This window comes from Ornithorhynchus anatinus, chromosome 1 (genome assembly GCF_004115215.2).
Source record: "Ornithorhynchus anatinus isolate Pmale09 chromosome 1, mOrnAna1.pri.v4, whole genome shotgun sequence".
NCBI lineage: Eukaryota > Metazoa > Chordata > Mammalia > Monotremata > Ornithorhynchidae > Ornithorhynchus > Ornithorhynchus anatinus.
Window position 1 is genome coordinate 38,513,661 of NC_041728.1, and position 68,088 is coordinate 38,581,748.

General features: G+C 62.6%; 2 protein-coding genes across 6 annotated transcripts in view; both read left to right on the forward strand.

Annotated features, from left to right (window-relative positions):
* The window catches only part of EIF2B2 (eukaryotic translation initiation factor 2B subunit beta), a 16,506-nt gene extending 9,814 nt beyond the window's left edge, over positions 1-6,692 (forward strand). The window contains exons 4-8 of one of the 2 annotated variants that reach the window (XM_029058748.2): positions 1,469-1,632; positions 2,933-3,028; positions 3,451-3,588; positions 5,675-5,741; positions 6,247-6,692. In XM_029058748.2, coding sequence (XP_028914581.1) covers positions 1,469-1,632; positions 2,933-3,028; positions 3,451-3,588; positions 5,675-5,741; positions 6,247-6,404 — 623 coding nt within the window. In that variant the 3' untranslated portion in view covers positions 6,405-6,692. The remainder of the gene's footprint in view (positions 1-1,468; positions 1,633-2,932; positions 3,029-3,450; positions 3,589-5,674; positions 5,742-6,246) is intronic. The other variant, XM_039911661.1, reaches the window with a different exon arrangement.
* Positions 6,693-12,661: 5,969 nt separating this feature from the next.
* Positions 12,662-44,097, forward strand: MLH3 (mutL homolog 3). 4 transcript variants are annotated; one of them, XM_029057519.2, is made up of 17 exons: positions 12,663-12,743; positions 13,066-13,141; positions 14,551-14,552; positions 15,185-15,397; positions 15,761-15,826; positions 16,301-19,655; positions 23,639-23,737; positions 26,854-26,939; positions 27,827-27,931; positions 31,751-31,823; positions 34,682-34,753; positions 36,536-36,647; positions 38,081-38,240; positions 41,021-41,044; positions 41,172-41,250; positions 41,503-41,654; positions 43,409-44,097. In XM_029057519.2, the coding sequence occupies exons 6-17, from the start codon at positions 16,358-16,360 to the stop codon at positions 43,529-43,531; spliced, it is 4,383 nt and encodes a 1,460-aa protein (XP_028913352.1). In that variant the 5' UTR covers positions 12,663-12,743; positions 13,066-13,141; positions 14,551-14,552; positions 15,185-15,397; positions 15,761-15,826; positions 16,301-16,357; the 3' UTR covers positions 43,532-44,097. The 4 variants fall into 4 exon arrangements, with proteins under 4 accessions (XP_028913376.1, XP_028913352.1, XP_028913357.1 ...); XM_029057524.2 differs by lacking the exon at positions 14,551-14,552; XM_029057534.2 differs by lacking the exons at positions 14,551-14,552; positions 15,185-15,397.
* Positions 44,098-68,088: the final 23,991 nt, after the last annotated feature.

The following is a 68,088-nucleotide window of genomic DNA, read 5'->3' on the forward strand; positions in this document are numbered from 1 at the left end:
CCGGTTTAATAGGTTGCTTGAAGGGGAGCGATGAGTCAGGGATAATGCTAAGGTCGGGGGCCCGTGACCCCGGGTCGGCGGCGTCAACGGTAGAGAGAGCGTCGGGACGAGGTGAGGGCGTGGGAGGGAAGGTGGGGAGTCCTGTGTCGGACGCGTTCGGTCAGAGGGGTTGGCGAGAGATCCGGGTAGGGAGGCCCGAAGCCGGGAGGACCCGTGAAACTAACGAGGAGGAGAGACGTGGTGGCGGGAGATGTAGATTTGGGAATCATCCCCGGAGGGACGGGAGTCGGAGCCGGGGGGGGGGGCGGAGCGGTGAGTTCTCCGAGGGAGTGGGTGTAGGGGGAGGACTCGTTCAGTCGTATTTATCGAGCGCTTACTGTGCGCAGAGCACCGTCTAAGCGCTTGGAAAGTACAATTTGGCAACAGACAGAGACCGTCCCTACCCAACGACGGGCTCTCAGTCTAGAAGAAGGGAGACGGACAACAAAACGAAACGAAACAAGCGGGCGGCGGTAGCGTCGAAATGAATAAATAGAATTATAGCTCCCTACACGCCATTAATAAAATAGAAAAATAAATACGTACATCTATACGCAAGCGCTGCGGGGCGGGGGGCGGGTAGAGCAGAAGGAGGGAGTCGGGGCGATGGGGAGGGGAGGAGGAACAGAGGAAAGGGGGGCCGGAGCCCCCGGGGGGGCTTGGAAGAGGGGAAGAGAGAGAGCCTGGCGGAGGTGAGGAGGGAGGGCGTTCCGGGTCAGAGGTGGGACGTGGGCCGGGGGCCGACGGCGGGACGGGCGAGAACGAGGCCCAGTGAGGAGCGGAGCGTGCGGGGTGGGCCGCACAAGGAGAGAAGGGAGGTGAGGTGGGAGGGGGCGAGGGGGTGGACGGCTCTGAAGCCAAGAGTGAGGGGTTTTGGCTCGATAGGAAGGTGGATAGGCAACCCCTGGAGATTCCCGAGGCAGGAGGGTGACATGCCCAGAGCACTTCTGCAGAAAGATAGTCCGGGCAGCAGAGAGAAGTGTAGACTGAAGTGGGGAGAGACAGGAGGTCAGGAGATTGGGGGATCCGGGATTGAACTCTGAGGGACACCCCCCCCCCCCCAGAAAGAGATCGCGGAGGGAGACCACGCCTCGTTCATATTTCCGGGTAGAGGAACTGGCCCGCGGGGTCGGAGGCGACTGAGGCGGGTGCGAGGATTAGGGAGGAAAGGGGTCGGTTACCCGCGGAGAGGAGGTCGTCGCCGGGGACTCTCGGAGAGGGCGGTTCCGAGGGAGGGGAGTCGGGGGCCGGAGGCCGGATCGCGGGGGGTCGGGGAGGGGAAGCGGAGGCGGCGGGCGGCGGCGAGTCGCTCGGCGAAGCGCCTGGCGGTAGACGCTCGGCCGCCGGCATCGGGCGAGCCCCGGCCTAGAGAGCCTCGGCCCGGGGGGGCGGGGGGGCTCGGCCCTTCAGCCCCGCGTCCCGCCTGCAGAGGGGACGACGGAGAACATCGCCGCGCAGGCCCTGGAGCACATCCACTCCAACGAGGTCATCATGACCATCGGCTACTCCCGCACCGTGGAGGCCTTCCTTAAGGAGGCGGCCCGCAAGCGGAAGTTCCACGTCATCGTCGCGGAGTGCGCCCCTTTCTGCCAGGTGGGAGCCGGCGGGCCGCCGGCCACGGGCGTGGGATCCGGCGGGGTCGGGGGGTTGCGTGACTCACCGGGCCGGAGCGGGGAGGTGGACGCGGGCTCGTCGTCCGGGGGGGGGGGGGGGGGGGGGGCGGGGTGTGAAGGGGAAGCGGCCCGGCCTAGTGGATAGAGCCCGGGCCTCGGAGTCGGAAGGACCCGAGTTCCCATCCCGGCCCAGCCGGGTGACCGAGTCACTTCACTTCCCCTGGGCCTCGGCGACTCCGTCCGTCGAGTGATAAGAAGGATTATCGTCTCTGTTAAGCGCTTACTACGTGCCAAGCGCTGTTCTAAGCGCCGGGGCAGCTACAGGGCGACGGGGTCGTCCCGCGTGGGGCTCACGGTCTTCACCCCCGTTAGCAGCAGTGGCAGTATTATTACCGTCTGCTGTGGGACCTTGGGCAGGTCACCTCACTTCTCGGGGCCTCAGTTCCCTCACTGTAAAATAGGGATGAAGACGGGAAGCCCCACGTGGGCCAGGGAGCGTGTCCAGCCCCGATTACCCGGAAGCGAACCGAGCCGTGGCCGACTCGCTCCAACGCACGGCCCGAAGGGACGATTCGAGTTCCCGGATCCGCTGCTGAGGAGCCGGACGCTCCTCGGCGGGTCGCTCTGCGACCGCCTCCGGACGGCACAGGTGGAGAGTTCGGCTCTCCGCTCCCCCCGGGCGGGGCCCGCTCGGCCGCTGGGAGGGTTTCACGTCGGGAAAAGCAGCCGCGTGAATCCGAGGCCCCGCCGGGCTCCGGTCTGGAGCCGGGCCCGAGCCGGCCGGGCCGGATCTCGGCTTTCTCCCGGCGCGCCGCTTTGACGTCGCTTCCCCCGAGCGCCGGCTCCGCGCCCGGACCGCCAGCCGCCGAGTCGTAGCGGTGGTGTTTACTAACCGCCTGCTCCGGGCAGGGCACCGTACTGAGCGCTGGGGGAGAAGAAATAGGTGAGAATTAGACAACCGGCCGGGGCCCTCGGGGGGCTTCCGGTCTTAGGAGGGCTTTGGCGACAGACCTGATTGGAAAAAATGGAGTCGCATCAGCAGGACGAGAAAAGGAGAGAGAACGGGGGCGGCGAGAGGGCGAACAGGCGCCGAGAAGCCCGGCCACCCCCAAGTCTTCGCCGACTAAAATTCGTGGGGGGGCCCCGGCCTGCCGACGGGTTCGTTCCCGGGCGGCTCCACGCGGGGCGGGAGCTTTGGGGGGGAGAGGTGGAGCATCTAGTCGGGTGAGGCCCGGAGCCGGCCTTGGATCCCCTCTCCCGTCGGCTTCCCTCCGTGGCAGGGTCACGAAATGGCCGTCAATTTAGCCAAAGTGAACATCGAGACCACGGTCATGACGGATGCTGCCATCTTTGCCGTCATGTCGCGGGTCAATAAGGTGGGTGCGCCGAGACCCCGGAGACCGCCTTTCTCTCCGTCCCCGCTCCCGTTTCCTCCCTTGGGGACCGTGCCTACTCCCCGGGGCCAGCCGGGGGCGTGACGGGGAGGTTATGCCCGACGAGCTGGCCGAGGGTGGCGTCGGATGGAGGGGGGGAGTGGGTGGTGAGGGTGGAAGGATCCCCCCGGTGTGGGAAGCGGGACCGACCCGGGGGTAACCCGCCCTCCCTACCCTGCGTTCCGACGCTCTCGCCCGTCCCGGCATCGGTCTCGTGTCCCGAGATGCCGAAGTCACCTCTTCGGCGACGGCGGGGACCCTCTCTTTCCTTCTCCCGGAGCCCCCTAGGCCCCTTGGCCAGGCCGGCCGCTCCTCTTAGGCCCCCGGCAGCCCGGCCAGCTCACGTTGCCCTTTCCGCCCTCCAGGTGATCATCGGCACCAAGACCATCCTGGCCAACGGGGCCCTGAGAGCGGTGACGGGGACTCACACTTTGGCCCTGGCCGCCAAGCATCACTCCACCCCCCTGATCGTCTGCGCTCCCATGTTCAAGCTTTCTCCCCAGGTGGGTCGGTGGTCGGAAGGTAAAGAACCCTCATTCGGGGGCTGCCCTCTTGCTCGGGCCCCTCCGTAGCCACCAAGGAGATGTGCTGATGGGGAGAAGTGGGGAAGCAAGTGAAGAGAGAGGCTGGGAGGAATCTCGCTCTCTCCCTCTCTCTCACACTCTCCTCTCCTCCTGCCCTCCTCTCTCTCCCCTCTCTGTCTCTCCCTCCACTTTCCCTCTCTTCTCTTCTCTCCCTCCCTCCTCTTCTCTCTCACACTCTCCTCTCCTCCTGCCCTCCTCTCTCTCCCCTCTCTGTCTCTCCCTCTCTTCTCTCCCTCCCTCCTCTTCTCTCTCACACTCTCCTCTCCTTCCCCTCCTTCCCTCCCTCCTCTCTCTCCCCTCTCTGTCTCCCCCTCCACTTTCCTTCTCTTCTCTTCTCTCCCTCCCTCCTCTGTTCTCTTCCTCCCTCCTCTCTTTCCCTCTCTCCCTCCTCTCTCTCCCTCCTTCCTTCTTCCTCCTCTCTCTCCCCTCTCTCTCCCTCCTTCCTTCTTCCTCCTCTCTCTCCCCTCTCTCTCTCCCCTTCCACTTTCCCTCTCTTCTCTTCTCTCCCTCCCTCCTCTTCTCTCTCACACTCTCCTCTCCTTCCCTCCTTCCTTCCTCTCTCTCCCCTCTCTGTCTCTCCCTCCACTTTCCTTCTCTTCTCTTCTCTCCCTCCCTCCTCTGTTCTCTTCCTCCCTCCTCTCTTTCCCTCTCTCCCTCCTCTCTCTCCCTCCTTCCTTCTTCCTCCTCTCTCTCCCCTCTCTCTCTCTCCTTCCACTTTCCCTCTCTTCTCTTCTCTCCCTCCCTCCTCTTCTCTCTCACACTCTCCTCTCCTTCCCTCCTTCCCTCCTCTCTCTCCCCTCTCTGTCTCTCCCTCCACTTTCCTTCTCTTCTCTTCTCTCCCTCCCTCCTCTGTTCTCTTCCTCCCTCCTCTCTTTCCCTCTCTCCCTCCTCTCTCTCCCTCCTTCCTTCTTCCTCCTCTCTCTCCCCTCTCTCTCTCTCCTTCCACTTTCCCTCTCTTCTCTTCTCTCCCTCCCTCCTCTTCTCTCTCACACTCTCCTCTCCTTCCCTCCTTCCTTCCTCTCTCTCCCCTGTCTCTCCCTCCACTTTCCTTCTCTTCTCTTCTCTCCCTCCCTCCTCTGTTCTCTTCCTCCCTCCTCTCTTTCCCTCTCTCCCTCCTCTCTCTCCCTCCTTCCTTCTTCCTCCTCTCTCTCCCCTCTCTCTCCCTCCTTCCTTCTTCCTCCTCTCTCTCCCCTCTCTCTCTCTCCTTCCACTTTCCCTCTCTTCTCTTCTCTCCCTCCCTCCTCTTCTCTCTCACACTCTCCTCTCCTTCCCTCCTTCCTTCCTCTCTCTCCCCTCTCTGTCTCTCCCTCCACTTTCCTTCTCTTCTCTTCTCTCCCTCCCTCCTCTGTTCTCTTCCTCCCTCCTCTCTTTCCCTCTCTCCCTCCTTCCTTCTTCCTCCTCTCTCTTCTCCCTCCCTCCCTCATGTCTCCTCTCCCTCCCTCCTCTCTCCTCTCCCTCCCTCCTCTCTCCTCTCCCTCCATCTCGCCTCTCTCCTCTTCCTCCCTCCTCTTCTCCTCTCTTCCTCCCTCCTCTTTTTCTCTCTCCTTCCTCTTTCCTCTCCTTACCTCGTCTCTCTCCCCTCTCTCTCTCCCTCCTCTGTCTCCTCCCTCCTCTCCTCCCCTTTTTTCTCTCCCCTCTTCTCTCCTCTCCCTCCTTCCTATTTTCTCTCTCCTCTCTCTCTTCTCTCTCTCTCCTTTGAGTAGAGGAACCTCAGCTTCCTTGAACCCAGTCTCTGTCCACCGCTGCCCGCTGGGCTTTCCTCGTAACCCTGGGTGGCAACACCCTTGACTCTTTCTATAGACAATCCACCATAAACTCCTGCCCTCAATATGAGCCCCACACAAATGGAAATAAGGGCCAGACAGACATTTGATACATGAGGGTGCTGACATACACGAGGAATGGCGAAATGCTTCACTAAAACACCAGGTGAAGCCACCGGCGGGGAGAAGGGGTCGCCCAACACCAAGGCCCGGCCGAGCTCACTTAACTCTCCCTTTTGTAGTTCCCTAACGAAGAGGATTCATTTCACAAGTTTGTGTCCCCCGAGGAAGTCCTGCCTTTCACAGAGGGTACGCTATTCCGTGGTGGGAGGGCTCGTGCCTGATAGAAGGAAAGGAATGGGTTGCGGTTAGTAACCTATTAAAGACAGCTTTAAGTTTGATGTGCCTACCTGCATTTGGAGGTCATTCCCTGTAGCAGGTGGAGGAAAGGGTTTCTTTTTGGGGGGATGGTTTGATTTTATTTTTTTGCATTGTACTCGTTAAGCGCTTATCACGTGCCAGGCGCTGTACTGAGCAGGGGGGTGAGTACCAGTCGGACGCAGTCTCTGGCCCCTACTGGGGCTCGCGGGCTTAATCCCCATTTGACAGATGAGGGAACCGAGACCCGGAGAAGCGGAAGCGACTTGCCCAGGGTCGCCCAGCGGACAGGTGGCGGGGCCGGGATCAGAACCCACATCTTTCACCTCCCAGCGCTCACTGTGTGCAGATCGCTGTGCCGAGCGCTTGGGTCGTGTGGGTATGGGCCCGGAGGGGCGACCAGCCGGGCTCATTTTCACCGGCCGTTCTCTTCCAGGGGTCATTCTGGAGAAGGTCAGCGTTCACTGCCCCGTGTTTGATTACGTCCCCCCGGAGCTCATCACCCTCTTCATCTCCAACATCGGTGGGAACGCCCCTTCCTACATCTACCGCCTCATGAGCGAGCTCTACCACCCGGACGATCACGTGCTCTGATGGCTTTGGGCCGCCCGACGGAAGGGGCTCGGGACCGCCGGGGCGGCCGGGAGGTTTCGGAACCGCCCGAGGACCCACCCCGAGGAGACCCGGGACCGGCGGGACTTCACCGAGCGAGGGAGGAGGACCCCCTCTGTTCCGCTTCTGGAGGGGAACGGAAATCGTCTGGTTCGCTGTGGCGTCAGAGACAGAACCCTGAATCCCTCCGCGTGGCAGTGAGCCTTAGCTAGGAATGCCGTCGGCCGCACCTCCTCCCAGGCCGGGCCAATAAAAGTTGCTTTAATGGGCTCCTCTGTTCCCGCGTTTACCGACCCGGTGAGGAAGGGCGCCCCGGTTACCGCACGTGGACAGCCACGCCCGGTGTAGGACTGTAAATCCGAAATAACAGATGCTATACTAAACGCTTAGGGGGGGACGGGGAGCCGGGGGAAGGACCGATCCTGTTTTTGAGAAGGATTGAAAACCTACCTCCGGTGGCGGGTTTGGGGAGACGAACGGACCCGCGTCCTCACTGTGAGGTTGTGGCTGGAGGGAGAAGAGAATGAGGCCAAGTCCGAAAAACCGTCCTTAGAAACGAGGTGATTCTGGTGAACTCGGGGCCTTGGGTTACTACGGATTCTTCCGAAGTCATTCACGGGGTTAGAACGGGGGGTTCGTCATTGCTTGGTGCGGTTTAGCACTTAGCTTCTCATCCCGAAGCGGCACGTTGTTTTGGGCTATAAGCAGGAAAATGCCGACCCCGTGACCGTGTCTAATGGCTGTGTTTGGTAGGAGATACTCGGGTCCGACAGAGCCCCCGAGCCGCACGGCGTTCACCGTTTACGACGGGGAAGGAGGAGAGAGAAGAAATGTGTTCCCGTTTTACAGATCAGGAAACAAGAGGCACAAGGGAGTTGCGACTCGCCCAGCGGCGACCCAGTCGGAACCCGGCTCCGCCACTTGTCTGCTGTGTGAGCGTGGGCGAGTCGCTTCGCTTCCCCGGGCCTCAGCTCCCTCGTCTGTCAAATGGTGATGAAGACCGTGAGCTACGCGGGACGGGGACTGTGTCCAACCCGACCTGCTCGTATCCACCCCAGCGCTTAGGAGAGTGTCTGGCACATAGTAAGCGCCGATTATGGTCATTGGTTAGAATTACACTTACTAACTAGTGTAAGTGTCTCCCGATCCCGGTTGTGACGCCGGCGGTAGCAAAAGTTTGAAGAAGAGAACTTGGGGTGGGAGTCGAGGCCTGGGGCAGTGTGGGGGTGTTGAGTTGGGAGTTCAGAAATGGGTAGCAGAAAAGAGCCGGACTAGGGGAGGGACTAATCGTGTCGTTTCCCCCTCTTTCAGTTGTATTTTTGAGAGCTTGCTGCGTGCAGAGCACCGTTTTAAGCACGCGGGAGAGGACAACAGAACAATAAAGGGACACGTTCCCTGCCCGCAACGGGCCGACGGTCTGGATGCGGGCCGACAGACGTTAATTACTGGGAATACTCAGTCATCGCATGGGGATGGGTTCTGGAAAGAAACGTGATTCCATACCAGTCGACGGCCGACGGGCCCCACGGTCCCGTCACGTCTCCAAAAGGAATGTGATCCCATTTCAAAAGGGGGGGGGGGGGGGGGCGCTTTTCACGGAACCAAACTGCGATCCCGTTTACCGGCGAAACACGCAAGGCAAAAACGTTACTCAGATGCCCACAAGTATTTCTTTCCAGGCGAAAGGAGGAAACGAAACAGCCCCGAAAGAGATCTAAATGTTTACGGGAAGGTCGCTTTTAATTAAGGACAGTGAGGACATGGCAAGATGTTCAGTCCCCAGACAGCCCGTGAGATCCCGGAGCGAGCCAAGACGACGAGGCGGGCTTGCGCTTGTCCTCCTGGGTGGCTCCGCCTCAGTTTCCGTGGCGGAGTAGATAGACCCATCACTTGGAGTGGTGGGAAATAGTAATTTCTGTGTGCGCGGTATTGGTCAACGACTCACTGTGCGCCGATAGCGTACTGGGTAGGTCTAAGCTAGTCAGGTTGGACACGGTCCCTGTCCCACGTGGGGCTCACAGTCTTTCCCCCCCTCCTACAGATGAGGAAACCGAGGCCCAGAAAAGTGAAGCGACTTGCCGAGGTCACACAGCAGACAAGGGGTGGGGCCGGGGTTAGAACCCGGGTCTTCCCGACTCCCGGGCCCGTGTTCTATCCGCTAGGCCACGCGGCTTCTCACCGTGCCGGACTGCAGAGCATCGCGTGGGCCGACTGCTTTAGTAAAGCGTCGCGAGGCCTGACGGGAAAGATCTCCTTCCCGCCCGCCGTTGATGCAGTGATGATCAGCCACCCCGAGTGGATGCGGTCGAACCATTTGGAAAAATACTAATGATGGTGGTATTCGTTAAGCGTTGACCGTGTGCCAAGCACGGTTCTAAACGCTGGGGGTGATACAAGGTAATCAGGTTGTCCCACGGGGGGCTCACGCTCTTCCTCCCCGTTTTACCGATGAGGCAACCGAGGTACAGAGAAGTGACCCGCCCGAAGCCGCGCAGCTGACGAGGGGCGGGGCCGGGATTAGAACCCGTGACCTCCGACTCCCAAGCCGGGGTTCTTTCCGCTGAGTCACGCTGCGTCTCTGGAAACGCCATCTCCGAGCGTCTCCGCTCGGCGCGATTCTTTCGCTCGCCCACCGGCTGTTCGACGCCTCCGGTTGTACGAGGGCCAAATGGTTATTAATTCTAAAAATGAGCTGGGAGAGGTCTGACGTGTCAGTTGCCTTCACCGACACTCCACCAAATGGGGAGCAGCTTCCCGGATGCCGGTTACCGATCCCCAGGGCCGGGAAACGGGAACGTCCGGGTGACTCCCGCCCTCGACCCCTCGGATGGAGGACGACGCGGAGACAGGTGTCATTTGCGAAGGAAGAAAACGCAGTGAGGGGGGATTCCCGGGACCTCCCGATTCTTTGCGGCCCGGGCCTGGGAGTCAGCGGGTCACGGGTGCTAATCCTGGCTCTGCCCCTAGTCTGCTGTGTGACCACGGGCAAGTCATTTCTCTGGGCCTCAGTTACCTCAACTGTAAAACGAGACTGTGAGCCCCCAGGAGGGGCAGGGACTGCGTCCAACCTGATTTGCTTGTATAATAATGTTGGTGTCTGTTAAGCGCTCAGTACGTGCAGAGCACCGTCCTAAGCGCTGGGGGAGATACGGGGTCATCAGATCGTCCCAACGTGAGGCTCCCAGTCTTCATCCCCGTCTTCCAGAGGAGGGAACCGAGGCACCGAGAAGTGAAGTGACTCGCCCGCAGTCACGCGGCTGACAAGTGGCTGAGGTGGGATTCGAACCCGTGACCTCGGACTCCCAAGCCCGGGCTCTTTCCACTAAGCCACGCTGCTTCTTCTCGTCTCCACCCCAGCGCTTAGTAGAGTGCCTGGCGCATAGTAGTCGCTTAACAAATGGTTTTCGTATTATTTTTAGACTGGGAGCCCTGGAGAAGCAGCGTGGCTCAGCGGAAAGAGCCCGGGCTTCGGAGTCGGGCGTCACGAGTGCGAATCCCAGCTCCGCCACTTGTCGGCTGGGTGACTGTGGGCGAGTCGCTTCGCTTCTCGGCGCCGCTGTACAATGGGGATCAAGACCGCGAGCCCCACGTGGGACAACTGATTCCCCTGCGTCTCCCCCAGCGCTTAGAACGGTGCTCGGCACGTAGTAAGCGCTTAACAAATACCGACATTATTATTATCCGGGACAGGACTAGGAGCTGATGGGAACGATTGGGGATTTTACTAATCGAGGTATTTAAGCCCTCTAGTCTGTAGGCTCGTTGCGGGCGAGGAATGCGTCTATCGTGTCGTACTGTCCCAAGTGCTTAGCGCTGAGTTTCCCACACGGTGAGCGCTCAGTAAATACGATTACAGTGCCTCGATCTCGCCGCCGACCCCTGACCCGCGTCCTGCCCCTCCCTCCTCAAATGCGACAGTGACTCTCCCCCCGCCCCCCCCGGTTCAAAATCTGTTTCGAAGGCCTGTCCCTAGCTGTCATTTGTTATTCCTGTTAATGTCTGTCTCCCCCCTAGGCCCTGAGCTCGTCGTGGGCAGGAAATGTGTCCTACTAAAGCCATCTCTCCGCTTCAAAATTCAATTTATCTGTACTGATGCCTGTTCACTTGTTTTGACGTCTGACTCCCCGCCCCGGGTCTAGACCGTAAGCCGGTCGTGGGCGGGGATCGTCCCTCTTCCCTGCTGAAGGGAACTTTCCAAGCGCTTCGCACGGTGCTCCGCGCACAGTACGCGCTCAGGAAATACGAATGAATGAACGTGGGCGGGGATTGTCTCCGTTGCTGGATTGTCCTTTCCGAGCGCTTAGGACGGTGCTCTGCACACAGAAAGCGCTCAATAAATACGGTTGAATGAATATGAACATCATGATGAGGCTAATGTTGGTATTTGTTAAGCGCTTACTCCGTGCAGAGCACCGTTCTAAGCGCTGGGGGAGATGCAGGGTCATCAGGTCGTCCCACGTGAGGCTCCCAGTCTTCATCCCCATTTTCCAGGTGAGGGAACTGAGGCCCAGAGAAGCGAAGTGACTCGCCCACAGTCACCCAGCTGACAAGCGGCGGAGCCGGGAGTCGAACTCATGGCCTCTGACTCCGCAGCCCGGGCTCTTTCCACTGAACGCGGGCGGGGATTGCAGAGCAGCCCGGAAAGAGCCCGGGCCTGGGAGTCAGAGGTCATGGCTTCGGATCCCAGATCCACCGCTTGTCAGCTGGGTGACCGTGGGCGAGTCACTTCGCTTCTCTGGGCCTCAGTTCCCTCATCTGGAAAATGGGGATGAAGACTGGGAGCCTCGTGTGGGACCACCTGATGCCCCTGCGTCTCCCCCAGCGCTTAGAACGGTGCTCTGCACCGAGTAAGCGCTTAACAAATACCAACATTGTCATTATCGTCTCTAGCTCTTGCTGGATTGTCCTTGCCAAGCGCCTAGGACGGTGCTCCGCACGCAGTTGGCCCTCAGGGCCTGCGATTGAATGAATGAATGAATGAGTGAATGAGTGAATGAGTGGATGCACCCAGGCCTTGCCGTGGCGCGCATGCGCAGCCGTCTCCTCACGGGAGAGTCGGCGCGGGGGCACGTGCCCGGCGGGCGGCGCGCATGCGCAGCCGTCCCCTCACGGGGGGGGGCACCAGCGCGCGCGCGCCCGAGGGGAAGCACGTGCCCGGCGGCGGCGCGCCTGCGCATCCATCTCCTCACGGTGAGGGAGAGTCGGAGCGGGGGCACGTGCCCGGAGGCGGCGCGCATGCGCATCCGTCTCCTCACGGGACGGGGAGTCGGATTGGGGGCACCAGCGCGCTCGCGCCCGAGGGGAGGCACGTGCCCGGCGGGCGGCGCGCACGCGCAGCCGTCTCCTCACGGGGGGAGTCGGAGCGGGGGCCCCAGCGCGGGCGCGCGCCCAGAGGGGAGGCAAGTGCCCGGCGGGCGGCGCGCATGCGCATCCCTCTCACGGGGGAGTCGGAGCGGGGGCACGCGCCCGGCGGCGCGCATGCGCAGCCGTCTCCTCACGGGGGGGGGGAAAGCGGGGGCACCAGCGCGCGCGCCCGAGGGGAGCCACGTGCCCGGCGGGCGGCGCGCATGCGCAGCCGTCTCCTCACGGGGGAGTCGGGAGGGAGGCGGGAACGCGCGCGCGCCCGAGGGGAGGCACGTGCCCGGCGGCCGGCGCACGCGCATCCCTCTCACGGGCGAGTCGGAGCGGGGGCCCCTGCCCCGCGGCGCGCGTGCGCATCCATCTCCTCACGGCGGGAGGGCGGAAACGCGCGCGCCCCCGAGGGGAGGCACGTGCCCGGCGGGTGGCGCGCGTGCGCAGCCGTCCCCTCACGGGGGGGGGGGGCACCAGCGCGCGCGCCCGAGGGGAAGCACGTGTCCGGCGGCGGCGCGCATGCGCATCCATCTCCTCACGGTGAGGGAAGAGTCGGAGCGGGGGCACGTGCCCGGCGGGCGGCGCGCATGCGCAGCAGTCTCCTCACGGGCGAGTCGGAGCGGGGGGGGGGGGCCCTGCCCCGCGGCGCGCGTGCGCATCCATCTCCTCACGGCGGGAGGGCGGAAACGCGCGCGCCCCCGAGGGGAGGCACGTGTCCGGCGGCGGCGCGCATGCGCATCCATCTCCTCACGGTGAGGGAAGAGTCGGAGCGGGGGCACGTGCCCGGCGGGCGGCGCGCATGCGCAGCAGTCTCCTCACGGGCGAGTCGGAGCGGGGGGGGGGGGGGGGGCCCTGCCCCGCGGCGCGCGTGCGCATCCATCTCCTCACGGCGGGAGGGCGGAAACGCGCGCGCCCCCGAGGGGAGGCACGTGTCCGGCGGCGGCGCGCATGCGCATCCATCTCCTCACGGTGAGGGAAGAGTCGGAGCGGGGGCACGTGCCCGGCGGGCGGCGCGCATGCGCAGCAGTCTCACGGGCGAGTCGGAGCGGGGGGGGGGGGGCCCTGCCCCGCGGCGCGCGTGCGCATCCATCTCCTCACGGCGGGAGGGCGGAAACGCGCGCGCCCCCGAGGGGAGGCACGTGTCCGGCGGGCGGCGCGCGTGCGCAGCCGTCCCCTCACGGGGAGGGGGCACCAGCGCGCGCGCCCGAGGGGAAGCACGTGCCCGGCGGCGGCGCGCATGCGCCGTGGGGCGAAGGCCTGTTCTCCATCCCCCCCCCCCCCCCCCCCTTAGGCCGTTGACCCGAGTGACGCCAGGCCGGTGAGCGGGAAGGCACCGAAGAGGAAGAGGAGGAGGACAGGGGTCAGAGGTCAGAGGTCGGGGAAGGGAAAAGTGGGGCCGGGCCGGGCCGGAGGGAGGATGAGAATATTTATTAAGCGCTGACCGCTTGCCAGGCGCCGGACTCAGCGCTGCAATCAGAATAATGGTATTTGCTAAGCGCTCACTGTGTGCCAGGAGCTGGAATAATAACCATAATGGTATTTGCTAAGCGCTCACTGTGTGCCAGGCGCTGTGCTCGGCGCTGCGATCAGAATAATGGTATTTGCTAAGCGCTCACTGTGTGCCAGGAGCTGGAATAATAACAATAATGGTATTTGCTAAGCGCTCACTGTGTGCCAGGCGCTGGAATAATAACAATAATGGTATTTGCTAAGCGCTCACTGTGCGCCAGGCGCTGTGCTCGGCGCTGCAATCATAATAATGGTATTTGCTAAGCGCTCACTGTGTGCCAGGAGCTGGAATAATAACAATAATGGTATTTGCTAAGCGCTCACTGTGTGCCAGGCGCTGGAATAATAACAATAATGGTATTTGCTAAGCGCTCACTGTGCGCCAGGCGCTGTGCTCAGCGCTGGAATCATAAAAATGGGCTTTGCTAAGCGCTCACTGTGTGCCGGGAGCTGGAATAATAACAATAATGGTATTTGCTAAGCGCTCACTGTGCACCAGGCGCTGGAATCATCATAATGGTATTTGCTAAGCGCTCACTTTGTGCCAGGCGCTGTGCTCGGCGCTGCGATCATAATAATGGTATTTGCTAAGCGCTCGCTTTGTGCCAGGCGCTGGAATCATCATAATGGTATTTGCTAAGCGCTCACTGTGTGCCAGGCGCTGGAATCATCATAATGGTATTTGCTAAGCAATCACTTTGTGCCAGGCGCTGTGCTCGGCGCTGCGATCATAATAATGGTATTTGCTAAGCGCTCACTGTGCGCCAGGCGCTGGAATAATCATAATGGTACTTGCCAAGCGCTCACTGTGCGCCAGGCACTGTGCTCAGCGCTTCAATAATAACGGTACTTGCTAAGCGCTCACTGTGTGCCAGGCGCTGCGCTGAGCTCTGCGATAATAATAATGATATTTGCCAAGCGCTCACTTTGTGCCAGGCGCCGTGCTCAGCACTGCAATCATAATGGTATTTGCTAAGCGCTCACTGTGCGCCAGGCGCTGTCCTGAGCTCCGGAATGATAATAACGGTACGGGTTAATAATAACAATAATCATAACAACGATATTTGCGAAGCGCTTACTATGTGCCGAGGACTGCCGTAAGCGCTGGGGTAGAGACGGGGTCATCGGTGAGGCTCGCAGTCAATCCCCATTTTACAGATGAGGGAACTGAGGCCCAGACTGCCCACAGTCCCACAGCTGCCAAGTGGCAGAGCCGGGATTCGAACCCACGACCTGTGACTCCCAAGCCCGGGCTCCTCCCCCTGAGCCGTGCCAGCCACTGCGCTGAGCGCTTCCTGTGTGCCAGGCACTGTGCCAAGCGCCGGGGTGGCTCCCGGCCCGTGGGGTTGGACCGGTCCCAGGTGGGGCTCGCAGTAATGATAACGTTGGTATCTGTTAAGCGCTTACGATGCGCAGAGCGCCGTCCTAAGCGCTGGGGGAGATACGGGGTCATCAGGTGGGCCCGCGTGAGGCTCCCAGGCTCCATCCCCCTTTGACAGATGAGCTCACTGAGGCCCAGAGACGGGAAGTGACTTGCCCACAGTCACCCAGCTGCCAGGCGGCCGAGGCGGGGATTCGAACTCGGGGCCTCCGGACGCCCGGGCCCCGCCCGCTCGGCCGCGCTGCGACTTCCGGCGGCGTGGAAGCGGACGGGGCGGGGGGGGGGGGAACGATAATGGGAAGAACAGCGGGGAAGTCCCTTCACTTCTCCGGGCCTCCGTCGCCTCATCTGTAAAATGGGGATTAAGACCGCGAGCCCCCCGTGGGCCTGGGTCCGGCCCCATCTGCTTGCATCCTCCCCGGCGCTCACCACAGTGCCCGGCACCCAGTAGGCGCTTCCCTCCCATAATAAATACTCGGACTGCGCTATTTATCCTACCTGATATTTATTTTAACGCCAGCCCCCCCCCGGAAACGACCAGCTCCTCTTCGGGAGAGATCCCGCCCACCAGTTCCCTCGTGCCGGATTTTTCCCGAGTGCTGAAGTGCCACGGTCGCCACCCGAATTAAGCGCCCAGTGAATACCGTCGACGGTCGAACGGCCCAGCCCGTCCCCGCCGAACCGTCTGCGGCTGCCGGGAAGCCGTTTCCCCGATGTTAAAATCCAGAGCCGCGTAAGCACCGGGGGCGGGGGTGGTTTGATGGAATAGCCTCCTAACTCGGCCTTTGCGGAACCGCCCTCCCCGAAATGATCCCTGAGGGCCTGTTGCTCCCCCAGAATAAGTCTCGGGGGCTTCCCGGGCATTTTCGACTCAATTCATCATTCAGCTGTATTTATCGAGCGCTCGCCGTGCGCGGAGCGCCGTCCCAGATCCTCGGAAAGTCCCATCCGATCGGCTCGCGGCGCCAGCCCCGCCCGTAGCGTGGCCGTCCCGAGAAACGGAGCGATTTCTGCTGAATCGCCTCCGGTGGAGCTCTTGGGTTCTGTGCGGCCGGTGTCGTCGGACGAGTGGACTTGGGCGTCTCCCCCCTTCCAGGTCGCCTTCGGAGCTGGTTCGTCGGTTCGAGCCTGCGGGCGGGGCGCCGTCGTAAACGCTCGGAAGGTACGGTTGAGCGATCAAGAGCAGCGATCCCCGTCCACGCCGGGGGCCGGGGGGGGGGGGGGGGGTCGACGGCGGGACGGGCGACGACGGGGCGGCGGAGGAGCGGGGCGTGCGGCCCGGGCCGGAGGAGGAGAGGAGGGAGGAGGGGGCGAGGGCAGGTCTGAAGCCGAGAGGGCCGATCGGCGGTATCGATGGAGGTGATTGGTTTCAGTGAGAGGCGGGGGCCTTCGGGAAGAGGTAGCGAGATCACTGGGGAACGCGACGCCGGGAACCGCGGTGCCGGGGTATGGTCTCCGTCCTGTAAAAGATGCGCCCCCAAGTAGCCCTCGGTGAAGGTCAGGTTTCGAGAGAGAAGAGAAGGGGATCTTCCGGCGCGACTCGGTTCTCGGTCCAGTACAGGGAAGCCGGGCCGCGGGCGGTGCGGACCCTCCGTCCCGAGTCCGTTCTTTATCTTTCATTTATCTGATTTAACAGGGAAGCGTCTGCGAGCCGAGGGGGGACGTCCCCTCCCCGCCGTTCCCCGTGTCCGCCATGATCAGACACCTCCCGGAAGGCGTGCGGGCCAAGCTGCGGTCCGGCGTGGCCATCGCCTCCCTGGGCCAGTGCATCGAAGAGCTGGCCCTCAACAGCATCGACGCCGAAGCCAACTGCGTGGCCGTCCGGGTGAACGTGGAGACCTTCAGGGTTCAGGTGGTGGACAACGGGTCCGGGATGGGGAAAGAAGACGTGCGGAGGGCGGGCGACCGTTACTTCACCAGCAAGTGCGGCTCGGTCGAGGACCTGGAGAACCCGAAGTTCTACGGTTTCCGAGGCGAGGCTTTAGCGAGCATAGCCGCTCTGGCTAATGCCGTGGAGGTGTCGTCCAAGGCCGGCGGCACAGCCAAGACTTTCCTGAAACTGATTCACGCCGGCAAGGCGCTGGACGTTTGCGAAGCGGACTCGGTCAGACCCAGCGCGGGGACGACGGTGACGGCGTACAATCTGTTCTACCAGTTGCCGGTGCGGAGGAAGGGCATGGATTCCCGCCTGGAGTTCGAGAGGATCAGGCGGAGGATCGAAGCCCTCTCGCTCATGCACCCGTCCGTCTCCTTCTCCTTGAAGAACGAGGCCTCCGGGGCCACGGTTCTCCAGCTCCCCAAGGCGAAAGACGTACGTGCCCGGTTCTGTCAGATTTACGGCCTGGGCAGGGCGCAGAAGTTAAAAGAACTGAACTGCCAAGGCGGGGGCTTTGAGTGCCGTGGGTACGTCGGTGCCGAAGCCCACTACAATAGGAATATGCAGTTTCTGTTCGTGAACGGAAGACTGGTTCTGAGGACGAGGTTGCATAAGCTCATCGACTTCCTGTTAAGGAAGGAAAGCGTCATCTGCAAGCCGAAGGGCGGCCCCGCCGGCCGGCCGCCGAGCTCGAGCCACCCTCGCCCCCGCTCCGCTTCGGAGCGCCACGGCGTCTACGTCGTCAACGTGAGGTGTCACGTAGGGGAGTACGACGTGTGCATGGAGCCGGCCAAGACGCTGATCGAGTTTCGGGACTGGGATGCCCTCCTGGCCTGCGTCGAGGAAGGGGTGAGGGCCCTTCTGAAGCGAGAACGGTTATTCGTCGAGTCGTCGGGCGAAGACTCGAGAGGGGGCGGCGAAGGCAACGGCTTGGGTTTCGCCGCGGCTCTGCGGCCGGCGGCCTCGGGCCGGGGCGGCGGCCGGGAGAGTTTCCGGAAAGCCTGCGATGACCTCCTGGATTCGTACGAGCCCTCTGCCACGAAATCCAAAGCCGTGAAGAGGAGAGCCGCGGGAGAAAGCGGCACCCTGGAGAATTCCGGGCGGGCGGGAGACCGAGCCGGACCCGTCGCAGATTCCGCCCTCCGGGCCGCCGGGGAACCCGCCGGCGGCGGAGGCGCGGCGGGAGTCCCTCTGCCGGACGGACGGGGCCCGGCGTGCGACCTGCCGAGATCCGTTGCTGCGGAGCGAGAGGTAGCCGAGTCGGAGTCGGAAGGGACCGATTCCGAAGCCGCCCCCCGGGAACCCGCGGCCCCGCAGAGTGGTGGCGCCGCCCCAGGCCTCCAGGGCGGCGGGAAGGATCCCGGACCACAGAAGGACAGAGCCGGTGCCGGCGGCCCGGCGGCCCGTGTCCCAGGCCGGGGCCTCCCTCGGGGTCACGCGGAGAGGGCCGAGGGTGACCCCGAAACGGACCGCAAGGCTCGGCCTTTCGGGAGGCCACCGGTGGCGATGTGCGATGGGCCGGGCCGACGGGGCGGGGCGGACCAAGAGCTGAGCGGCAGCCGGGGAAGAGCGGATTCTCCCGCCGGGCAAGTTAAACTGGCCACCGCCGGCTTTTTAACGCACCTGGTTCAGAACCCGCCCCCCGGGGGGTCGTCCGACGTAAATCCTCCGTCGCGACGGTGTCTTGGGCCGGGCCCTCTGAGCGCCCGGGAGGTATTTGAGCGCAGAACGGATACCGCACGTCAGGCCCCCGACGGTAATCGGCGGGCGAGTAATTCGAACGGAAGACCTACCGCGCTCCCCGCTCGAAAGCACGATGGCGCAGATGCGGGTGACCGGCCAGGAGGCGAAACGCAAGTCCCCAGTGTGAATGAGCGTCTCTTTTCTCACGCCGGCCGGCCTCGGGAGGGGGCTTGGGCAGCACCGGCCCCGAGTGCTCCGTTCTTGCTCGGTTCTTCGTCGAGTTTGCTCCCGGGCAGGCGTCCCGCCCGCAGGAGAAAGCAACCTGAGAAGCGGCCGCCGGTTTACCCCGGTTTACCCCAGAAGAAGCTCAGGTCGTGTCCCCAGCTAGGGTCGCTGGAGAAATTCAAGCGACGATACGGGAAAGTGGAAAGCCGTCCAACCGCCGGCCCTCCGGAAGCGAAGAGCGGCCCCGCGGTCCCGACGCCGTGTCATTCCCCAGACGAACTGGAGATCCCCCGGCGAAAGAGCGGGGGTCTCCGGGACTCCGGCATCCGTGAGACCTCGACCGCCCGGGCTACCGAGCCGAGTGACGTCGGCCCCGTCCTCTCCCCGGAGAACCCGCCACCCTCCGGGAAAGAGGGTCGTTCCGATCGACGGCCCTCGGGCGCGGGAGAGACGCCGTCGAGGCCGACGGCGGCTTCGCGGGCGGGCAGGAGACGTCTGAGCGATGACGGGCCTCCGGGATCGCTGGCTTCGAAACTCTCCAGGATGAGAGGCCGTCGCGAGGAAGACCCAAGCAGCGAGACGACACATCTCAGCGGGCGGCCCCCGACGGAGTCCAGGAAGACAGGCCCGGAGCCGGGACGCACGTCGATCGGCAGTCCCTTTCGGCCGTCCCCAGGCGGGACACGAGAAGCGGAGCGCACGGGCGTCGTCCTCGATTGGGACGCCGAAGGCCAGGACGAGCGCCGCGGTGAAGGTGGCGGAGGCGGCAGCCTGACGGCGGGGGGTACGACCTCGGCTGCCGGTCGGCCGCCGTCCGGCCGCCCGCCTAGGGATCGCGTGGCGAATCCTCCGCCGCCCGACGGAGGCGCCGACTCCATCGAGGACGTTCGGGGCGATTCGGGGTTGCTCGCCGCCCCTCCGGAGCCGCGGTCGCTCGCTTCCGATGTCCTCGGGGCGCCCCGGGATGACCTCGACCCAACCCGCGGGCGGGACGAGGAGGCCGGGACGCGGGGTGGTTCTGAGGACGAGGAAGAGCCGAGCCCGCGCTCCTCCGACTGGCTGCAGCATTTCGACGTCTCCTTGGGTAGGACGGTCCATGTCAACAAAATAACCGGACTCAGTACGTTCAGGACCCCGCCCGAGGAAACGCCGGTGGACTGTACTAAAGATCTGACGACGGTGGCCGTGAACGTCGTCTCCGGGAACGGTAAGTGCGCCGAGGCCGACTCGCCGGCCGGCGCGCGTCCCGGAGGGATCTGCTCAGCCCGGTGGTCGGGGGGGGGGGCGCGGGTTCAACCCGGCGAAACCTTCTGACGCCGCCGGTCGGCGTGAAACGGCGGAGCCCGTGGCCGGCGTCCTCGACGCCGACTCGGGTTGGGTCGTAGCGAGAGCCCCCCCGGGGGAGACGGCGTGACTGACCGTCGACGAGAGCCAACCTCCGCTGAGATTTGCCAGACGGGTCTCGCGACCGCTCGGGACATCCGACTCGAACACCTGTCTCGTCTGGGCGGTAGCGCGACGTGTTTCGGGCCAAACAGGATACCGCGCCGAGGTCGCCAGGGCCTGAAACCTAAATAAGGCTTAATGGGAATATAAGTTGCCACCATCCTTTTGTGTCCCCACTCAGGGGCCCTGCGTGTTCTCGCTCGCGCTTAGTCCGGTGCGCCACGGAGAAGGGCTTGATAGCTACTGTTATTCATTCAGTTTGAGCGGATGGCTTGAGCGCTTACTGTGTGCGGAGCACCGAACCGAGCGCCCGGGAGAGTACGCTATGGCAGTATCCGGACGCGTTCTCTGCCGATAACGAGCCCGCGGTCTCGGGCGGGGAAAAGCATAAGCGTATTTCTAATGGTACCTTGTTGGGCGTTCACCGCGGGCCAGGCCCTGTACTGAGCGCACGGGTCGATCCAAGCTAATCCGGTTGGAGGCAGTCCCCGTCCCACGTGGGGCCCCGTCGTCCGAATCCCCATTTTCCAGATGCGGTGACCGAGGTCCAGAGAGGCGAAGGGACTCCCCCGGGGTCACCCAGCGGACGAGCGGCGGAGCCGGGCCCGGCGCCGGGTCTTTCCGACCCCGCGGGCCGCCCCTGCTTTGTGCTCGTTCAGTGATCGCCGCCCAGCTCTCCCGGCGGTGACCGCCCGGGAGGGAGGGTAGCTCACCGCCCCGACGCTTCGCCGGCGGTTTTCATCGATCGGCGGCGTTGCTTGAGCGCTTACTGGGTGCAGGGCGTCGTGCGGAGCGCCCGGGGGAGGACGGTGTGGCCGGGTTGGCGGACGCGTTCCCTCCCCACGAGGGACTTCCGGTCCTTCATAAAGTCGGTATTTGTTAAGCGCTTACCGTGCGCCGAGCGCTGTCCTGAGCGCCGGGGTGGATAGGGGATGATCGGGTCGTCCCACGTGGGGCTCCCGGTCCTCCTCCCCATTTTCCAGATGAGGGAACCGAGGCCCCCGAGGAGCGAAGCGACTTGCCCGGAGCCACGCAGCTGACCGGTGGCGGAGCCGGGATTGGAACCCGTGACCTCTGACTCCCAAGCCCGCGCTCTTCCCACTGAGCCACGCTGCTTGCGGGACGGGACCCCGGGGCGGTCCCGTGAAGGCGTTTCGGGAGCGAATGCCGTTCTAGATGGGGAGCGGACCTGTACCGAGGTCGGAGTATATCGGAGAAATGACCGTGTCAGGAGAGGTTAGATTCTCAAAGGCCCTCTCTTCTCACTGGCGTCCTGCCTCGGGGCGTCTGCTATTAAAGCAGGGCAGACGCCCGGTGCGGACGTGCTCCGATGGCGCGACGCACTCGCCTTTCGTTGGCCGAGGCCTGTCGAGCGCCAGCCGTGCGCGGGACGCTCGGCTACGCCCCCGGAGAGCCCAGTTCGCCGACGGATGTTGGGCAGCGCCTCTCGGAATGGGAGAGCCGTCGCCTGCGCCGACTAGCCCAGCGGAAAGAAAATCCCGCGGGCGGGACGTCGGCCCGCGTAGCCTGCCGGTTGCGAGGGGACCTTAGCCGGGCCCCCTCCGGGGGTCCGCGGTCCCCGATGGCATTATTGAATGATGCCGAAGAAGGCTCACCGGGGCGCCGGAGAGGCGGACGTAGGGCCGCTCGGTTTCGTTGCCGAGAGCGGAGCCCCGCTGCCTCGCCCCTTTCTCCACCCGCTCCCCTGACGTTAGCGCCGCCGTTTCCTCTGCCCCCCGATTCCCCGTCCCGGGGCCCGCGGGGAAGAGAACAGCCGGGCCCCGGGGTTCTGGGATCCGCCGCGGCCCCGTCCGCGGCGCGGATTCTTCCGGTCGCGCTCGGTGATGGCTCACGTGGGCCAGGCGCCGGACCGGGGGGGGCAGCGTGGCTTAGCGGGAGGAGCGAGGGCTCGGGAGTCGGAGGCCGTGGGTTCGGATCCCGGCCCCCGCGTCAGCGGTGTGACCTGGGGCGCGGCACTTCATCTCTCTGGGCCTCGGTCGCCTCATCTGCGAAAGGGGGACTGAGACTCCGAGCCCCGTGTGGGACAGCCTAGTCCCCGGGCGGGGACTGGAACCACCCCGAGAACCGCAGGTAAAAAGAGCCGCTCGTGCAGCAGTATGATGACGTGATGGTATCTGTTCAGCGCTAACGACGTGCCAGTCGCTGGTCTGAGCGCCGGGGTAGATACGAGGTCAGCGGATTGTCCCGCCTGGAGAGGGGCGGCGTGGCCCATCGGAGAGATCGCGGGCTTGGGAGTCGGCGGTCCTGGGTGCGAATCCCAGCTCTGCCACCCGGCAGCTGTGCGACCGTGGGCAGGTCACTTCTCTGGGCCCCGGTTCCCTCGTCGGGAAGACGGGGATGAAGACCGGGGGCCTCACGCGGGACGACCTGACGCCCCTGGATCCCCCCCCAGCGCTTAGAACGGTGCCCTGCACGCAGCGAGCGCCTAACGAAGACCAGCGTGATCGTTATTAACCCCCCCCCCCCCCCACTTCACGGTTGAGGGGTGACCGGGGCCCGGAGAAGAGGAGTGACCTGCCCAAAGTCGCCCGGCTGATAAGCGGCGGAGCCGGGATTGGAACCCACGCCCTCCGGCTCCCTAGCCCGGGCCCTCGCCACGAAGCCACGCTGCTTCGTACGGACACCTAGATCACGGACGGGTTCGAACAAGAGGCCCGTATCCCCCGAGAGGGGCAGCGTGGCTCAGTGGAGAGAGCCCGGGCTTGGGAGTCGGAGGTCGCGGGTTCGAATGCCGGCCCCCGCCGCTCGTCAGCCGCGTGACCTTGGGCGGGTCACTTCTCCGTGCCTCAGTTCCCTCGTCGGTAAAATGGAGACGAAGACCGTGAGCCCTGCGTGGGGCAGCCCGATGCCTTGGGTCTACCCCAGTGCTTAGAACGGTGCTTGGCCCCTAGTGAGCGCTTAACAGATGCCGCAATAATTCTCCTCCTCCTCCTCCTCCTCCTCATCCGTACGAGTCGCGGGGGGACTAGGCAGTAGGTGGATTCAGGGTGGCCGAGGAGGTGAGTTCGCAGGTGCGGAAGGAGTTTTATTTGCGTTTAAACCACGGAGAGTTTCCCACCGCGGAACCTCCACGGCGTGGGGCGGCGGCGGCGCCCGGCGGCTAGAGCACGGGCCCGGGAGTCGGAAGGACCCGGGTTCTATTCCCGCCGCCTCCCAGCCGCCGTGTGATCCTGGGCAGACGGCTTCGCTTTTCTGGGCCTCGGTCTCCTCATCCGTAAGATGGGGATTAAGCCGGGGAGCGGGATGTGGGACGGGGACGGCGTCCGACCCGGCTGGCTCGATTCGGGTCAGTTCGGTCGTGTTCACTGAGGGCTCGCTGTGCGCGGAGCGCTGTGCTGAGCAGCGTTTCCTGCCCCCGGCGCTCAGGAGTAATAGTAACGACGATGATGGTGTTTGTTGAGCGCTTACTGTGTGCCCAGGACTGCCCTAAGCGCTGGGGTGGATGGGAGGTAATCAGATTGTCCCGCTCTTAATCCCCATTTCACAGGTGAGGGAACCGAGGCCCAGAGAAGCGAAGGGACTCGCCCAGAGTCGCACAGCTGCCAAGCGGCGGAGCCGGGATTAGAACCCACTGCCTCTGACTCCCCAGCCCGGGCCCTTTCCACCGAGCCACGCCGCTTAGTACGGTGCCCGGCGCGTAGTAAGCGCTTACCGGGGTGTCCGAGTTATCGTCGTGATTGCGTGTATGATTTTTTTTTTTTTTTCCCCCCTTGGTGCATTTAGGGTTTCAGTGCAAGTGCCATCCTTTCAGAAGTGATCTGGTGCTGCCCTTCCTTCCAAGCGCTCAGAAGGCGAGGACCGTGATGAAACAAGATCACCAAGGTGGGGTCGGATCTCCGGAGGGCAGCCCCGGGGTGCCGAACTCTCGGCACGGCACAAGTCAGTCGGTCGCATTCATCGAGCGCTTACCGGGTGCAGAACACTGTACCGGGCGCTTGGGAGAGGACAGTACGACCGTGAACGGACACATTCCCTGCCCACGCTGAGCTTATTGCCAAGAGGGGGGGGACGGACATTACGATAAACAAATGAGAGAGATGCACATAAGCGAGGCGGGGCTGGGAGGGGGGCTGAATGGAGGGAGCGAGTCGGGGGCCACGCAGAAAAAAGGGGGGGGGGGGCTTAGGGAATTATATCAACAGTTTTATTACAGCTCTAGTTCTTTTCATTTCTGTCGACTCTGTCGACGCCCGTCTACTCGTTCTGTCGCCCGTCCCCCCCGCCTCCTAGACCGTGAGCCCGCGTTGGGTGGGGCTTGTCCCTATTTGTCGCCGAACCGTACTTTCCAAGCGCTCAGGGACGGTGCCGTGCACGCAGTAGGCGCCCCGTAAGTGCGACCGAGCCAACGGAAGGCCTCTTGGAGGAAGTGTGTCTTCAGTAAGGCTCTAGAGCGGGGGGCAGAGTCCTCGCCCGTCGGATATGAAGGGGGGGGGGGCGTTCCAGGCCGGAGCCAGGCCGGCGGCGGGCGAGCTAGCCAGAGGCAGGGAGGCACCGTTACTCCCGGATGGCGATGGCGGCTGGCGGGAACCAGAAGTTCTTCGCGGCAGAACCAGATGGGACTCGGAACTCGCGTGGTCAGAACGGACGGCATTTAGCCGGCGATCGCGCGTTGTCCGCGATGCCTGGCTATTCGGTTATTTACAGGGCGATCTGATATTTTTTCGCATCCTCTGTCTTAACAGCTTCTCATCTGAACCGAACAAGTAGGCAGGTGGGCGCTCGGTCGGGACCCAGTAGATGGTTTTGATCGAGTGATTGCTTTGTACGCAGCGCCTGGGGGAGAGGACAGTACAACTGGTAAACGCGATCCCCGACCTGAAGGAGATGAGAGTTGAACGGGGGAGGCGGACGTTAAAATAAGCTACAGGCGAGGGAAGCCTCCAAGCCCGCGAGTGCCGTGGGGCTGGGGGCGGGGATTCCCAGGGGCTTGGGGTATGGCAGTGGGAAGGGAAGATAGGGTGGGGAGACCAGGGATTAGTCAGGGAAGGCTTCCCGGAGGCACGTGTGGTTTCAGGGGAGAGAGAGCCGAGGGAGGGACTCCCAGGCAGCAGGGAAGGCGTGAGCAAAGCGGCGACGGCCGGCGAGGTGAGAGCGAGGCGTGGCGAGCTGTTAGAGGAGCTAAGTGTGCGGGCTGGGTCGTAGCAGGAGAGAAGCGGAGGTTGGTCAGGGGGAATCGGCCGATGAGGAGTCTCTGCTTGGAGCAGAGATGGGCGACCGGTGAAGGCACTCGAACGGGGGAGACCTCCCCAGAATGTTGGGTTTTTTTGGAAAAACGATCCAGGCAGCAGAGGGAAGGGTGGACCGGAGAGGGGGGAGGCTGGGGTGAGAGGGATCAGAGAGGGGGTGGATGCGGTGGTCGAGACGGGCTGTGACCCGTGCTTGAAATGGTGCGGTCACGGTTCGGAGGGAGAGGAGAGCGCGGATCCCGCAGGTGGCTTGGAGATGGAATCGACGGGATTCGGCGGCTGACCGCATTCGCGGGCCGAAGGGGAGGGACGAATCCGGGGTGACGGTCCAGGTCGCGAGCCCGGGCGGCGGGAAGGATGGCGGTTTCGTCGACGGTGGCGGGGAGAGTTTGGGCTGGAGGACTGACGTCGTCGTCCCTGACCCGAGTCAAAAGAGAAGATGCCGTGACCCGGCAGGAGCGATGGCTTTAATCCGCGTTGAATCCCACCCGCAGAGCCGAAGCGTGGCTGTCTTCCCGGCTGTTTTCAACGCCGCGGGATCGGGAACGTGCAGTGGTCCCCCTCGGAGAAATTCACTAAACGTCCCTAAAGTTCAAGAGTTAGTTCTCCGACCGTTTGGTCCCAAGCCGATTCCGATGGCCGGCCGGTGGGATCGCCTGATAATTTTGACAGAGCCGTAACCGGCTGATAAATTGGTCTCGAAAACTCCCTCCGTCAGGTACCTTTTCGAAGCTCTGGTTGGCCCGGGTATTTTCAGCGCCAAAGCGAGTAGGTGGTTTTCCTCTCTTTTGAGGTCGGAGGGCCCAGGTGTAGCACTGAGATCTTCGCGCTCATAGAGGTTTTCGGTTGGACTCCCCCCGAGGTGGCCTCAGACGCTTAGTACAGTGCCCCGCGCGCGGCAAGCGCTCGCTAAATACGAAATGGGCTTCGTACATTAAGCACTCGCCGTCCCCGTGACCCCTAGATTTGGAACCCCTGAAGGGCCCGGGAACTCTGGGTTCAGCCAGCCAGGCCTCCGTCCTAAAAGCTGGTTGCCGAGAATTAGCGGAAGGTCAGTCACGCGCTGCCCCTCCGTCGTGAGAGCAAGCGTCTGACAGGATAGAATCCACCCCCCCTCCCCCCCCCTCCCCCCCCCCGGATCACTCCGGCAGACTAGTTGGGTACAAACAGAAAACCTTGATTTACTCTCTTCCGGAAGCTTCACTCGGGGCAATAGGCGGGCTCCAGATCTTTAAACTGGCTCCTGGAGTAATAATAACAATAGTAAAACCGTCGACAGTCATTAAGCACTTACTGTGTGCCAGGCACCGTTCTCAGCTCTGGAGTGGATGCAAGGTCATCAGGTTGGACACGGTCCACGTCTCCGTCCCCCCTTTACAGACGAGGTGACCGAGGCACGGAGAAGTTAAAGCCACTTGCCCACGGTCGCGCCGCAGACGTGTGGCGGAGCCGGGATTAGAACCCACCCTCCCCGACCCCCCGGCCCCGGCTCCTCCCACCGGGCCGTGCCGCTCATCTCACAACCGATGATCGTTTCTCAGAAAGGTGCAGCGTGCGCTCACATTAAGGTCGTGACAGAATAATCCCGGAGTACCATTGCCTGGAACGGTGCTTGGCACACGGTAAGCCGTTAATAGATACCATCGTCGTCCTCGTTATTATCGCGCCAGTCCACGCTAAGTGGCAGACTTGAATTCACCCTGTCTCCCAAAGCTACCGATCCTCCATTTTGAACGTACCGTTCCGTCCTAGATGGAGTTGCCGGAACCCCTGCCGCCGACTCTCTTCGTTCCCTGTTTTCGGAGTGGGACAATCCAGTATTCGCCAGATACCCTGAGGTGGGTCTGTAACGGTCCTTCGCCGGTCGTCGGGTCGCGACCCGTTGGGCGTGCGGGAGTCGTCTCGAACCCCGATCCTGGGTATGATTGACGTGGGCCGGTTTCTAAATCGATACGGACGGAGATGTGGCTAAATTACACCCGCCCCTGTGGGAAAATGAAGTATCAGAGCCCGTAGTCGAAGCCGTAGCGTTACACGGGAGCATTCGTGACGAAGCAGCGTTCTGCGTCACCAGTGAGCGAATGTAGTTTTTGCCGAGATCCGAGTACATTTCGATCGAAGACTCTCAGGTCCTCACAGTTACTCCGAGAGCTGACAGTGAGATTGGTGTCCCCGGGGTAAGGTAGTAGATCTTCGAGCGGAAGGACAGACAGTGCGGCATTTGATCCGGTGGCAGAGTTGTTTCTCCCCCGAGGGCCCTCTCCCGAAACGGACTCCCCGCTCTCCACCGAGCAGACGACTTAGACCGTCGGTTGAGCGGTCGGTGTTCCCGGGTCTTCCCCCGAAAAGAGCTCCGGGGCCTGAGGGTGACGGACGGAGGAGTTGGCATCGCGAAGCGGTGTCCTCTCTGTCCGAAGTACCGGGAAGGACTTCAACTCAGAGGAGATTGGAGTTAATTATCTACTATCTAAAACGATCTCTTTTCACCCTGTCGAAAATAGACGTGAAAAGTGGATATTTTCAAAGCGGCCCGAGGTCCTTTTCTGTTATCATTCTTTCTTGTGGCCCTAGTTAAGCGCTTACAACTTGCCGAGCACCGTACTCCAGCGCTTGGGTAGGTGCAGGAGAAGCCGACTGGACCCCGGTCCCTGGCCCAAAGCTTGATGGAAAAGCCCGGAAACCATGTGGATATAATACGGGGGTGCGCGGCGTGTGTTCGTTTCAGGTCGCCGTTGACGTGAGCAGCGGCCGGGCTGAGGCCCTGGTGGTGAAGATTCACAATGTCCTGTATCCCTATCGTTTCACCAAAGAGATGGTTCATTCCATGCAGGTGAGAACGACTTGGCGAGGCCGAGTCAACTGGGACCCATCGAGCCCCGTCGGCCTTCGCCGCCTTCCGATCGCATTTGCCACGGGGAGGGGGAGAATGAACCGACTGGTTTACGTTGCAGACGAAACTCATCTCGGGAGCGTGAGGAAACCTCGTCGCGGGGAAACGTTTCTCGAAAGGGCCGACCCTCTTGAGGGCCGTTAAGGGTCTCCCTGCAGAGAACTGGGAACTTGCCTGTGTTTCGAGTGACCTTTTGAGATCCGCAAGCGGTCCGCCAGGCAGGGGCCTTTAGCAGGAAGGGAAGGCAGCTGGCAGCTTAACCAGGAATTTTATTTATCCCCCTTCCCGGCCCCAAAACGCTCACGTACGGATCTGTAATTCTGTTTACTTGTAGCAGTCGCTCTAGACTGTGAGCTCGCTGTGGGTGGGGAATGTCACCGTTTAATGTTGCACCTTCCCAGGTAGAATGCTCTGCGCGCAGTAAGCGCTCAATAAATACGATCGAGTGAGTGAACGAATGAACCAGCGGGGGCTGCGGGATGACAGGGCACCTGAAGAAAACCTAGGGGGTCGGGTCGGCCTGCCCGAGTGAAGTGGCCTTCCCTTAAACGCCGTCGAGTCGTTTCCCATCCGCAGCGACTTTAGGGATTAATCCATGGGGGCTTTCTTGGTTTAAAAAAAAAAACAACAACCCGGAAGCGGTTTGCCATCGCCGCCTCCCGCGCGGTAAAAACTCAAGTCGCGGCCGTTGCCTCCGGGCGACGTTTGGATCGCCCGATCGTCGGCCTCTGACTCTTCCCCGTGCCGCTGCTGCCCAGCGGTACGGACGCCCCGGAGTCCGTATTGGCAGCGAAGAGTGCAAAGCCGTCCCAGGGTTCTGCCGGCCAGCTGACCCACGGGGCAGCAGGGGACAAGGAAGTGGGAAGTCGAGTGGAGGAGACCGACTGGCCCGTCCCCTGGGATTTATCCAACGGAGTGGGAAGGTCCCAGGCCTGGCTGAAAGGCCTGCAGGCCCGTTGGGCTCCGCGACCTTCTCTGCGGCCGTGAGCGCCAGACTCATTCGTCCAGTAGTAGTTATTGAGCGCTTACTGTGTGCAGAGCGCTTGGAATGCGCAGCTCGGCAACAGATAGATAGAGACAATCCCCTGCGGGCGCCCCTTCTGACCCCTCGAGTCGCTCCGGCAACGTCCCTTGCGGGCTAGGCTCACCCTCAAAATGGCGGGGCGGGATCGCAGACGGCGGAGGCCCGGGACCCGGTCACCCTCCTGGCACCCACGGTAAACAGTAAGGATGGTGGTGTTGGTTAAGGGCTTCCTATGTGCCAGGCACCGCTCTGAGCGCCGCCGGCGGGCTCACCGCGACACAGCCGTCCTGCGTGGGCCACAGCGGGACCGCCAAGCACCCGCCGTTGGGGCGGACTGTTAACCGGGGCACGTAAAACGAGGAGGAGTGGGTAAAATGAAGCCTCGGACCGTGCCGAGCCGAAAGCCGGGAAAGTCAGGAGCTGCCCATGGAGCCGCACGGATTCGGTCGTTCGGTCGGTCGGTCAGTCAGTCAGTCAGTCATTCATTCATTCATTCCGTCGAAGTCAGTGAGCGCTTACTGTGTGCGGAGCCCGGTACCAAGCGCTTGGAAAGAACGGTACGGCAGTGAAGAGAGACGGTCCTCCGCCCACAGCGGGCTTACGGACTAAATGGTGGGAGGATGTTTCGTGCAAAGAGCCCGGGCTCGGGAATCAGAGGTCGCGGGTCCTAATCCCGGCTCCGCCGCTCGGCGGCTCTGTGACCTCGGGCGGGCCGCCTCACTTCTCGGGCCTGAAATGGGGATTCAGACCGGGAGCCTCGCGTGGGACAACCCGATCACCTTGTACCTACCCCGGCGCTCAGAACGGCGCCTGACGGATACCGTGATGATGCAGTGATTCGATTTCACCATCCGTCGCGTCTTTGAGGACGCCGGTAGGCGTCTGTCTTCCGTTGTCGTTAATGATATTTGGTACGGGTGCCAGACACTGTACTAAGCGCTGGGGTAGATGCGAGCTGATGGGGGAGGGCACAGTCCGTGCCCTAGAGAGGGCTCACAGTCCCCTTTGGACGGCCGAGGGAACTGAGGCCCAGAGAAGTGAAGCGGCTTGCCCAAAGTCACACAGCAGACGGGTGGCGGAACGGGGATTAGGACACGGGTCCTTCCCGGGCCAGCGTGCTCTGTCCGCTAGGCCGCGCTCCTTCTCCGGCTCTCACGGACCCGGGAGTCAGAAGGTCGTGGGTTCCAATCCCGGCTCCGCCGCTTGTTTGTCGCGTGGCCTCGGGCCAGCCACTTGGCTTGTCTGTGCCCCTCGGGTCCCTCATCTGTAAAACGGGGATGGAGACCGTGAGCCCCGTGCGGGACAGGGATCGTGTCCAAGCCCGTTTGCTCGTATCCTGTTGGCTTGTATCGGGGAAGCAGCGTGACTCAGTGGAGAGAACGCGGGCTAGGGAGTCAGAGGTCGTGGGTTCTAATCATCCCGCCTCTGCCACTTGTCTCCTGCGTGACCTGGGGCAAGCCATTTCGCTTCTCTGCGCCTCAGTTCCCTCATCTGTAAAATGGGGATGAGGACTGGGAGCCCCGGGAGGGACAACCTGATGACCCCGTGTCTCCCCCAGTGCTTAGAACGGTGCTCGGCACATAGTGAGCGCTTCGCAGATACCAGCGTTATGATTGTTGTTATTGTCACTGTTATCCACCCCAGTGCCTGGCACATAGTGAGCACTCAACAGATACCAACAGTATTATCATCATTCTCTACCCCAGGGCCTGGCACACGGTAAGCGCTTAACGGATACCAACATCATTATTCTTATCTACCCCAGTGCCTGGCACACAGTAAGCACGTAACGCATACCACAGTTATCATCATCATTTTCTTTGAGGACGGAGGGCGACTCTAGCCAGGTATCCCAGCTGACGGCAACTCTTTGATTGCCCCGGTTGGGCTGCTCGAAGAGGGATTCCGTTAAAACTGGAAGCTCGGCACTGGCCTCCGCCCTCCCCGAGCCCCCCGCTTCCTCCCTTCAGCCCCGTCGGCGCCCCTTCCCTGGAACCGCGTCCCACCCCCCTCCGTTCCCGCGTCGGCACGCTCTCCGCCCGGTCCCCCGGTTTGCCTCCGGCCTTCCCGTCGGCGGCGAGCCTCGGCTTCCCCGGCCTTCCCGAGACTCCGCCGGCGTGCCCCCCCGGTCCCGCTTTCCCCTCTCCTTTGCAGCTGTCTGTCCGCCGCATTTTTAGGTGGCTGCTGGGTGGTTTAGCGCCCGGTGAGTTGTGCAGCAAGCCCTGCCTAGCGGCCCGTGCTGTACCAGCGCCAGACCCGGGCAGGCCGGGGCCAGGGATGGCTCCGCTGCCCTCTCAACAGGCGGCTCGGGCGGCTTTGGTCCCCCAAGCCCCGGATGTAGGCCTGGCGGACGGAGGCCGGGCCCGGGAGTCAGAAGGACCTGGGTCTTAACCCCGGCTCCGCCGCCTGTCTGCCCTGTGACCTCGGCCGAGTCACTTGGCTCCCCTCCGCTTCAGCGGCCTCATCTGTACGGTGGGATTAAAGAATGGGGGAACTGGACTCGGTTCAACCGGGAAAGCTTCCGTCTCCTGTGAGCGCTCAGTAAATACGACTGACTGACTGAACGACTCTGCCCCGGCGCCTTCGTACGCCGCCCGGCGCTTAATAAGCGATTAACACGTATTAAAAAATGCGGCTCGGTGAGGGTCCTCTCACGTCTACATTTTTCTCACCTCTTCGGGGAGCCTTATGTGACCTTTGTGCGGTATTAAACTCTGCGTGCCGATGTGTTGCAGGTTCTCCGACAAGTGGATAATAAGTTCATTGCCTGTTTAATGAATACTAAGCTCGAAGAAAATGAAAAAGCAGGTAAGAGGGGAGCCCCTCCTTTACCCCGGACCCGGCCGTTCTGGAATGCAGTTTCTCTTAGGCCTCATCCGAAAAGGTCCAGCCGGATGTATTTTTCAGCGTTCTTTTGTGTCAGTACTTCTGTTGTTACAGCCAGTGCTAAAAGTTTGAGTTGGCAGAGGAGCGCCAGAGAAATCCGCGGGCTGCAGAGTAGGCCGAGCCGATCTCGGAGCGAGGAGGGCGGTGCTCACTTCCCTTGCGGTTTTTTTGGATCAAGCCAGGCGCTCTCAAATGGCCTTCTGGGGTTCCTCGGTCCTCCCGAGTCAAGTCCTACCAAAAGTCGCACTCGGTGAATAGTTCTCCCCCTCGTCGTTCTTGTGGAAACAGATTTGGAGCTTCAGTATAAGAATGCACCAAATGTTGAAGCTTCCTGGCTTTCGTTTCTGGCGTCCGGATTGCCTCCAGTGGCCGAAGAAATCATTTTTCCGAATTTCAGCAGACCGGGCTTGGATTTGACGCTCCAGGTTTCGGTCCTCGACCGAGTGCCGTTTCCCCAGGTGGGGAAACGTAAAGGGTCGGCGACTTCATGAGGAAAAGAGGGGCCGCCCTCGGCGGCGTCTGCCGTGTCCGAGGATCGCGGAAAGGGGGGCCGTGCCCCAGGGGAAGAGAGGCCGTCTCCCCGGAGAGATGGGAATTGGGCGCGGTCCCGATTTCGTGGTAGTCCTTACTCTCGGGAGCGTACGTCGGCTCGCGATCCGTCGGGTGTTACTGCCTCATCGTTATTATTCATTCAGTTGTTTCGTCCGGTACCCGATGTCCACTGTTCACCGCAAACATCTGCAACTCCCGCCGGTCCTCAAAGGGGCGTGGGTTACGGGGCTTCGGCGGGGGCCAGCCCTTTCTCTAGTCTTTAACCTCTCACGCCCCGCCTAGATGTGAAGGGGCCGAGGAAGGGGCGGCGTCCTCCCCCCCCCCTCCTCGAGGAAGAGGCAGGGCTGCAGGCCGGTGTCAGGAGCCGAACCCGGATGAGAAAGCAAATGAGTCCTCGAAAACCTCAGCCGAAAGCGCGCTGCGCACAGGCCACCTGCCTCTGCATTGTTACTTTGTACCCTCCCGACCGCTTTGTCCACAGTAGGCGCCCAGTAAATGCCGTCGAGTGGGTGAAAGAATGAGAAGCGTGAACCTGTCTGGCGGAGGTGTTTGTAACGAAGAAAAATAGGATGGGGTTGCAGGAGAGAGAAATGAGGTTCTTTGGGTGGCTGCAGGTGAGGAGACGGAGACGGTGTAATGTTACCGCTTGTTCGGCTGCTCTTTGGTATCTGAAAAGTAATTGAAGGGGGTAGAGTTTCTTTCTTGTTTTTTTCCGCTGCTTCCTCTGCCTGAGTAATAAAGGGAAGTGGTCAATTTCCAAAGAGACGCTTCGGTGTTTTTAGGTCTCGGGAGAACCCGAAAGCCGCTGCGATTCCTAAGCACAGATCTTTGGGTGAGGAGACTGTACTAATAATCCTAGAGTTGGGTACTTTTCGGCAGCGGGAAAACTAAATGCACTCCCGGGGGTGCTGTAAGTGCGTTTTGCTCCAAACGATCGTGTTTGCAGCTGCTGGGGCACCTCCCGCACCAACTGGCGACCCCCCTCGGACCCGTCGGGCCTTCCGGGGGCCCAGTTTGGCCGCAGGATCTGGCGGTTTATCGTCCACTTGGGAGTCGTGGAGGGTCCCGACTCTCGGGGAACCTTCCGTAGAGGTGTGCGGAGGCTCCCCGCCCCTTGGGATGTTCTTTCCGAGACAGATTGGGAGGGTCTACCGGCTCGTGAAGTGGAGTGGCACCCTATCTCCCCACATATTTCCGTCGGCGGTGTTTCCTGAGTACTTTGCGTCTGCGGAGCACCGTGCCCAGCGGCCGGGAGGGTCCGACACGGTTGGCAGGCACGATCCCGGCTCCTCCCCTTGCCTGCCGCCTGACCCCGGGCGAGTCACGTCACTTCTCTGGGCCTCGGTTACCTCCTCTGTAGGACGGGGATGGAGACCGGGAGCCCCACGTGGGCCGGGGGACTGCGTCCGACCGGATTTGCTCGCTTCCACCCCGGTGCTTGGTACGTAGTGAGCGCTTAAATGCCACGGCCGTTCCCTCGACCCCAGCAGGCTTACAAGTCTCGAAGACCGTCGCGGAACAATTTAGAGCTCCTTCGGCTTTCATTTGGCTCTCGAGGAGGAACGCGGATCTCTGTTGTTAGCCGGCAAACCCGTTTTTCCTCTCGCACGCTAAATACGTCGCTGACTGCCAGGCACGACATTGAGCCCCGGAGCCTCACTTAATCGGAGGAGAGGAGGAGCCGAGGCGGGGGTGGTGGTGGCGGTCGGAAGGGGGGCGCGCCGAGGAGCCGAGCGCTCGGGACGGCGCCGTGCAACGCAGTGAGTGCCCGGTAAAGAGCGTCGGCCGAGGCTGCTGTGCCGGGAATGGTGGCAGAGGCTGCGGGAGAGAGTGGGCCTCGGGCAACTGGAGGAAGGAGATGCAGGAGGAGAAGCTGGAGATCCCAGCTGGGCCTCCCCCCAGCTCTTCTATTTCTGCCCCGCCTTTCCCGGGGCCCCCGTCTCTCAGACGCGTCCCCCCGCCAACGGACGACGTCCGATGAGGTGGTGCAGCGGGACGCGTGGGAGCTTGGGTCGCCGGCCCACCCGCTCCCCCCGTTGACGTGAGAGGCGGACGTATTTACCGAGGGCTTCCTGTGTGCGGGGCAGCGTTCTGAGCTTCAGGGAGAGGACGGTCTGACGGTAGGCCGCCACCCGCCCCGCCCCGCCCCGATGGGTCCTTTCGCTCCCAGCCCCAAGCGGTTGGGAATCCGGGCGCCCCTTGTCATCCACCCCCTCTCCCGTTTCTAGGTGGAAACCTCATCGTGTTGGTGGATCAGCACGCGGCCCACGAGCGGGTCCGCCTGGAGCGACTCATCGCAGGTGAGGATCCGGTTTTCCGCGTCGCGGCGGCCTGGGTGTGGAAGGGGGCCCCGGGATCCGGCCCCGAGAAGCGGCGGGGCCGGGTGGGTGGTCGGAGTACGGGCCCGGGAGTCGGCTGGTCGTGGGTTCCAATTCCGCTCCGCCGCCTGCCTGCCGGGCGACCCCGGGCGAGTCTCTCCACTTGCCTGGGCCTCGGTCACCCCATTCGGAAAACGGGGGTGAAGGCTCCGAGCCCCAGGTGGGACGGGGACCGCGTCCAACGTCATTACCTTGTGTCTACCACGGGGCTTGGCGCATAGTAAGCGCCCAGCGGGTAGCGTCATCTAGCAGGTAGAGTTCATTCGCTCAGTCGGATTAATTCGGCGCTTACCGTGCGCAGGGCGATCGGTACAAATGCAACGGAACAGTAAACGGTGACGTTCTCCGTTCCCCGCGACGAGCGCGTGAAAAGTCCGAGAAACCCGGCTGTGAGTCGGGTGTTTTTCGAGCCGAGCTGAGCGGCAGGTGATCTAAACGGAGGGCGCCAGGCGACCCGCGGCCGGTCTGGGCCTCGGATCCCACCCCGGGTGGCCCGTAGGCCCTTTCTCCGTCTCTCGGAATCCTCGGGTCGCGACAGTTGGAAGATGATAATCCGCCCCAGACCACCGGTCGGAACAGCAGGGCCTCGGGACGTGGGGGGTCAGGGAATCATTCAGCCCACGTCGAGTCGGCCCCTCGGGGTGTGTCAGCGGTAGGAGTTCCGAGGCACTCAAGGAATGAGGCGTTTAAGCGTCAGGTGGCCAAACCGGGGGGGGGGGGCCGCGGGGCCCGCAGGGAATAATGACTCATCCCCCCCCCTCCCGGCCCGGGCCCCGCCGGGCCAAGTACTTCAGCAAGCCCAACTCTCTCATCGCCGGGGCCTCGCCGCACCCCAGCCGACACGCTTCCGAGAAGGGCGAGGAAGCTAACGGGGGGGGGGAGGGTTGGCTGCGATTCAGAAGGGCCGTCCGGTAACGCGGCAGGTGCCGTTCCTGCCGGACGGGCCTCGGTCTTGGTGACGACGGAGGGGCCCCGGCCCGGCCCCGGTGACCCTGGGATCGCGATTTCGGGGCCGGTGGTTAGGGAAGCACCGCCCACGCTCTCGCGTGACGATGACGACGGAGGTTGCCGAGCCCCTGCTCCATGCCACGCGCCGTTCTGAGCACTGGGGTGGATACAAGGTGGGATGCGGTCCCTGTCCCACGTGGGGCTCACAGTCTGAGTAAGAGGGAGTCGGGTGAGGTGACCGAGGCACGGAGAGGTTGAGTGACTGGCCCGAGGTCAGTCGGCCAGGCGGATTTACTGAGCGCTGTCTACGCGCAGAGCGCTGTCCTGAGCCCCCGGGGAGAGCGCAGTGCAGTGGAAGTAGCAGGCGCGTTCCCTCGCCCAAATGAGCTTGCGGTCGAGGGGGCCGTCACAGAGCAGACAACGCGGCCGCGCCGCGATTTAGGACCCAGGTCCTCCGACTCCCAGGCCCGGGCTCGTTCCGTTGGGCCCCGCTGCTCTCTCGGCCCTCGCGGTCGTCAGAGTGGGAGGGAGGAGGCGGAGCCCGGAGGCTACTGAAGCGAGAGAACCGGCCGGGCTCCTGTCGGGCGCCTTTTCGGAAGATGATCGGAGCCTCCCAACGTCGAGCGCTCCCTCCCCGATCCGGATTCGGAACGTCGCCCGGCTGCCTTTCCCCAGCCCTCTCTTCCGTGCGCTTGGCCTGCGGCCGATGAACTCCCCAGTTCCGCCGTAGGCCGACCGACTCCCCCTGGCCAACAGATTCCTACGAGAAGTGGCCGCTCAAAGACGCCGGCCGGCGAAAGTTGCTCTCCTCCGCTCTGATCCCGCCGCTGGAGATCGTGGTCACGGAGGAAGAGAAGAGGCTCTTGCGGTTAGTACCGGTCTTTGAGTCGGGTCGAGTACGGACGCGTTGCCCCCTTAGCTGTTCTTTTTCCTGTCTCTCGTGGTGCCTGTTAAGTGGTTACTCCGCGCCAGGCGTTGTGGCGAGCACTGGGGTAGACACGGGCTGGAGAAGCGGCGTGGCTCAGTGGGAAGAGGGAGGGCTTGGGAGTCAGGGGTCGCGGGTTCCGATCCCGCCTCTGCCGCGCCTCAGCCGGGTGACCTGGGGCAAGTCGCTTCACATCTGTGTGCCTCACTTCCCTCGTCTGTCAGATGGGGGAGGAAGCCTACGAGCCCCACGTGGGACAACCCGACTCCCTCGTACCTACCCCAGCGCTTAGAACGGTGCTTGGCCCGTAGTAGACGCTCGACAAATGCCATCCGTCATCGTTATAATTATTACCGTTAGGTGGGACACAGTCCGCGGCCCTCGTGGGGCTCGCGCTCTTCATCCCCCTTTTACCGGGGGGGCAGCTGAGGCCCAGACAGGTGAAGTGACCTGCCCAAGGACACGGCTGGCAGATGCGGGATTAGAACCCGGTGCCCTCGGACTTCCCGGCCCAGACCGTGTCCTCGAGGCCACGTTGCTGCTCCGGGAGCTTATTCCGGGAGCTGGCGTTTAGGTCGCTGTCATCCTTTCCTGGAACTGCCGGCGACAGCGGCGGTTTACATATCCCGATGATGCGTGCTAAGCACTGGGGTTAGATGCGAGCCGCGGTCCTCGTCCCCCCCCCCCCCGGGGGATCACCATCCACCAAAGAGGGGGAGCAGGTACGAGCCGTGGCGGAAAGTGAATTCGTTGCGGTAATTGCTTCCGTGCGTCCTGCTTCGCCTCGGCGCGTTCTCCAGCCTCGGCGGGCGCGGCAGTAATCGTGCCGGGTGGCACGTAGATCCCCGGGAGCTGGGGAGGGACAGCTTTCGTAGTCCTAGCGAGTCCCTGGAAGAGAATCTTTACTCGCTCCCAGATAACGGGAACCGCTGGAAACGGGAGGGAAAAACTTGCAAGTAAGCGACCGCCCGTGATTCCTGGTTTCTGGAGTCCAGTTTAGATCACCCCCAGTTAATCGAAACGCGGCGTCGGGTCCCTAAAGGTGCCGGGTACCGTGGAGGTTTCTGGCCGATTTGAAGTACCCCGGGCCCCTCGATTCGAAGCCAGCCTCCTTAAACACCGTCTCCAGAGCGTTGCCCGTAAACGGTAGTATGTTAGCGAGCTTCCAGGGAGGAAGGGAAGTATCCCCGGAGCTCTGAGGTCCCAAAAAGACAGGGAAGGCGAATATGCCCGAAGGGGGAAACGTGAGTATACGATCCGACCGACAGAGGTTCCGCGCGATGCATTTCAAGTGGGATTTGGCAAATCCCCCGGCCTCGTTTCGGCCGGCGCCCGGAAGCCTGTCCCAGGACCACGTCCGAATCTCTTCGCTTCAGGTGCTGCTGTGAGAGCCTGGAGGATCTGGGGCTCGAGTTAACGTTTCCGGACGACAGCGGGTCCCGGGTCCTGGTGGAGAAGGTGCCGCTGTGCTTCACTGTGAGAGAAGCCAGTAATCTGCGTCGGGGAAGGGAGCCGGGGACTCAGAGCATCGTGAAGGTGAGGCCTGGGCGCAGACTTGGAGCTGTGCGCTTCCCTTGCGGGCTTGGGCCCCGGGGTGATCCGAAACCCCTGGGCCGGGAAAGGGGGTCACTGGCTCGACTTGGTGCCGCCGTTCTCACCGACAGTCAGTGCTGTTGAGCGCTGACCGTGCGCGGGGCACGGTCCTAAGCGCTCGGGGGCCTGCGATAAAACGGTTTTATGCATTCATTCATTCATTCAGTCGTACTTCCTGAGCGCTTACCGTGCGCAGAGCCCCGTACGAAGCAACAGAGACGATCCCTGCCCGCAGCCGGGCTCGCAGCTTGGGAGCCGGAAGGACCCGGTCCTGGTCCCGGCTCCGCCACCTGTCCGCCGTGTGACTTTGGGCAAGTCGCTTAACTTCTCTGGGCCTCCGTTACCTCGCCTGTAAAATGGGGGTGAAGACTGTGAGCCCCACGTGGGGCGTGGGCTGTGTCCAACCCTGTGCCTACCTCAGGGCTTAACAAATACCGTTAAAAAAAAAAAAAATATATATATACATATATATGACTGTTAGATTCCCCGCCCACAACAAGCTTGCAAGTCTGGTTGAGGAGACAGCTTCTGCCGCCCTCTCGAGCAGAAATCTTTGGCCCATTTAGTTCTCTAGGACTCTCCCCCCCCCCCCCGCTCCCCGCCTGTATAAGAAGAAGAAAGAAAAAGGCCTCTTCCAGTTACTGATAAGATCAATAGGAGCCTTTTAACGTTATCTAATCTCCTTGATTTTCGGACCAGAAGGCTGAAAACGGAGCGCATTTCAATCTGAAACAAAACATGACACTCTTCGGAGAGTCTCCGGCCTAGGAAACCCGGCTGGTGGGGAGCGATTTGTTTCGTTCTTTGGTTGCGGTTGAATTTTAAAGGGTCCGGCGCGGTATTGATTCCCGAAGCGGAGTAGACGTGAGCATCTCGACTTTATCGACCGTCCCTGAAGCAGACCACTGGCACAGTCCCTCCCCGAAAGTCTCCCCCGCCACGGAGCCGGGTCGAACGAGCGGCTTTGACGTTACGGAAACGACTTAATGTGAATCGGGCCTTGAAATGCCCCGAGCGCCGGGTGGGACAGAGGAACGGACCTTCATCCACCCCCCATCCACCCCCCCCCCCACCCCCACCCCCACCCCCGAGGCTTGCGGCTTCAATTTTACCATCGGATGGAAACCCGGCTGTGAGGGAGGATGAGAACGTGCTCCGGGGGGAGTGTTCTGAAAGCTCCGTTTCCCTGGGTTTCGCTAGAGAGTTAGCCATCCCCGGTCATGTTTCCGTTTAGCTTTCCCGTCTCCTGGTGTGGTGGGAATGACGAGGCTGCGATCTTGACAGCGTTGACACCCGGGGGCAGGTTTCGGGTTGGACATTTTCTGCGTTTTGGGGGGAAAAAGCGGTGTGCGTGTTGGGGCGGGGGCGGGCCGGGTGGGCGCGGGCCGTCCTCGGTCGGGGAGGGGAAAGGAGAGACACGGTGAGGGGGGTTTAAGCTCCACCTTGAGACCTCACCCCGCCCCCAGACACAGCATGAGAGCCGCCAACCCTCTCCTCCCACCCGGGGAGAGAGGGTCTGGAACCGACAGGTCCACTTGGCTGGACGGACGGGGGACGGCCCGCTCGGCCTCGTGTGGGACGGAGGGACTCGCGGCAGCTCCGCGACATCCGGCTTGCCGGGGGGGTGTGGGTCTTCCCTAGTCCCTGGGGCCCGATGGGAGAGAGGAGCCTCGGCTGGGCCCCCGGGGAAAACCTATCTGTAACCGTGTCACCGAGCAGAGAAGACCTCTAGGTTTTGAGCAGAAAATGATAGCGTTTGCGCCGCGTCTCAGAGCGGCACCCCCTCCCGTAGTCGGAGACACGTAGGCTTCGGGGGCCGCACGGGCCGGTAGCAAGGAACAGTGTTCCGCGTGCAGTCTGTAAAGCTGATTTGGAAAAGCATGGCCACGCGAGGCAAGGAAAAGCCATTGACGGGCCTCTGCCAAGGACGTGTTGTTGTGGCCAGAGCGGAAGACGACATTCACCAGAGAAAGGCTTTTGAAAATTGAAACGTCCCTAAGCCGAAGAAAGAGGCTGGCCAGGAAATGCTTGGGGGGAACTCGGGCGTGTGTTTCTTCCTGCCGCCCTAAGCGAGCGTTAGGTTAAGTGGGCTTGTGCTTGAGGATTTCCGGTGGGTGGTTTCAGGTCTCACTTTACATCTCCCAGCCTTGTTCTAACTGCCGCTTGGTGAAAGATCTCCCCGATATTTAATATCAGCTGGATTTCGACAGCCGGTTAGTTAGAAAGTCCCTCCGGCCAACGGGAGCCGTCTCTGGATCGAGACTTGATGGGAACCGTGGATCGTAAACCCCCGGTGGGCAGGGAGTCCATCTGCCATTTCCGTGACATTCTCCCGACTCCCTGGGACGGCGATAACGATGACCCAGATCCTTCGAAGAAGAACCCAAAAAACAAGACGACCTCCGAGAGGGGTTTACGTTCGGAAGCGTTGTCATCATCCGTTAATCTGCACGCGGCTTTTCCCGTCCAACATTCCCGAGAACCTTTTCAGGAATTTGCTCATTTCCGTAGGATGGGGAAAGAGAAACCCCGCCTAGTGATCATTCCTAATCACAGAGCAAGTCATTTCCACGGTGGCCAAGTTTAAGAACTCCTTGGGGCCGTGGGTGCTTTGAGGCCACTGAGAGCCAGTCGGGCCTGTCGAGCAGAGAGTGGGTAGAAGGAGTGCCGTGAGGCCGCAACGCCGCGACTGATTCGATCCTCTTTCCTATCTCCCTCTCCAGGAACTCATTCGAGAACAGGCGGAGGTGAGGAGTTGTCTTGATGCGGGGAGGCGGCGGCGCGCGGGTGGGGGGGGGGCGGGGGGCGGTTTCGGTCGCTCCTTTTCCCGCGGTAACTCGCTGAAGACTCCGCTTGGCTCCCTCCCGCTTTCAGCTCCTGCGAACCACTGGAAGAGCCCAGGCGACGTTGCCGTTGACCGTCAAGGAGGTGTTGGCCTCGCAGGCTTGCCACGGTAAGACGGCCGACCTCCTCGGTTCCCTCGCCCTCCCCTCCCGAGAGATCCTGAAATCCCCGCCTTCTGGACCCAGAGCCCGTCGGGAGCGTCGTGACCCCGCGGGCTAGGAAGGCAGCTTGAAAGGCGAGACCCGAGCCCTCGCCTTCTTCCGCGGTCCCTGGAACCGACTCAGCCGGATCGGGAAGGGCATCCGCCCCCCCCCCCCCCCCCCGGCGCGTGCCGTAACGTTTCCCTCTCGTTTCCCCTCAGGAGCCATTAGGTTTAACGACAGCCTGAGCCTAGAGGAAAGCCGCCGGCTTATCGAAACTCTATCCCGGTGTCATCTGCCCTTCCAGTGTGCTCACGGGAGACCTTCCATGTTGCCTCTGGCGGATCTAGACCATATGGAGGAAGAAAAACAGGTACTTAGCGCCGAGCAGTTTGACTAAGAATAGGAAACGGAAGGAAGCGACCGTATTTCCCGCTTCTCCTCTTCCCCGGACCACGCCAACTTGGCCCCCGCTCGAAGTGAGGTTTCAGACCTGTAAACAGGAAGAGGGAGAGAGGTGGCGGGAGGAGGAAAGTAATGAATTTCCCAGTCCCTCCCCCGGCTCCTCTCAGAGCTTCGGTGTCCCGAGGACGGAATGGTGCGGAGATTCAACTGGTGGCAAATGCGAATAATGGGCCCCGGGTTGCTTCCGCTGAGCCCCCGTAAGTAGCGGTGGGCCCTTAGTGTCCGATGCCAGCTGGCCTGAGTCTGCGTGGGCTGTGGCACCTCTGGTCCCTGAGGCCGCAGGGTCGTTCTAGAAACGCAGCAAACCGAGCTTCGGTGAAACTGGGCCCGGGCTCGGGAAGGTTCTCTCAGGCCCCGCCGTGACGCGCGGCCCGGGGGACGGAGCCCGGCCCTGGGAGTCAGAAGGCCCTGGGTTCTAATCCCCGCCCTGCCGCCTGTCTGCTGGGTGACCTCGGGCACGTCACCTGACTTCTCTCTGCCTCGGTCCCCTCCGCTGTGGAACGGGGATGAGGACCGTGAACCCCGTGTCGGGCGGGGGCCGTGTCCCACCCGATCGGCTCGCGTCTACCCCGGTGTTGGGTACAGGGCCCGGGACGTCGTAAGCGCTTAACGGACACCGTAAACCAAAGCGAAACTTTAATGGAGAGGTCAGCTTGCGGCCTTTCCGGAGGGCCTCTGTGTTCCTCGGAATCGGGGCCTCGATTAAGAGTTCCGGTGTGCGTGTTCAGAGGGGGCCGAGGAGACCTCTGGGCCAGATGGCCACTGATGACGTCAGCGATGCAGTAAAGACGCCAAATGGTTTAAATTAAGAGAGCGTTTTCTGTCTTCATTCTAATCTCTAATGGATCAGAACGTGGGAGCGTTGTCAGAACGTCCAAGGTGCTGCCTCCCAGATCTTTTCCTGGTTTCGGAGGACAGTGAAACTCTCCTTTAGTAATAACGGCCGAATTTACCAAGCGCCCACCCTGGGCAAAGGTCCGTCCTAAGCGCCGGGGGAAGAATAACACAGGGTGAGACTTAGACCGCTCCCTGGTCCCCAGGGGGCTGAGGGTAAGTCGGCGACAGACGCGGGAGGACGAAGTCGAAACAGTAAAAGGCCCAGAACAACGTAAAAGACGAGGAAAGCAAGTCGCAGGTCGGGGTAGGGTGGCCGGAGGGAAGCTTCTAAAATCCGTGCGGGCCCCGACCAGTTGTCGCTACCGAAAGTCCTTCCCGGCCCTCGGGCCTGCGCGGGGCAGATCGGGGGCGGGGCACGGAGCCGGTCAGGTGGGAAAGGCGAGCACCCCGGCCGCCGGTGTCGGGGTCCCCGCCGTGGCCCCGCCGGCCACCCCCCGGGTGGGTCTGGCCCTCGCCCGATCCTCGGGGCTGTGATTTCCGCCCCAGCCGAGCCACTTCAACGTTACTCACAGGCTGGAGCGGCCGGTTCTGCCTCACGGAGAACGGCTGGAGGGGCTCCGGGCACTCCCTCGGAGGAGGGAAGCGGGCGATCTGAATTTCACCCTAGATTTTGGCCCCGGGCGAGGCGAAATCCTAGCCACCTAGGCTTGACCGGAGCTTAATCTCGGCCAACGTCAGGAACTTAGCAGTCGGCCCCCGAGAGAACGGGCCGCGTCTCTCCTCCTCCTTTGGAATCGTCCTCTAATCCCGTTTCCCTCTCGGCAGCCGAAACCCAATATGGCTAAACTTCGGAGGATGGCTCGGGCCTGGCATTTGTTTGGAAAACCGGCGGTCCGCAGTCAGAGCCAAAGTCCACAGCCAGCCGCATCCCCTCAGGAACCACCGTGAAGGCGGAATCTTCAGACGGTTGGATTCTCACACGGCCAGAACTCGCCGGCTCGGGACCGTATCTACCGGCTCTGCCTTCCAAAACCGAGACGCGATTCTTGATTAAATAATAAATAGAAGCGGCGGGGCAGCGAGCGGGGGTGAACGCGGGGCCTCCGTCCAGAGACGGCTTCCGACGCACAGGGCATTCGATATGATTCCCCTCTGAGCCGGAAGCCGTCGAGGCTGGAGATGGGCCCTGGGGAAACCGGTGTGCTCGCTCCGACCGCGGAACCCCGTGATTTGTTATTTTGAAAGCAGTCTCCCTTCACCCTTCTTTTTCTTTACCGTTGGTTGTCATTTAACTTGCATTCGTGAAGCGCGCGTGTATCCCTCACCCCCCGGAAGTGGTCGCCCCGGACCCCGTCGCCAACGGGCCTGGACTCTTCTCGCTTCCTCTCCGTCCTCACCGGCTCCCCTTGTTTCTTCCCGAATTCCGAATCTCGGGCTGTATCCTCTTCCCTCCCGCGGCGTTGCCCGAGTCCTCCACCCTACCCGATAAAGATAATAACGATCATAAAAAGGAATCGTGGTGTTTCTTGTGGGCCAGATCCCATACTAAGCGCCGGGGCAGATTCAGGGGCGTCGGGTCGGACGCGGTCCCGGCCCCCGGCGGGTTCCCGGTCTATGTAGGAGGGTGAACGGGGATCGAATCCCCATTTTACAGGTGAGGAAGCGGGGAGAGTTTTAACTGGCTTTAACTTCTCTAGGGATTCCTGCACTTGGGCCCTTAAATGGTAGTAACTCCCTTCCAAAAGAACGGCACCTCTTGTCGCAGATGTTGTCCCGTTGGTCGTTTTCCACGAATCACGCCGTGGGCAAAGCCTTCAGAAAATTGCACTTCCTCTACCCCTGATTCGTTCTCCCCACCCGAAGCCAAGCCAGTTGTCCAAGGAAGGAGATTCGCGTGTTTCTCTCCTAAGTCCCCTTGTCCAACCACCCGTAGACGGGAAGCTCGATCTAAACCGAGTCTTTCCCATTACATTTTAAGCGCATTCCTCGGCATTTTTCCCTTCTAGACCGACTGCGAGCTTCTTGTGGACGGGGAACGTGCCCGCTGGCTCCGTTGGGAATGTGCTCTCCTAAGCGCTTGGTACAGTTCTCTGCATATAGTGAAGGCTCAGTAAATACCATCGATTAATTGATTCACGTGCGCCCTTGTTGGGTGGTGACCAGCCTTTTGTTACCCGGCGAGAAACCTGATTATGGACAACGAGGAAACGGGTCAGCTTTCAGAATTTTTTTAGAGTCTCATTTTTGGGAGCTCCCCGCTCCAAGTGAGACGGTCGAAAAATGCAGCCGGTCTTATTTTTTAAGAAAATAAAACCAACGCATTCCTCCAGCTCCCAGGCAGTTGAAAAGCCCACCCTCGAGAATCCAAATCTCACCACAGCAGCAGCGAGCAGAGGTCACACGGTGTCACCCGTCGCCGGGGACGGGTTCGTTCGGGATCGGCGCGGCGAGAGAGAGAGAGAGAGAGGGTGGGGGGGGGGCGGGGACGGAAAGCCTGGGTCTTGCATAGAATGCGTTCCGCGGGGCGGATTAATTTGGTTATTTAGATGCAACGCATCGACCTTCCCTTTCGGGAGGAATGTGGCGTGAGGGCTTCGCTAACAGTACTCACATGGTCCTCGCGCTTGGCAGAACACCCGGGCCCACCCGGGCGGAAGCCACTTAGGGTTTACTCGCACGCGGTGAGGCGGCCGGCTCCCACCTTGCGCGCGCCCCGCTCGGGAGGAATCCGCTTACGCGTTAAACCCACTTAGGCGTTACCCATATACGGGGAGGCGGCTAGCTCCCGCCGTGTTCCCGTCCCACTCGGGAGGCACCCACTCGGGCATCGGACCCACTTGGACGTTACTTACCCACGGCGAAGCGTCCGGCTTCCAGCCCCACGAGCGCCCAGCAGGACGGGGCGCAGGCGGAGCGGCCTTCTCACGCTCTGGACAGAGGCGACCCGCAGCCGGCTGCCGCGGGTCCCGTTCCTCCGCCCGGAAGGTTAGAGGCGGCGGGCGTCTCTCGCCTTGGGTGCTCTTGGGCCGGTCCGGCCTCCGGCCTCGGTTTATCCCGTCTCTGCCCTCCCCCCGTCCTCTGCCCCTAATTCGATGGGCACGGGGGCGAGGGGCACCTTCTGTGTTCCCCGCCTGGGCTGTCCACCTGGCAGGGGCGGGTCTCCCACCCTCACTACCGAGTTGCGCCCGCCGGCCCGGGAGGTCACGAGAAAGCATTTGACCGGGGTCACCTTGGGACACGCGGATAACAAATCCACGGATACCGCCCCTTAATTGGACATCCTGGGGACCGTTGACGAGGGGCGGAAAGACTTGATCGAAATTTCACTTCTTCCCCCAGACCCTGCCTTACGGCGGCGGTCGGGAGGGTGAAATGGAAAAAGATGAGCCAGGGGAATCCAGGCTTCTGGATAACGCACGGCGGGGAGGACCGTCCCCCAGACGGGGGGGGGGGCGGGCAGGTGGTAGGCACGTGACAGGTCTTCCGGTGCCCCGGGGCCCGTCGGCTGGCGGCACGTCGTGGCACGGTCTCCAAGACGGGGAGAGGAGAACGGCTCCCGGCCAGCCCCCGGTACCGGGCGAGGACCGGAAAAGATGCGGTTGCCAGGAGAGGCGGTGAAGAGGAGAGAAGAAGCGGAAGTACCGAGGGTGAGCGCTCTTTTCCTTTCTCTCTTCCTCGCCTCCTCCCCCGCCCCCCGCCCCTACCGCAGCCACAACCCGATACCCCACGGGAGGCCAGCGAGCCGGTCAAGCTGTGGCCCCAGCCGTCGCTCTGGGCGCGGGGTCAGAGCGGAGGGGAAGGGGGTGGATTCCGGAGATGTCGGGAAGGCGGCGGCGGAAGGATTTGGTGGCGGAATACGCGGGTGGAAGGAGAGAGATGAATCGGGGGTAACGCCGAGGTTGCGGGCCCGGGAGCCGAGCCGGTCGTAGAGGCGCGTGGACCTTTGCTGCACCAAGACGGCCACCTGATCCGGGTTTCGGACTCCTCTAAGCGGTAAGGATTCTTATTCTTTCTCTTTAGAAGATGACCTCCTGTGGCCCAAAGCAGGACGAATAACCGAGGTGGGGACCCAGCGAGCTTAGATATTCACCAGCCTCTAGGGTAGGCCTAATGACGATACGCCTAATGATGATAAGACGTATGGGGCACTTCGTACGGGCTTCCAGGCGCCGGGGTAAACCCAAGATAACCAGGGCCCGTTCCGCGCGGAACCGCCGCCCTGAGGGATACGGGTATTCTATCCCCGTTTTACAGATGAGGAAACTGAGTCGCACGCAGCGGGTCAGTGGTGGAGCTGGGACTCGGTGACAATACCGGTTCTTGCCAAGCGCTTCCTATGTGCCGAGGTCAGACACAGTCCCTGTCCCTCGTAGGGCCCGCACTCTCTGTCCCCATTTTCCAGAGGAGGGAACCGAGGCCCAGAGGAGTGAAGTGACTTGTCCGAGGTCGCGCTGCAGACGTGTGACGGGGCCGGGATTAGAACCCAGGTCCTTCTGACTCCCGGGCCCGGGGCTCTAGCCGCCAGACCACGCTACCTCCCGCTAACCCCGTCTCTCTCTCTCGCGCACGGAACCGAGGAGCCCCAACTCCCAGTTGCGGGCTATTTCCAGCAGGCTACGCCGCCGATCCCGCCACACCGCCCTGACGTCTAGACCTGCAAGCTCGTCCTCTAGACCGGAAACTCAGTGTGGGCGGCGAGCACGGCTACCGACTCCGTTTTCCTGCGCTCTCCCAAGTGCCGTGAAGAGCTCAGTAAATCCCATCGATTCATCGGCGGGGCGGAGGTGGCTTTGAGGCTACCTGGGGGATCCGCCCAAGTGCCGGCGTCTCTGTGAAGAATGAAGCTGCCCCGGGGGGAGATCCACTTCACCTCACCTCACGTGCCCGCTACCCCAGTGCTGAGCACGGGAAGTTCGTCCAGTCTGTTTATTGAGCGCTCACTACGGGCAAAGCACTGTACTGAGCGCCTGGAGCACCACAGAACGTTAAACGGACACGTTCCCGCCCCACGACGAGCCCCCGGCCCGGGGTCGTTCACCGAGTCCGGATCCGGGTTGGGACGAGAGACGGTCTCCCGCGTTCTCAGCCGTTCCGAGTATTTTTCCTTTGGGAAAATGGCTCTAGACAATCCACCGAGGGGGATCCAGCAGCGTTTTTGACCCTAAGGGCACAGCGGGGACGGTGTCTGCCAGACTGTAAACCTTTTGAGGGTAGGGGTGGTTTGGTTGGTTGGTTTTTTGTTTTTTTTTTTAATTAAGGCTATCGTGCCTTCCTAAGCGCTCAGTTCGGGGGTCTGCACCTCGTGAGCCCTCAGTAGATACCGCCGACGGATTTGCTGGCAAGAGGGGAACGGGGCTCGGGAATGGCGGGAAGGCTTGGAAGGGTTAACCAAGTCAGAAAGTCCTACTCGGAAATCTTAGTTCTTTTCAACCCCGCTCGGAGACCCTAAGGTCTTGACAGAACAGACCTGGGCGAGCGAGGCAGATGATCCGGCCGGAGAAGCCGAGGGGACGCCGGTCCGTCACGCGCCCCGCCACTCGTCGGCCGTGTGACCCCGGGCGAGCCGCTCCGCCTCTCCGGGCCTCACGTCCCTCATCTGTAAAATGGGGATTGAGACTGGGAGCCCCACGCGGGACATGTGTCTCCCCCGGCGCTTAGGGCAGTGCTCGGTACGTAGGGGCCTCGGGGCTAGGGAGTCAGACCTGGGTTCTCATCCCCTGTCCTCCGCTTGGCTGCTGGGTGACCTTGGACAGGTCACTTCATTTCTCTGGTAGAGCGGGACCGTGAGCCCCGTGTGGGACGTGGACCGTGTCCAACCGGATTACCGGCCCCTAGTACCTGGCGCGGAGTACGTGCTTAAGAAATACCATCAAAAATAGCGTTCACCGGGGGCTCCCCCTGCGCAGAGCACCGTGCTAAACACTTGGGGAAGTCCAATATCGCCCCCTTAGCTGGCGACGACTATTTAGGGTCCCCATCAATCCCAACAACCTCCCGGAAGCTTTCACGGGCAATAAACCAAGGCTAAAGAGCCTGAGAAAATTCCACAGGCATCGGGCATCATCACGTCTAGCCTCTTTTAATATCCAGATGGAATTTTCGGTCATTTCCAGTCTACTAGACATGAGCTATTTCTTCTCATTCATTCCAAATTGGCACACCCTTGTTTTCATATTGCGGCAAGGTTGGAGATTTTCCTTTTCCTGCGCTAACATTTATTTTTGCTTCTCTTCTAGTATAAAGTCCCAGTCGTTTCCGTCACCGACCAGGATCGGGTTAGGTGGTAAGCGGCAGCCGAAGAGAGAAAAACTAGTGACCGCTCGGCGACGGCCTGAGACACTTCATACGCTCTGGGACGGGGAAGATTTGCTAGCCGTCCCATTCTGTTCTTCCTTATACCTGCTCTGCTCTGTATAATGATGCTAATTAGGGTATTTATTAAGCGCTTCCTACGTGCGGAGAATCGTTCTCAACGCTGGGGTTCGTACGGGTGAGTCAACATGTCCCACGTGGGGCTCGCAGGCCGAATCCCCATTTTACAGGTGAGGGAACCGAAGCCCAGGGAAGCGACTCGCCCGAGGTCACGGGGCAGACAAGTGGCACGACCACTTGTCTGTTGGGTGACCTTGGGTGAGTCACCTCGCTTCTCTGGGCCTCGGTTCCCTCGTCGGTAAAACGGCGATTGAAGACTGTGACCCATCCCCACGTGGGCCACGGACTGTGTCCAACCCCATTAGCTCGGATCCGTCCCGGCGGTCGGTACGGCGCCCGGCTCACAGCGAAGCGGCGCGGCTCAGTGGAAAGAGCCCCGGCCTGGGAGTCGGGGGTCCTGGGTTCGAACCCCGGCTCCGCCCCTCGTCAGCCGGGTGACTGTGGGCAAGTCACCTGACTCCTCCGTGCCTCAGCGATCTGTAAAATGGGGATGAAGGCCGGGAGCCTCACGTGGGACCACCCGATTCCCCTGTATCTCCCCCAGCGCTTCGAACAGCGCTCTGCACGTAGCGAGCGCTCAACGGTTACCGATGTGATTATTATTATTCAGAGTAAGCACTCAAATGCCACAACCCCTCCAAAAAAAAAAAAAAATCCCCAAACCCGGTGGGGGGCAGGCAGGGAGGGAACCCAGGGACCCTCCCCACCCACTTCCGTGCCCAAACCTCCCCAGATCCCCGAGATCATCGCACCCTAAGGCCACTATTACCTCATTCCACCGAGGCCAGCCCCGTGAATGCCTTTTCTTCCTCCTCCTCCGCCCTCGCCCCGGGGCCGGCGGGAATTCCGGCAGCCGGTTTAAGGCCTCGACCTCCTTTCGGATGCAATAATCTCACTCTCGAAACCCCTCCCTCAAACCAAATTCTAAGGCACCTCCGTCTTAGGGATGTATTACTAGCAGACGTTTCTTGGATCGGCAGCCCCCCGCAGAATTGGCAACCCCACGTGGATTTGCACCCACCTGTCCCACCACTGACTGCCACTGACTGCTTCTTCCGTATTCCCAGTGGACTGGGTTCTCTTTTGACGAGGAAAACGGACCTCGAAATCCGAGAGACCTAAGGCTTTCATTAGCTAATCCTCCATCGGCCCATCGGCGGGAAGCGGCGCGGGCCCAGTGAAGAGAGCCCGGGCCCGGGAGGCGGAAGGACCCGGGTTCTAATCCCGGCCCTGCCGCTCATCCGCTGTGTGGCCCCTGGGCAACTCGCCTCGCTTCTCCGGGCCCAGTTTGCCTCATCTGTAAAATGGGGATCAAGACTGCGACTTGCCCGGAGTCAGACGAGCTGACGAGTGGCAGAGCCGAGATTAGAACCCATGACCTCTGACTCCCAGGCCCGGGCTCTCTCCACCGGGCCGCGCCGCTTCTCCCAAGATAATCTGATGGGACACGGTCCCCGTCCCCCACAGGGCTCGCGGTCTTCAATCTCCATTTTACGGATGAGGGAACTGAGGCACAGAGAGGTTTTAGATAAGGGAAATAGTTGAGCGTAACGATATCCACGTCCGTGCTGTTGGGCTTGGGCGAATATCCAAGTGCTTAAGGGGTATCCTCGTAAAAATCCTCTCAGAGCCCGGGCTCCCTTCATTTCATTCAATAGTGTTTATGGAGCGCTTACCGTGTGCGGAGCACCGTACTAAGCGCTTGGAATGGACAGTTGGGCAACAGAGACGATCCCTGCCCAATAAACCGGGGAGACAGGTAGCGAAGCGAAACGGAACAAAAAGAAGACAACGTCAACGGGATAGAGTCGAGGGGAGGTGCGCCTCGTCAACCCAATAAATAGGGTAGTGAATATATACAAATGAGCACAGGGCTGAGGGGAACGGGGAAGCGCAGAGGGAAAGGAGGGGGGGGGCTCAATCTGGGAAGGCCTCCTGGAGGAGGCGAGCTCTCCGGAGGACCCCGAAGAGGGGAAGAGAGAGTTTGGCGGAGGCGAGGGGGGGGGGCGGCCCGGGACCGCGGGAGGAGGCGGCCCGGGGGGCGGCGGCGGGACGGGCGAGAGCGGGGCCCCGGCGAGGAGGCGGGCGGCGGAGGAGCGGAGCGTGCGGGGCGGGCGGGAGAGAGAGAGAAGGGGGGTGAGGTAGGAGGGGGCGAGGGGACGGAGAGCTTCGAAGCCAGGAGTGAGGAGTTTTTGTTTCGTGCCGAGGTCGATAGGCGACCGCTGGAGGGTCTCGAGGAGGGGAGTGACGTGCCCGGAGCGTTTCCGCAGGAAGATGATCCGGGCAGCGGAACGAAGAATAGACTGGAGCGGGGAGAGACGGGAGGGGAGGCCGACGCGGTAATCCAGCCGGGATATCACGAGAGCCCGGCCCGGCACCACGGCCGTCGGGATGGAGAGGAGAGGGCGGATCTCGGCGATACCGTGCAGGTGAGGCCGGGCGGGCGCCGGTGACGGACGCGTGGGGTGAACGAGAGGGCCCAGTCGGGGACGACACCGAGGTCGCGGGCCTGTGAGGCGGGGAGGACGGCGGCGCCGTCCACGGTGACGGGGGGAGAGGACGGGGGTTCGGGAGGGAAGGTGAGGAGCTCGGTTTTAGCTCCCTCCCGACATTCCTCTCCAAGGTCTTCGCGGGAGCCGTCTACACCCACTGCCCGCAACTCCCGTCCGATTCCCTCCTTGACCGCCTCCAATCTGGCTTCTTCCCCCGTCACCCCACGGAGGCCGCCCCCCCCCCCCCGGGGCTCCCCGGCCATCTCCTCTCTCGCTAAACGCGACGGCCTCTACTCCACCCTGATCCTCCTCGACCTCTCATCCGCCTCGGACGCCGTGGATGGCCCACCCCCTTCTCCTGGAAACGTCCTCCGACTTGGGCTTCGCCCAAACCGTCCCGGTTCTCCCGTCTCTCTGGCCGCTCGCTCTCTTCCGTGGGCTCCTCCTCTGCTTCCCATCCTCTCGCTGTGGGGACCCCCCCCCCCCCGAGGCCCAGTTCCGCGTCCCCTTCCACGCCGGCTCCCCGGAGGACTCGTTCACTCCCACGGCTTCGGCCGCCATCTCTGTGCGGACGACTCTACGTCTCCAGCCCCGCCCTCTCCCCTCCTCGGTCTCTCATTCGCGCCGCCCTTCGGGACATCTCCGCTTGGACGTCCCGCTGACGCCTCAAGCCTAACGCGTTGGAAACAGAATGCTTCGTCTTCTCGCCCGAGCCCCGTCATCCCCTTAACGGCGGGGCTCCGGTGGAGAGGGCCCCGGCTCGGGAGTCAGAGGTCACCAGCGCGAATCCCGCCCCTGCCGCTCGTCAGCCGTTCCCTCATCTGTAAAATGGGGATTAACCGCGAGCCTCACGTGGGACCACCCGGTTACCCTGCGTCTACCCCGGCGCTCAGAACGGTGCTCTGCGCATAGTAAGCGCTTAACAGATACCGACATCATTAACTCTCCCGTCCCCGGAGGCCATCCTGTCTCCCAAGCCCATTAGCCCCGGAAGCAGCCTGGCTCCGTGGAAGGAGCCCGGGCTTTGGAGTCAGAGGTCACGAGTTCGAATCCCAGCTCCGCCACTTGTCAGCTGTGGGGCTGCGGGCGAGTCACTTCACTCCTCTGGGCCTCGGTTACCTCCTCTGCAAAATGGGGATGAAGACCGTGAGCCCCACGTGGGACGACCCGATTCCCCTATGTCTACCCCAGCGCTTAGAACGGTGCTCGGCTCCTGGTCAGCGCTTAACGGATACCGACATTATTATTATTATTATTATTATTATTATTATCATCAACAACTCCTCTCTCTCATTCAACCCCCATATTCAGTGTCACCAGCTCCCGTCGGTTCCACCTTGGCGTGACTAAACATCCGCCCTCTCCTCTGCGTCCAAACTGCTACCGTGTCGATCCAACCGCTCTTGGTCCTCCGCCTCGATTACCGCCTCGACCTCCTCGCTGACCTCCCTGCATCCGGTCACGCCCCACTCCAATACTCCGCTGCCTGGATTATTTTTCCGGGGGGGAAAAAGACCCCAAACCCACTCAGGCCACGTCTCCTCACTCCGCAAGGACCTCCAGGGGTTGCCCGTGCGTCTCCGCGTTGGTCGGTAACCCCGACCGTTGACCTGAAAGGCCCTCGATCACCTCGGCCCTCCTAACCCGCCTTGCCGACCTCCTACCGCAGCCCCGCGTCTTCCCTTCGCTCCTCCGCCGCCGACCTTCCGACGGAAAGCGGTGTCGCCTGGCGGCAAGAGCCCGACCCGGAAGACGGGGACCTGATCCCAGCTCTGCCGACTGCTCGCTCCGTGACCTTGGGCGAGTCACTTAACCTCTCTGTGCCGCCTTAGACTGCGCGCCCCCCGCGGGATAGGGACTGTGTCCATCGGGATGAACCCGTACCTACCCCGGGACTTAGCGCTCGGCTCATAGCGAGCGCTTAATATCATAAAAAAAGAAACGGGACGCTCACCGTGCCGCGATTTCGGCTGTCTCGCCGCTCACCCCTCACCCGTGCCCCGACTCCGGCCCGGAACCCCTTCCCCCGTCATAGGATGATGATGATAACGACGGCGGCATTCGTGAAGCGCTTACTGTGTGCCAAGCACCGTACGAGAGGCGGAGATTTAACTTCTCGGTGCCTCGGTTACCTCATCTGTAAAATGGGGATTCAAGACCGTGAGCCCCACGCGGGACAACCCGATGACCTTCTGTCTCCCCCAGCCCCTAGAGCAGCGTCCGGCACGGAGTCGGCGCTTGCCTGAGACCGCCGCGATCGTCGTTACGAGATAATCGGGTCCCCCACGGGGCTCGCGCGGTCTCGGGACGGGGGAGAAGAGGTTTCGAATTCCCGTTGCGTAGATGAGGGACGTGAGGCGCGGAGACGCTAAGCGACTCGGCCAAGGTCGCGTAACACCCGAGTGCCGGAGTCGGGATCGGAACCGAGGTCCTCCGGCCACCGGGTCCGCGCTGTCTCCGGGACGCCGCGCCGCTTCGCGTCTGGAAGACCGTCCCCCTCCCCGCCCCGGGAGCTTTATTAAAATCCCGTCTCCTCCAAGAGGCCTCCCCTCACCCGACCCTCGTCTCCCCTACTCCCTCCCGCCTCACCTCGGCGTTGGCGTTTCCCCGCTTTATGGGCCCCGCCGTCCGGCCCCCGGCCCCCGGGTCCGTACCCGTTAACTCCTTTCTTTACCTCAACCTATCTCCCCCTCTAAGACGTAGGCAGGGAACGCGTCTACCACCTCCTTCCCGCTGTCCTCTCCCAAGCTTCCGGCGCTCTGCGCGCGGTGAGTGCCTAACGGGTACGAGCCATGGAGCCCCGCGCGGCGCGCAGAAGCCCGGCCCGGCATCTCCGCTCTCTTCCCCCGCCGGGCCCCACCGGTCGTGTCGTCGTGCTGCCGGTCTGGAACTCCCCGCTCGCCCCGATCTCTCGGACTCCGGCCCGCCCCACGTCGGAGCCCTTTCCAAACGTCCACCCGCTCTGCCGGCCCTCCCCGCTTCGTCCACGCCGACGGGGCCCGCACCTTTCGCTCCTCCGACGCCAACCCCCGCCCCGTTTCTCCGGCTCGCCGCCGGCCCCTCGCCCAGGATCCGCCCGCCCGCCCTCGATGTCGGTCGCGCACTCTCCTCCCCGACTTTCCTCCTGTCATCTCCTCCGAGAGGCCTTCCTCGACTAAGCTCTCTGCTCCGGGTTGCCTTTCTGTATGTACCCCGCACCGCTCCATCTCCGCGGCGGTCGCGGACGTATCTTTACGCTTCTCTGCTGCCTCTTCTCCTTTCCGCCTACCCCTCCGGACTATAAACTCCCCGGGGGCGGGAACTCGACTGCGCTCCCCCCCCCCCCCGAGCCTTCGGTACAGTGCCCCGCCTACGGCGGGCGCTCGATAAATACCACCGCCCCAAATGTACGCACTGCCCGACCGTCTCGGGGTATTTTACGGACAGCCGTCCTCGGCGCCGTTCGATTCTATAATCGATCGCTTTTGTTGACCGCTCTAGGAGTGAATGCTTTGTCCGTCTTCCCCGCGAGCGGGCGGGAGCCTCGTGGGCCGAGGGTCTCTCCCCAGGCGCTCGGCGAGGGGGTTGCGTCCGCCGGGCGCTCGACGTTCACCCCTTCCTTCGTATTTCTGGAGGCTACTTCGCCCGCCGTTGAGATCATCCCGGAAACTGTCGTCGGCAGACGTTTTACTGAAAGCACGTACGACGACGCCCGGTTCCCCGCGCACGCGGATTCTCTCTGAAGACGCTGTAGTCGCGGTGGATTTTCAATGACGCGTCCGAAGCGGTCTTGGCCGTGCCCGGGGAATGATACAGATTTTCCCAAGGAGGCGCGCGAGTAAACCCAAGAGTTAAACAGTTCGCAGAGGGGTGTGAACTGGAGGGCGACGTGCCCATCCGAACCCCGCTCTCCACTCCCCGATCATTTCCTGATCTGGAAGTCAGGGTAGTCGAGCTCGGCGAGGCTCCTCTCGTTGAAGAAGTGGGCTTTTTCGATGTGGGAATCAGGACTGCCTCGGGTGCGAGGCCATTCCTGCAGTTTCCGCACCTGGGCGGGGGGCGGGGGCCCCCGCACTTGACCGCGCACCGTCCCCCGGGCGGTGTTCTGGACCCAGCCGACCAGCCCCAGCTTCTCTCCTTCGGCCTGCGGGGGAGAAAAACCAAAAAGCGAAGGGGGGGGGCCGCGGAGCGACGCTCTCTGAAATCCGCCGGAGGCGGGTTGGAGTCTTGGCCCCGGAACCCCCCCCCCCCCCACCCCGCCGGCCCGGGGCGGAATTTCGAACCCAGATGCAGGGAGGTGCATTTTGAATCCACTTCCGTCCCCCCCCCCCGACCCCGGGCCTCCCAACTCACTTCGGCCGGGGGTTTTCCGCTACCGCGCTCCCTGGCAACCGGCAGGACCCGAGCGGGAGGCGCCCAGCGAAGGACGGCCGACTTCTGTTTCTTTTCCTCGACAGGCGGCCACGGGGCGCTTCGCCGTCGCGGCGCCGTCGTCTCACCACCCACCGCTCCTGATTTGCCGGTGTCCCACCCCCGCGCTCAATACAGTGTCCGGCACAGAGGAAGCGCTTAACCAATACCACCATTATTATTATTCGGAGGGATGATGTCCGGGGGACGGGGCGGGGGGGAGAGGCGAGCCTGGAGAGAGGTTGGGGCGGGGAGAGCGTCTACCAACTCCGCCCTAGGAGAAGAAGTGGAAAGGGCCCGGGCTTGGGGGGCCGCGGTTACGGGTTCGAATCCCGGCCCCCGCCACTTGTCAGCTGCGTGACTGGGGGCAAGTCACTTCATTTCTCGCTGCCTCGGCGACCTCATCTGCAAAATGGGGATGAAGACCGTGAGCCTCACGTGGGACAACCCCAGCGCTGGGAACGGCGCTCTGCGCACAGTGAGCGCTTAACCAACACCACCGTTATTATACCGTGCCCTCCCAAGGGCTTAGAACAGGGCTCTGCACACCCTAAGTGTCGAGTCAACGCGACCGACCGTAATAAAAGACCACAGACGGACGTCGAATCCATTTGGAAGGCGGATTTTTTCGTTATTAAGAGACATCGCGGCGCTCCGCCAATAAAGGGAGGTCCTTTCCTCCCCGCCAGGAAATAGAGGAGAGGGCAGCAGCTACTTTTCCAAGTGCGTATGCGGTTTCTCTTGAGTGAAAAGCGGCAGCCCCCGCCGCCCCCCCACCCACCCAGCAAGAGACGCCCCTTGCGGACAGGCCCCCCGAGGTGAGCGCGGAAAAGCCAGCGGGGTGCGGAAAACCGACCCGCGTCCCCCGGCTCCCGGCCGAGGCGTCGGGAAGTGAAACGGCCTGCCCGGGGTCACGCGGCAGGCAATAATAATGATGATAGTAATGATGACAACGTTGGTCTTTGTTAAGCGCTGACTATGTGCAGAGCACCGTTCTGAGCGCTGGGGCTTGGGAGTCAGAGGTCACGGGTGCGAATCCCGGGCTCTGCCACTGGGCGGCTGTGTGACTGTGGGCAAGTCACTTCCCTTCTCTGGGCCTCAGTTGCCTCATCTGTCAAAGGGGGGTGAAGACCGGGAGCCCCACGTGGGACAACCCGATCACGTCGTATCTCCCCCAGCGCTTAGAACGGTGCTTTGCACACAGTAAGCGCTTAACCAATGCCACCATTTATTTTTTGTTATATACAGGGGTCATCGGGTCGCCCCACGTGGGGCTCCCGGTCTTCGTCCCCATTTTCCAGATGAGGTCGCGGAGGCCCAGAGAAGTGAAGTGACCCGCCCCCGGTCACGCAGAAGACAAGTGGCCGAGCCGGGATTCGAACCCACGACCTCTGCCTCCCGGGCTCTCGCCGCCGGGCCCCGCGGCTTCTCTGACATTCCGCGACGCTACTGGTGGTATCTGCGAAGCGCGTACTGTGTGCCAAGCACCCTTCTAAGCGCTGGGGGAGAAGCGGCGGGGCTCGGTGGCCAGAGCTCGGGAGGCAGAGGTCGTGGGTTCGAATCCCGCCTCTGCCCCGCGTCCGCTGGGTGACCGTGGGCCGGTCCCTTCCCCTCTCTGGTCCTCCGTGACCTCATCTGGAAAATGGGGATGAAGACTGGGAGCCTCCCGCGGGGCGACCTGATGCCCCCGTATCTCCCCCAGCGCTTAGAACGGTGCTCGGCACATAGTGAGCGCTTAACGAGTAGCAACATTATCATTCTTCTTCTTCTTCTTCTTAAACAGGGTCACCAGATTGTCCCACGCGGGGCCCACCCGCTGAATCCCCGTTTGACGGAGGACGGAACCGAGGCCCAGCGCGGTGAAGTGACTTGCCCGAGGTCACACGGCTGACAGGTTCATTCATTCAGGCCTATTTATTGAGCGCTTCCTGGGGGGCAGAGCACTGTACTAAGCGCTCGGAAAGGCCAATCCGGCCACCCTGGAACGCCCTCCCGCCTCGCACCCCCCCCCCCCCCCGAGCTAACTCTCTTCCCCCCTTCGAAGCCCCGCTGAGAAGCAGCGGGGCTCGGTGGCAAGGGCCCGGGCTTTGGAGTCAGAGGTCACGGGTTCGAATCCCGGACTCGGCCACCTGTCAGCCGGGTGACTTTGGGCGAGTCACCTCGCTTCTCGGTGCCTCGGTTCCCTCATCTGGAAAATGGGGATGAAGACCGGGAGCCCCACGGGGGACGACCCGATTCCCCCGTGTCTCCCCCGGCGCTCAGAACGGTGCTCGGCACATAGGAAGCGCCTAACAAATACCAACATTATTATTACTGAGAGCTCACCTCCTCCAGGAGGCCTTCCCGCACTGAGCCCCCTTTCCCTCTGCCCCCTTCCTCTCCCCGCAGCCCTTGTGTCTGTTTGCGTGTGTCATTAATAATCATAATGATAATAATGATGGTATTTGTGAAGTGCTTCCTATGGGCCGAGCACCGTTCTGAGCGCTGGGGGAGACACCGGGGCGGGGGGGGGGGATCGCGTCATCAGACGCGAGGTTCCCAGTCTTCGTCCCCATTTGTCGTCTGTCTCCCCCATCCTATTTATCTTATTGCTGGTGTTTATATCCCTACAATTCCATTTATTTAATTTTAACGTCTAGTTGTTTCGTCGTCTGTCTCTCCCTGTTCTATTTATTAATGATGCGGATCTCCCTATCATGGTATTTAATTAACGTCTAGTCGTTCTGTCGTCTGTCTCCCCCCGTCCTATTTATCTTATTGCTGGTGTTTATATCCCTACAATTCCATTTATTTATTTTTAACGTCTAGCTGTTTCGTCGTCTGTCTCCCCCTGTCCTATCTATTTTATTAATGATGCGGATCGCCCTATCATTCCATTTATTTAACGTCTAGCCGTTTCGTCGCCCGTCTTCCCCAATCCTATCTATTTTATTAATGATGCGTATCTCCCTGTCATCCCATTTATTTATTTTGCCGTCTAGCTGTTCTGTCGTCCGTCTCCCCCCCCCCCAGACTGGGAGCCCGTTGTCGGGTAGGGATGGTCTCTCTCCGGGGCCGAATCGCCCTCTCCAAGGGCTCAGCACAGCGCTCTTTCACACCGGAAGCGCTCAATAAATACGATCCGGTGACCGAACGGCATCCTCAGAGTGGCAGGGCGGCCTCAGCGGCTCGGGGGTCGGAGGACGTGGGTTCGAATCCCCCCTCCGCCGCCTGCCCGCCGCGTGACCTGAGGCAGGTCACGTCCCTTCGCCGGGCCTCAGTCCCCTCCTCCGGAAAAGGGGGAGAAAGCGTGAGCCCCACGTGGGACAACCGGATGACCCCCGTCTACCCCGGCGCTCAGAAGAGGGTTTAGCGCGCAGTGGGCGCCTAACGAAGCCAATGATTATTCGCCCCCGTGATCCAAGGTCACGCAGAGAGCGAGGGTGGGAGCTCCCTCCTTCCGCTGGGCCGGGCTGCTTTCCTTCGGACTCATGGCAGCTCGCTTCGCTTCCCCGTGCCTCAGTTCCCTCATCTGCAGAATGGGGACGAAGCCCGCGAGGACGGCGCGCTCACCGGGCGTCCCTCCCGGCGCTTACGACGGTGCTTGGCGTATAGTAAATACTGATCGGTGAGACTAGTCAGTAAACGCCGACGGATGCACGGCTTAACGGCGCGAATGGCCGGGAGAAGCGGCCCGGCTCGGGGGAAGGGGCCCGGGCTTGGGAGTCAGGGGCCGTGGGTTCGAATGCCGGCTCGGCCGCGTGGCAGCGGGGTGACTTGCGGCCACGTCGCTTCATTTCTCTGGGCCTCGGCGACCTCATCCGTAAAATGGGCGTGCAGACTGGGAGCCTCCCGTGGGACGACCCGATGACCCTGCGTCTCCCCCAGCGCTTAGAACGGTGCTCGGCCCATAGTGAGCGCTTAACGGATACCAACAGTATTATTATTATTATTATTATTAATAACGAATACTAACAGTATTATTGCTATTATTATTTGGGCAAGTCACTTAACTTCTCAGGGCCTCGGTGACCTCATCTGGAAAATGGGGATGAAGACTGTGTGCCCCACGTGGGGCGACCCGATTCCCCCGTGTCTCCCCCAGCGCTTAGAACGGTGCTCGGCACGTAGTGAGCGCTTAACGAAGACCGACATTATTATTATTACGTGGGCAGGTCACTTCACTTCTCTGGGCCTCGGTGACCTCACCTGGAAAATGGGGATGAAGACTGGGAGCCTCACGTGGGACGACCTGGTGATCTCGGATCCCCCTCCAGCGCTTAGCACGGTGCTTTGCAGACGGTAAGCGCTTAGCAAATACCAACATTATTATTATTATTATTATTATTATTATATTATATTATATTACATTATTATATTATTATATTATATATATAATAATATATAATATATTATATTATATTATAATAATAATATAATTATTATAATAATAATTATTATTATTACGAATGAATGAGAAAGGGTTTGCTATGATCACGGGGGGGGGAAGGAGGGGATGGGAGGCGGGGTCAGAAAGGGGCGGGGCGACGGGAAGGGGGCGTGGCCAGATCGGAGGGCGGTGATAGGGTGGCGGCCGGGGGGGCGGGGCTACGGGAAGGGGCGGGGCCAGAGCGGAGGGCGGTGATAGGGTGGCGGCCGGAGGGGGCGGGGCTAGGAAAGAGGGAGTGGCCAGAGCGGAGGGCGGTGATAGGGTGGCGGTCGGAGGGGGCGGGGCGACGTCAAGGGTCGTGGCCAGATCGGAGGAGGGCGGTGATAGGGTGGTGACCAGAGGGGGCGGGGCGATGACGGGGGCGGGGCCAGATCGGAGGGAGGGCGATGATAGGGTGGTGGTCGGAGGGGGCGGGGTGACAAAAGGGGCGTGGCCAGAGCGGAGGGCGATGATAGGGTCGTGGCCGAAGGGGGCGGGGCGAATAATGGAGGGGGTGGCCAGAGCGGAGGGTGGTGATAGGGTGGTGGCCGGAGGGGCCGGGGCGACGCCAGGGGGCGTGGCCAGATCGGAGGGCGGTGATAGGGTGGCGGCCGGGGGGGGCGGACGACGCAAGGGGGCGTGGTCTTATCGGAGGGCGGTGATTGGGTGGCCTCCAGAGGGGCGGGGCCAGATCGGGGGGGCGGGGTCGAGGCGGCTCGGGTTTCCTGGCGACGCGAGTAGCGGCGGGGCGCGCCTGCGCAGAAGCGCGGGTTGGTGCGGGGGGCGGCTCGGCGCCGTCCGGGGGGGCGCCCGTTCCTCAGGTAACCGTCCTCCTCCTCCTCCTCCTCCCCTTCGTTAGGCGCTTACTACGTGCCCGGCCCTGGACTGAGCGCTGGGGCGGATGCAGGCCAAGGGGGTTGGACCCGCGTGGGGCTCCCAGCTTCCATCCCCATTTTACAGATGAGGCCATTGAGGCCAGAGGAGCTATAATAATAATAAATATAACATTTGTTAAGCGCTTACTATGTGCAAAGCACTGTACTAAGCGCTGGGGGGATGCAAGGTGACCGGATTCTCCCGCTTGGGGCTCACAGGTTTAAGCCCCATTTTACAGATGAGGCCACTGAGGCCAGAGGAGCGATAATAATAATAATGATGATGACGGCGTTTGTTAAGCGCTTACTATGTGCAGAGCGCTGCACTAAGCGCTGGGGGGATGCAAGGTGACCGGGTTCTCCCGCTTGGGGCTCACCGGTTTAAGCCCCATTTTACAGATGAGGCCACTGAGGCCAGAGGAGCGATAATAATAATAATGACGGCGTTTGTTAAGCGCTTACTATGTGCAGAGCGCTGTACTAAGCGCTGGGGGGATGCAAGGTGCCCGGGTTCTCCCGCTTGGGGCTCACAGGTTTAATTCCCATCTTACAGATGAGGCCACTGAGGCCAGAGGCGTAATAATAATAATAATGGTGATGACGGCATTTGGGAAGCGCTTACTATGTGCAGAGCACCGTTCTAAGCACTGGGGGGATACAAGGTGACCGGGTTGTCCCCCGTGGGGCTCACGGTTTCAATCCCCATTTTACAGATGAGGCCACTGAGGCCGGAGGAGTAATAATAATAATAATAATAATGATGATGGTGGCATTTGTTAAGCGCTTACTATGTGCAAAGCACCGTCGTAAGCACTGGGGGGCTGCAAGTCGACCGGGTTGTCCCCCGTGGGGCTCACGGTTTTAATCCCCATTTTACAGATGAGGCCACTGAGGCCGGAGGAGTAATAATAATAATAATAACAATAATAATAATGACGGCATTTGGGAAGCGCTTACTCTGTGCAAAGCACCGTTCTAAGCACCGGGGGGGGGGGATGCAAGGTCACTGGGTTGTCCCCCGTGGGGCTCACAGTTTAATCCCCATTTTACAGATGAGGCCACTGAGGCCAGAGGAGTAATAATAATAATTATAACGATAATGGTGGCATTTGTTAAGCGCTTACTATGTGCAGAGCACCGTACTAAGCGCTGGGGCGGCTGCAAGCCAATGGGGTTGGGTCCAGTCCCCGTCCCGCGTGGGGCTCCCAGCTTCCATCCCCATTTCACAGATGAGGTCACCGAGGCCGGAGGAGTGATGATGATAATAACGACGACGGCACTCGTGAAGCGCTGACCGTGTGCAAGGCGCCGTTGTAAGCGCTGGGGGGGGGGGTACAGGGTGACCGGGTTGTCGTCGTCCCCCCCCCCGTGGGGCTCACAGGTCGAATCCCCATTTTACGGATGAGGCCACTGAGGCACAGAGAGGTTTAGTGACCGGCCCAGAGTCACCCAGCCGACAGGAGGCGGAGCCGGGGTTGACGACGGCGTTCGTGAAGGGCTCACTAGGCGCCGGGCGCCGTACCAGGCGCCGGGGCGGATGCAAGGAAATGGGGTCGGACCCAGTCCCCAGTCCCCGTTTTACGGCCGCGGCCTAGAGAGGTGAAGTGAATCGGGGGGTCACGGGTTCGAAAGCCGCCGCCGCCGCCCCCCCCCCCCCGTCAGCCGGGGGACGGCGGGCGAGTCACTTCTCGGGGCCTCGGTCCCCTCGTCTGCGGAATGGGGGTGAAGACCGCGAGCCTCACGCGGGACGACCTCGTCGCCCCCGCGTCTCCCCCAGCGCTTAGAACGGTGCTCCGGCAAGCGCTTGACGGATACCGACGTCGGCGTCGTTGATTGAGCAGGGTCACACGGCGACGTGTGGCGGAGGCGAGATCAGAACCCGTGTCCCCCGGCCTCCCAGGCCCGCGCTCCAGCCACCCGTCCGTGCCGCTGCCGCTGCCTCGCCTCCGAATGATAACGATGATGAAGACGTCGGTTATCGTCGAAGACCGGATCGCAGTCTTGGTCCCCGTTTTCCGGACGAGGTCACCGAGGCCCGGAGAGGCGGAGTGGCTTGCCCAGATCCCGGCGGCCGAGCCGGGATTTGAACCCGCGACCGCCGTAAGCGACGCCGCTCCGTTTCTGCCGTGGGAGAGAGACCCGAGGCCGGCCGCCCCCTCGGCCGGGTCACCGCGGGGAGGGCTGCTCGCGTCGGTCCGTCCGGCCGTATCCAGGAAGCGCTCGCCGCCGGAGGAGTGCTGCGCCGAGCGCCGCGGGAAAGCGCGGCGCCGCTCGGGGGGAAAGAGCCCGGGCCTCGGAGTCCGGGGCCGCGGGTTCGACTCCCGGCCCCGCCCCTCGGCAGCCGGGTGCCCGCGGGCGAGTCGCTTCGCCTCCCTGGGCCTCAGTGACCTCGTCTGGAGAATGGGGATCGACAGGGGACCCGCCCCCCCCCCCCCCGCCTCCTCTCCCCCGGCCTCCCGAGCTTCAGGGCGGCCTCCGGCGCCCGGCCCACTGAGCTTTTTTGGTCTTCTCCTTCCACGTGGCGTCTGTGACGCGCTCGCCGTCCCGTCCGGAGCAGCGGCGTCGACGCCGGGTCATCGGGTCGAGCCCGGTCCGTGTCCCCCGTGGGGGTCCCGGCTTTAACCGCGCGCCCCCCCCCCCCCCCCCCGCGTCTCCGTGCCCGTTACCCCGATCTGTCAGACGACCCGCCCGGGGTCCCGCGGCGGGCAAGCGGCGGTCCTCCGGCCGAGCTCGGGCCGGTCACCGCCCGAATCACTTGGGGCCCGTGCGGCTACGGGAACGCGTCGGCTCCCGCTCGGCGGACGTGGCCGGGTCCGAGCCGCGCGGCGTCCGACGGGTCCCGTCTCGGCTCCCGACGGTCGCTTTCCTTCCCTGGGAGTCGCTCCCCTCCGCCGGGGTGCGGTTCGGGCCGCGGCGGGCCTCCTCCCGTCTCCCCGCCGGCGGCGCGACCCGGGGGGTCCGGCTTTAAGGCGGGCCTCGGTTCCCCTCTGAGGGCCGAGGCCGAGCCACCTCGGCCCGAGTCCGCGCGAGGCGGGGAAAGGATGGATTGCGCTCGCGCCCGACCTGGCTTCCGAATCTCTCCCCCGGGCCCGAGCCCCGAACGACTCGTTCCCGACCGGCTCCGGGTCCCCACCCGTCCCCCGAGACGAGGCGACGGCTCCCGGACTCCGTTCGGCGGGACCCGGCCGTCGGACCGACCCGGCCCGGAGCGCCCGCGGGGCGGGTCCCGGCAGGGGATCCCGCGAGACGGAGAGGAGAGGTCGGGAGGCCTCTCCCCCGGCGGAGGGCCCCACCACCTCGCCGAGAGGCTCCGCCTGCTCCGCGGGGAGCGACCGGCGGGATGCGGGACGCCATCAGCCGGGCCCGGGGAGGGAGGGATTCAGTTCGGCGGGGTCCCGCCCTCGCCCAGTCCGGCCGCGGAGCCGGGGCGCCCACATTCCCCTCGATCGGGCGGCGGAGAAGCGAGCCGGGGCGGACCGGGCGCGTCCGCCGGAGCCCGTGTCCCGTCGCCGGGCCGCCGGGATCTCCCCCCGAAGCCGGCCGACCCCGGACGCTATCCGTCCCCCGACCCCGCCTCGGGGGACCGCCGACGCTCTCGCCCGGTAAACCCGCCGCTCCTCCCCTCGCCCCCGACGCGGGCCCGGAATCTCGGAGCCGACCCCCGCGGGGCCGAGCTGATGGGAATCCGAGGGCTGGACGCCACCGGGAAGATCCTGCGGGAGGAGATGCGGGAGAAGGAGGCCCTCCTCGGGGAAACGCCGAGGGGGGGGCCGAGCGGGAGCTCAGGAGGATTCGGAAGGGGAAGGAACGGGAGGGGGAGGAAGGAGGTCCGTCTCGGAGGAAGGTGATTCCCGGGAGGAGGGCGGCCGTCTGTTCGTCGGAAGACCGGCCCGGGGAGGGGCTCGACGGCTCCTTGGACGCTAGGGACGGGGAGGACCGGGGCCGTCACCCAAGGCGCCCGAGCTCGCTCTCGGGCTCTTCCCGATTTCCCTCCGAATACGGAGACCGGGGACCCCGAAGAGACCGACCCGGGACCAGAGCTCCTCGGGAGCCGCCTCGCCGCCCCCGGGGCCCCCGGCGGCTCCCTTTTCAATTCCGGCGACGGTCCCGGCGACGGTCTCGGTCCCGGCGGCCTCCGAAGGGCCGGAGCTCGGGCAGCGCGGCTACTGCGGACGGAGGTTCCCCCCGGCGAGGCCGGAGAGGCACGCCGACGCCTGCGGGAAGGCCCGTCGCTCCAAGAGGGAGGTGTTGGATTCGGCCCGGGCCCAAGGGCGCCGAGCTGGAGCGGTTTCTAACCTCTCCGGGTTGCTCGCGGGAGGGCAACGCGACTTCTAACTCTGTTCCTTCGGGCTCTCCCAAGCCCACGGGGGGCGCTCGACGAATCCGACCGCTCGACGGGAGGTGGGGAGAGGCCGGGAGTCACGAGGTCCCGGGTTCTAATCCCCCCCCCCCCGGCCGCCGCGCGACCTCGGCCAAGTGACCTCCCTTCTCCGGGCCTCGGCGACCTCACGTGGAAAGTGGGGGTGGAGACCGGGGGCCGCGGACTGGGTCCGTCCCGATTTGCTCCCATCCACCCCGGCGCTCGGCACGGTGCCCGGCGCCCGCTGAGCGCCGAACCAACACCGCGGTCGTGGCTGTCGCTCGGGGGGATGGAGCGGTCGGAGAAAGCGAACCCCAACAGGAGGGAAAGAAAGGTCGTGAGGGAGCGGGGAAAGGGCAGGAGGTAAAGCGGTCGGAAAATGGGCCGAACGGCTTAGCGGAAAGAGGCCGGGGCGTCAGCGGGACCGGGTTCTAGTCCCGCCCCCGGCCCGCTGCGTGACCTCGGGCGAGTCACCCAACCTCTTTGGATCGCGCTTGCCTCGTCTCTTGCCGGGAGCGTTCACCAGACGCCCGCTGGGCGCAGAGCGCGGTACTGAGAGCTCGGGAAGACGCGGGGCGACCGGTGGCCGTCGTCCCCGCCTCCCGGGAGCTTCCGACGGAGCGGGGGAGACAGGCACCGAGATGGGCCGCGGGCGGGAAGAGGGACCAGCGTACGGAAACGGCGCCGCGGGCGCCGCGGGGGCTGTGAGTCTCTAGGCGCCCGGGCGGGGTGCGAGTGTTGAAGTCGCGGTAGAGGGGATGTGGAGTAGTCATCATGTCGGTATCCGTTAAGCGCTTACTATGCGCAGAGCACCCGGGGGGAGATACGGGGTAATCAGGTCGTCCCCCGTGAGGCTCCCCGTTCATCCCCGTTTTCCGGATGAGGGAACTGAGGCCCGGAGGAGCGAAGTGACTCGCCCACGGTCACGCGGCCGACGAGCGGCGGAGGCGGGATTCGAACCCACGACGTCCGACTCCCAAGCCCGGGCTCTTTCCACCGAGCCACGCCGCTTCTCTGATCGCGGGGTGGGGGGAGAGGTTCGTCGGGGAAGGCCTCCTGGAGGAGATGTACTATGAGAAGGTGCGCGGCCGACGGGGAGAGCCGGTGGTCCGTCGGACGCGAGGAGGGAGCTGGCCCCGGACGGGTTGAAACGCGCGCCGCGTAAACTGTATCGTATTTCTCTCTTCGGTAAATAATACGCGTACCTATGTCCACGCAGCTCTCGGACGCTCTCCGGCGTGGCTCGGTGACCACGGGACGAAGACCGTGAGCCTCACGTGGGACGACCTGATTGCCCCGCGTCTCCCCCAGCGCCCGGGACGGCGCTCTGCGCGGAGCGGGCGCTTCACGGATACCAGCGCTGTTGTATCTTCGACGCGTACGGTACGAACCGTTCCTATCGCCGTCTCCCTCTTTCGGCCGTCGGCTCCGTCATCCACCGGTGTTTATTGGGCGGTGACTGCGTGCGGGGCGCCGTACCGAGCGCTCGGGAGAGCGTGATGAGGGCGATGATAGGAACGGCCCTTATTATCGCAACAGTACCACCACAAGCGACCCCGTTCCCCACCGGCGGTAGGAGACCGGCGTCGGCACGGACAGGTAGAGCCACAGTAAGCGCCGTGGGGCCGGGAGCGGGGGAGAGCGCGGGGAGCGGGTCCGGGCGACGCCGAAGGGAGCGGGAGACGGGGGAGAGCGGGGCTCGGTCCGGGAAGGGCGCGGGGAGGAGGTGGGCCTTCGATGAGGCCTCGGAGGCGGGGAGAGAAATCGCCCGGCGGATCGGAGCTCTCCGGGCCACGGGTCGGCGGCCAGTCGGGCGAGGCGGGGGCCCGGCAAGCGGGAGAGGAGCGAGGTGTGCGGCCCGGGTTGTCGAAGGAGAGAAGCGAGGCGAGGCGGGGGGCGGGGGGGGGGGGCCGGGGGCGACGCCACGGTCGGACGCGGAGGCGGACGGGCAGTTCTTCTGAGGCGTGGGGCGGCGCGTCCCGGACGTCTCCGTCGCCAGACGATCCGGGCGGCAGGGAGGAGCGGGGGGCGGGGCAGGAGGCCGGGAGGTCAGCAAGGGGGCCGATCTCAGCGGGGGCGGCGTGGCCCGCTAGACACAGCGCAGGCCTGGGAATCAGAAGGAGCTGGGTTCCGGTTCCGGCCCTGCCGCCTCTCTGCCGTGTGACCTCGGGCAAGTCACTTAACTTCTCTGGTCCTCACCTGGAAGAGGGGAACCGAGACCCGGAGCCCCACGTGGAATACCGGACTCCGTCCAGGCCGATCATCTCGCGGCTACCCCGGGGTTTTAGGCCGGCGCCCGGCACGTAGCGAGCGGTTAACGGCTACCATCCGAGACACAAAAGGGAAAGCCTCCGTGGTCACTCTCCCGAGCGCGTGACCTCGGGCGAGTCATTTCCCTCTCCTGCGCCTCATCTGTAAAATGGGGATAAAGGCGCCGTCCGCGTGGCCCGACCCGATTAGCGTGCGGCCACCTCGGCGCCCGCTCCGGTGCCTGGCACCTAGTAAGCGCCTGACAGGTATTTCCTTTCGACCGACGGTCACCCGTCCCG

Excerpts from the sequence above, each read along its gene's own strand:
- MLH3 (XM_029057519.2), top strand. The coding sequence starts at position 16,358 with ATGATCAGACACCTCCCGGAAGGCGTGCGGGCCAAGCTGCGGTCCGGC. Across the intron at positions 23,738-26,853 it reads GATGAAACAAGATCACCAAG|ATGGAGTTGCCGGAACCCCT; the intron begins GTGGGGTCGGAT and ends GTTCCGTCCTAG. Across the intron at positions 26,940-27,826 it reads TATTCGCCAGATACCCTGAG|GTCGCCGTTGACGTGAGCAG; the intron begins GTGGGTCTGTAA and ends TGTTCGTTTCAG.